This window comes from Nicotiana tabacum, chromosome 10 (assembly GCF_000715075.1).
Source record: "Nicotiana tabacum cultivar K326 chromosome 10, ASM71507v2, whole genome shotgun sequence".
In the NCBI taxonomy this organism is placed as follows: domain Eukaryota; kingdom Viridiplantae; phylum Streptophyta; class Magnoliopsida; order Solanales; family Solanaceae; genus Nicotiana; species Nicotiana tabacum.
In genome coordinates, this window is record NC_134089.1 from 37,829,545 (window position 1) to 37,901,633 (window position 72,089).

Genomic DNA, 72,089 nt, shown 5'->3' on the forward strand with positions numbered 1-72,089 from the left:
CTTTGTACACTAGCTTTATGCTGTTTTTTTACTTTAGATTGACTAAGTCAAGCAAATTTATCTGACTAATTTTTTTTTAAATAAGCATCCTTGCTTTTCTTTTCTACCAAATTTCATCTAAAGGTAGAATGAGTCAAATTAAACATTAAAATACTCGAAAAAAGAAAAAGAAAAAAAAAACAGAAAGTAAGGAACAAGTTAGGAAAATTAGGAGTAACTTTGTGAAACACACCTGCTGGTGTAGCAACTTGTTGAGGATGGTGGACTGGACTTGAATCTGCTGATTTAAACAAAGGCTGTATTTTTGTAGACACTGCACATTTGCTCTTGCTCTTTTTCTTCTTCTCAACCTTGGATTCAACAGACACTTTCCTAGGATAATCCTCAAACTTCATTTGCTTTTTCACCTTATTAGCAATCCTATTTTGTTTTCCACAAGCTTCTTTTTTCTGGCCAGTAGTAGACATATTTAATGATGTTTTAGCAACATCAAGTTTCTTCTTCCCTTTTTTCTGAACATTTTTTCTACTGCTATCTGCAACCTTCTTTGGCTTCATTAATTCTTGATTTCCCACCTTACTGGATTTTCTTATACTAAAGTTCTTTTTCTCTTCTTCATTATTGAAGCAAAATACCAAAAACTCTGACTTGAATTCTTGATCAAAATTTGGTATTTCGCGAAAAGACACAGATGTTCTAACTCTTCTATGATGAAAATTTTCAGTTAGATTAAACTGCATCAAGTAATCTAGAGAATTAACTGACCTGCTTCTTGGAAATGAACCAACAAACGTGTTTTTTTCTTCAGGTAATGAGTCTAATCCCATTAGTCTTGCTACAACTCCTGGACTATTGGCTTTAACTTTATTACTATTAATATTTTCATCAGCCTTGAAAGGTAATTTCTGACTAGATTGATCAAATTCTACTCCATTTGGTTTCGTATACTGATCAGAAGGGTGTGTTGGGAGGCTTCCACCACAAAGTAGTCTTTGAAAAATGCCTGAAAAACACTTAGCGGAAGTTGCATCCTTTTGATTTTCAGCCATGTTTTGAGTTTTCAAGAAAATGAGAACAAAAAATTATCACTACTTAGTGACTGAAAAAGAGAAGAAAAGTCACTAAATAGAATGGTTTTTATAAAAAGGGATTGATAGAGAATGATGAAAGGAACATCAACTTGGTTTTTATAAAGGAGTTGAAAAACAAAAACTCAACTTCAAGAAATTAAGCATGAAAAGGACCTTTTTTGTTGTTTATTTTTGCAAGATTTAAGGGGGTGGTTTAATAAAAAAGGGATGATGAAAGGAACATCAACTTGGTCTTATAAGGGAGTTGGAAAAAAAAGGACAATTTCAAGAAGTTTAGCATTGAAAAGGACTTATTATTATTATTTTTTCTTGTTTATTTTTGCATAGTTTGGGAAAAAAAGAGGGGGGGGGGGGGGGGGAAGAAGGTGTGATATGGGAGGACTAAGAGTTTGAATGATGTTTCTGAGAAGTGGGGGAGTTTTGGAACTATTTGAAAGCTTTAAGAAGAAGTTGATGGAAAGACTTCTAGCTCATTGAGTTCACACTATATAAGTTTGGAAAAATCTTGGACCTGAAAAAATTGTTATTTTATTGATCCAATGCAGTATCACACACTTAGCTACACTTATTCTTTTATTTTCTTTACATTTATTTCGGTTTTTCCAATATTATAATTACTCAAAAGAATCTAACGTATATACGTTGCAACAACAACAACAACCCAATATAATCCTATTAATGGGATCTGGGGAGGGTAGTGTGTACGCAGACCTTACCCCTACCCTGAGGTAGAGAGACTGTTTCCAAATAGACCTTCGGCATCCTTCCCTCCAAGAACTCTCCACCTTGCTCTTGGGGTGACTCGAACTCACAACCTCTTGATTGGAAGTGGAGGTTGTTTACCATCAGAGCAACCCCTCTTGTCAATGTATATACGTTGATAGGGATAAAAAAAAGTTTAACATTGTCGGTTTATTTTAATATATATTGTAAGTATAAGATAACATGTCTTATATTTCATAGTTATAAATTGGACTTTTTATGGACAGAGTTATATACACTAGTAGTGTAAATTTTATACCATTTATTTACTTTAACAATATATAGCAAGTTATTACTCTATTTTTCAAGTTACTCTGTCATATTGCTATAAAAGATTACCTGTTGTTAAGTCTGACGACCAATATCCAAAATTTAAACTGTAAATGAATTTAAGTTATATATATCAGCAGCATATAGCTCAAGGACAAAGAAGTTTGAATGTCGCAATACAAAGAAAGAGACCTTACCAATTAAATCAACACGTACCTATCGTTACTAAAAAAATAAAACACCATAAGAAAGAGATAAAAACACGTCAAATAAACTAGTGCTATTATTGTACGAGAAAAATGGTCTGATTTGAAAATCCCAATTTTGTTTAGTTATGGATCGTATTTTACATGTCAGCGTGTGTTGACTGAATATTGCCGAATTTGTTGACTTTTTATCTGCTCCGACAACCGTTTTCTCATTTCACCGACATCTTTGACTCCTTTCATTTGCATCCAAAAGAATTTTGTACATTCCCTTTCAAAATTATGTGGTCCAATTTTTATAGTTTCATGATTTTCCCTATAATTTTGAGGTAATTTATTATCCAAAATTTGAGAAATAAATCCCAGAACATGGGTCCACGAGTTGCGAGTTGAATAACTACTGCAATTAGAAGTTGTTACTTGAAGCAGGAAAAAACCCCTTTTTTGGTGTGCCTATAACCCAACAGTCACAAAAATTTCTCAATAAGGCTGTTTTAGTCTGCATTTCTGCATGAGGTTATTTTTACGGTTCGAATCCGTGATTTTCTGGTCACATGGTAGCAACTTTACCAGTTACGCCAAGACTCACCTTCTTGTGCAAGAGCACACCACTTGAGTGAATCGAGTAAGCTGAAAATATATTTTTGGACAAATGAACATACCTTTCCAAAGAAGTAACAACAACAACTATACACAAACTCAATTTAGTCCCACAAATGGAGTTTGAGAAGGATTGATGGTATGCAGAACTTACTCTTGCAATGAATGTGCTGTATTTCTAATGAAGAAACTTGATCCAATTATTTGTAAATGAAATGTGTATGCAAAATGATGATAATCCAAAAGCATTTTCCCTGCTCTCTTTTGTTCTCTATTCAATTATTTGTTTTATTTGATTGATCACTTATGTAAGTGGGAATAGTACAATTTCAAATGATCATTTTCTCAGGCTTAAGGTGACACTGTGTTTCAATTGACTTTCCTATATACCCTTAAATTTGAGATTGTTGGAGTCATAACGAGTACGTTCCTTGAAAGTCTTGCTAGAAAATGGAAGAAACATGGTGGATTAGACAGCATTGTTAAATCTCATGATTCCATTCTTAATTTTCAATGGTCTAGCATTAATGTTTTCTTTTGTTTTTGTTTCTTAATATGTAGTTGAATATAAACCACGGGAATGCATAAATTAAGCAACCAACTAAAGCGGACAAAAACTACATGACAATCAATAGCGTGACGCCTATAACGGAGGGTGGCCAACGAGGGGTTTGTTGAAGCCCAAGTTCTTGGTACAAAGGCTCAAACACATGACTCAGCCCAATATATCAAGACTAACTCACCTTGAAGACTTAGAAAGAAGCACTATTTATTCTTGCAAATATAATCATTTTGTAGAAGATAGCCTTCATTTTGTATTATGATTAAATAGTAGTCTCTAACAATTTATTTGGCTAGAAGACTCATTTTCATCGTTTTTCCTTCCAGTTGAATAAAAGCTTCTGTCTTCTCTTTCATGGAGTTTTATTCCATACATTTCTTCAAATTACTTTGACCTTGAATTGCAACATGGTATCAGAGTCAGGCCCATCCCAATTTATTGTTACCGATGTTGGGCCCCCACTTATATTGTCCACGCTCCAGTTACCGGCCTGGGCGTGAAGGGAGGTGTTGAGTTGTGTCCCACATCGGTGGGTTATGGGTATCTTGGTCTCTTTATATGGTCTTGGACAATCCTCACCTCACAAGCTACCTTTTGGGGTTGAGTTAGGCCCAAGGTGCATTCTTATCATGGTATCAGAGCCCGATTTTGGGTAGATCGGAGCTCCAATTTCAGTCTGGTACTAACCTTCACGGTCCATTTTTGGGTTTTTTCTTTTCGGCGGTGATTTCGATGTTCTTCAAAATTGACGCCATTGAAGGTGTTTTCTGCTTGTGATTCTTCGATTCAATGAAGAAAGTTGGTATTTCATTCAAATTCATTTTGTTTGGTTGGTTTAATTCTGGTTTTTTGTGAAGTTCTATCTCCTCCTTCGATTCGAAACCCTAGTTTTTTTTAGAACTGTATCATGGCACCACCGGAGACTACATCTACTTCTACTACTACTTCTACTCCTGCTATGGTTTCGGGCTCGACCTCTATTGAACCCTCACATCCGTTGTACCTCTATCCCACCGACAATTCTGGGACAATTATTGTGGCTGATAGATTTAACGGGATGGGATATGGCAGCTGGAGAAGAGGAATGTTGATTGGTTTGTCCTGCAAAAATAATCTAGGGATAATCAATGGGACTATCATCAAACCTAGTTCAACTTCGCCATTGTTTGAAGCTTGGTGTCGTTGTAACAATATGGTAATTGCTTGGATTCTGAATAGTTTGGAAGCTGAGATCAGGGAGAGTGTTATGTATACAGAATCGGCCTCCAAGTTGTGGACCTATATAGAGAAGAGATATGGGCAGCCCAATGGATCTAAAGTTTATCAGATACGCAAGGCCCTGTCTTCAATTTCTCAAGGAAATTCTAACATTGCTAGTTATTTTTCTAGGATTAAGAAGCTATGGGATGAATTAGCATATTCGATCACTTATCCTGATTGTGTGTGTGGATGCAAGGAGGCTTTTCAAAAAATAGAGGAGGATCAAAAATTTCATCAGTTTCTAATGGGCCTTAACGACACATTTACCACGATTAGGAGAAATATTCTGGCAATCAAACCTTTGCCCGACAGTGACACTGCATATTCCATGCTGTTAAATTATGAGAGTCAGTGTGAGGCTCAATCCGCACCTCCTTCCTTCTCCTTTGAATCTGCCTTATTCTTCACTGGAGTTCAGAAGCCTTAGTTGGTCCCTATACTGCTGGTGTGCATAAGTCATATCCTCAGAAAGTCAATTTCAACTCCAAGAGAGCTACTGTGGTGTGCAAATACAGTAAGAAACCGGGACATAGTATCGAAAAATGTTACAAACTACATGGTTACCCTGGTGCTCCCCAACCTAGCAAATTTAGAAAACCTGTTGCCTATGCTCATGTTTCAGAATCTTATAGTGCGGGTCATGATCTTGGACAACCAGATACTTTTTCATCTGATAATCGTTTTGAACAATCTGATTCCAAAAGCCATGGTTTCACAAAGGAACAGTACGAACATTTGTTGAGCTTGTTCCACCAGTCTAAGGTCTCTCCGGACACCACTATTCCTGTATCTGCCAACTTTGCAGGTTTGCTTCCTTATGTTGATACCAGAACTTGTCGTGTTTTTGCCTACAATCTTTCTAGAGTAGTTGGTAATCCTTGGATAATAGATTCAGGAGCGACTAATCATATGACTCCCCAGAAATCTCTTCTAATTGATATAAAACCTCTTGTTGTTCCTTACTTAGTCATACTTCCCAATGGTTATAGAGTTAAAGTAACATGTTCAGGTTCTCTTCGTTTGACAACTAACCTACTCTTGCAAAATGTTTTGCTTGTACCTTCCTTTGTAGTACAATTTGATATCATTGCATCAACTTTTGTTGCAACTAAGTTGTAAAGCTCTTTTTTCTGCTTATGATTGTATCTTACAAGGCCTTTCACTGAAGAGGTCACTGGTTCTTGGTAAAATCTTCAATGGGTTGTATCTCTTCCAGCCTGAGGCTTTCCCTTCAACATTACCTTCTGTTTTTGCTCATTCAGTCAGTAATGATATTTTTGCCAATTCTGCTTGTTTTCCATCTAAAGTTTGTCATGATAACATTGTAAATACCATTGAAGTCAATAAAATTGTTTCCAATTCTGTACATTCTCTTGATTCTGCCTTTGATTTTGATATGGCTTGGCATTTGAGGCTTGGTCTCATGCATTTTCATAAAATGAAGTCAATTGCTCACATTAAGGATAAACTTTCCAAGAAACAACCTTTTATCTGTGATGTTTGTCCAATGGCTAGGCAGCAAAGACTTTCTTTTCCTGAAAGCTCTATTAAAACCGATGCTACTTTTCAACTTGTTCATATAGATTTATGGGGTCCATACCACACTCAAACTTATAATGGTTTTAGATACTTTTTAACCATTGTGGATGATTTTTCTAGAGCCACTTGGACTCATTTACTCTCCACCAAATCAAATGTTTTTACTCTTTTGAAATCCTTCATTTTTTTGGTTCAGAACCAATTTCACTCCTCCATTCAAACACTTAGATCTGATAATGCTTTTGAACTAGGTTCAAGTACTGAAGCTGTTTCATTTTTTTCAGCACAAGGCATTCTCCACCAGACTTCTTGTCCACATACTCCTCAGCAGAATGGGGTTGTGGAGAGGAAACATAAATACTTGCTAGAAACTGCTACATCTCTTCTTTTTCAGTCTAAATTACCACTCAAATATTGGGGGGAATGCATTCTTACTGCCACTTACCTGATTAATAGGTTTCTTTCTCCCTTGTTACAACATAAAACTCCTTTTGAACTATTGTATGGATCCCCACCTATATATTCTCATCTTAAAGTGCTTTGGTTGTTTATGTTTTGCTGCTGTGCCCAAACCTTATAGGGACAAATTCAAGTCCAGAACTATTTCATGTGTGTTTCTTGGATATAGCATGACAAAGAATGCTTATAAATTGTTGAATTTGGTTAAACATACTGTTTTCTTTTTCAGAGATGTTATTTTTCATGAAACTATCTTTCCTTATTCTTCTTCTTCTTCTCCTCTCCCTCCTTCTTTGGTTCCCTCATCTATTTTTTCTCCTACTCCTACCTCTATTGATCCATCTGTTTTCTCTCTTGTTTCTTCTTCCTCTGCCTCTGTCCCCTTAACCCCACCTTCTCCAGTCCCTTCAGTTCCTTCTTCTTCCTCTCTTCCTTTGAGAAAGTCCTCTAGGCCTTCTAATCCCCCATTTTACCTTAAGGATTATGTTTGCTCTAATGTCTCTATTTCTAAGGATTGCCAGTCTTTGTCTGAAAGTTGCTTGCTTGAACCTCAATTTTATCATCAAGTAGTGTCTAATCCTGCTTGGCAGGATAAGCAAGATGCCATGGTGAAAGAATTTCAGGCACTAGAGGCCAATAACACCTGGACCATTGTTCCTTTACCTCCTGGTAAGAAGGCAATTTCTTCCAAATGGGTCTATAAAATTAAATAAAGGGCTGATGGGAGTGTGGAAAGATATAAAGCTAGGCTGCTTATAAGGAGGGACACTCAACAAGAGGGGGTGGATTTCACTGAAACATTTTCTCCTGTCATTAAACTTACTACCATTAAATGTCTGTTGAGTGTTGCTGTTAAGAAAAATTGGATTATTTTTCTACTAGATGTCAATAATACATTTTTGCATGGTGATTTAGATGAGGAGGTGTATATGAAAGTTCTTCTTGGTTTGCAAGTTCTTTCTAGTGACTCTTTTGTGTCTTTAGTTTGCAAGCTCAATAAATCCCTTTATGGACTTAGACAAGCATCAAGGCAATGGTATGCTAAACTCTCTACTGCTCTCCAATCTAAGGGTTATACTCCAAGTAAGAATGATTATTCCATGTTCACTAAGTTGTCTGTTACTTCTATTACTATTGTTGCCATTTATGTGGATGACATCCTTCTAACTGGTGATGATTTGAGTGAAATCACTGCTTTGAAATCTTTTTTGGATGCTCAGTTCCGGATTAAGGATTTAGGTGAAGCATATTATTTTTTGGGTCTTCAGCTCATTAAACATCCTCAGGGTCTGCTTGTCACCCAACAAAAGTTTCTGTTAGACTTACTTTCAGAATTCAATTGTCAACATGTTAGTCCTGTGAGTTCTCCTTTAGATGTTCACTCCAAGTTGTTTGTTGATTCTGGTGAGCTTCTTCCCGATCCTTCTGTGTATAGGAGCTTAATTGGTAAGTTTAATTTCCTCCAACACACTAGACCTGATATCTCTTTTAATGTTCAACATTTCAGTCAATTCATGTCACAGCCAAGGGTTCCTCATTTTGATACTGCACTGCATGTGTTGAGATACTTGGTGGGTACTTCTTATTTGGGTTTGCTCTTCAACAATTCCACTACTTTTGATTTTGTTGGGTTTTGTGATTCCGATTGGGCAAGTTTTTCCACATCCCGGAGGTCTGTAAGTGGCTATCTATTATTATTTGGGGGTTGTCCTATCTCCTGGAAGTCCAAGAAATAGACTACTATTGCTCTTTCTTCAGCTGAGGCTGAGTATAGGGCTTTGTGTCAGGTTGTTGCTGAAATTGTTTGGGTGGTTCGGCTTCTCAGTGAGTTTGGGATATTTTCCTTCTCCCCTGTTTCAGTATTTTGTGATAATCACTCTGCTATCCACATTGCTAAAAATCCGGTGTTTCATGAGCGTACCAAACATATTGAGATCGATTGCCATTTTGTGCGAGAGCAGCTTGCGTCTGGACTTATTGCCTTGCATGCTATTTCTTCTGCTGCTCAATTAGCTGATGTTTTCACTAAGGTTATGTCAGGTGTTTCACATACTATTTTTCTTTCCAAGCTCGGACTGGTGGCCCATTCCAGCTTGCGGGGGAGGGGGTGTTGAAGTCCAAGTTCTTGGTACAAAGGCTCAAACACATGACTCTACCCAATATATCAAGACTGACCCACCTTGAAGACTTCTTTCAGTAGCACTATTTATTCTTGCAAATATAATCATTTTGTAGAAGATAGCCTTCATTTTGTATTATGTATAAATAGTAGTCTCAACACTTTATTTAGCTAGAAGACTCATTTTCATCGTTTTTCCTCCCAGTTGAAGAAAAACTTTTGTCTTCTCTTTGATGGGGTTTTATTCCATACATTTCTTCAAATTGCTTTGACCTTGAATTGAAACAGGGTTTAAGGAGCAGGATTGATGGACTTCTAAGGAGTCGCGTAGTCAAAAATTTTATCAAGTGTGTTCAGATTTTCAACAAGTCAATAATTTTTTTTGTTAATATGGTGTATCAAATTTATCAATTCAAACTATGCAATATTTAGCTAAGCAAAAAAGAAACTGTTAATCGAACTATAATTTTAAAAATCAAAAACAAATAATAAAAAGACAACATTAGAAATGTTACTAAAAAAGTAAGCATAAAATCAAAGGAAAGATAGAGTTGGGAGGATTTATAGTTTGTAGAGAGCTTCTGTTACAGAAATTTCTGTAGAGCTAGACTTTTAAATTATAAAATTAATTTAAAGAATTATTTTTTAGAGTTGTTTATTTCAACACAAAATTAAGTTTTAAGAGTTATTTTATTAGAAAACTTTTTTTGATTGAAATAAATCAAATACACCACATATGGTGGTCTCCGTTTAGTTTTGGCAAACAAAATGGGTTGAACTTTGAACTCGTGAACAACATGTCACTTTGAACACCCTGGTAGGGGTGAGCATAAAATCAAAAAAAATGAATTCCGAGCCGGACCGAATTAATTCGGTATTTCGGTATAATATGGTATCAATTTTTTGGTTATTTCGATACGGTCCTCGGTATAGAGGTTTCGATATTTCGGTATACCTACCGAAATATCGAAATACTAAATTATTACTTGAGTTGAACTACCATTGTAATTTTGTTTCTGCATAGCATTTCAACATTTCAGTAACTTCCATAATTATTTTGGAGTAGTCCATCAATGAGGAAAGGTTTCATTATCTGCCTTTTCTTTATTAATGAATGCTGCCTTCATTCTAGAAAAATCAAGAGAGCAACTATACATATGATGTGCAACTAACTCTTGATCTGATATGATTATGGTTTCTTGGTCCGTTTTAGGTGTTCTCAGTGGTGTCACCATGGAGTACCTCCACTGAAGGAATATAGACATTCATTCATCTAGTCCATATATTATCATTAGAGAATCATTTACAAATGTGAATAGATGAATGCTTGTGATCCCCCTTCCCAGTTCCTCCACCTCCCGCTTTCTAGATTAGCAGTGTTAGCACAACGACTGTTTACCCTCCATTTATATCATCTATACACATTTGTAAAAGATTTCCTTTTAAAAGACAGATTCCCGTTAATGTATCAAACCGAAACCGTACCGAATCAACATAAGAAATATTGAACCGTACCGAACTACTTTCGTACGATATTTGGTATACACAATGATAAATCGAATACCTAAATACCGAATCGAAGTACCGAATGTCCGCCCCTACACCCTGAACCGCTGGACTTATCACTCAACTATGTTCAAGGTGTTCCAGATATAATATATAACCATATAAAATAGTATTTAACTTATAATGTTAGTATATTAGTATTTTATTATTAAAATAAAATATGTCATAACTCTCACTGCTCCATGATATAGAAAATAATCATAACTTCCACAACTCCATGATGTAAAAAATGGTCATAACTCTTTTGTAACTCTTCTTCATATTCTACCACTAATTACCTACTAATTTAACCATTATCTCATGTTCTCCATGATTTCATAGCTTATTATCCCACTTACTTCCAATTTAATTCAAGGAAGAATTTTTATACCTGTCAATAGGAGTCTTTCTTCCATAATGTGGTGTAAAAAATAATTGTAGAGTGTTTCAATAAAGTGAGGTTAAAGTTTTAAAAAATAAGAAGAGAGTTTTTACTTGTGTTGAAAGAAGGTGTTCATCTTGGTGGAGTTTTGGACTCAACAACTTGTTTAGAGTTTGTTCGAGTCATACGACGTGATCGGACAGTTGTATCCTGCGGGAGACAAGTCGAGAGGATTACTACTGGACCAGTAAAGACTTTGCTGTAGTGGGCTTGAATCTCCTTAAAGAGAGCGAGACATCAACGTCGTAGCCTGAAGATATTTTATTTTCTTTATTTTATTTTTCAAATATAATTGTATTTTCACTAACAATTTTAAGGAGATTCATTATGACTACAGTTGAAAAATCTGTAGATATCAAGGTGAGAGATCTCAACAAGCCATTTTGTTTCAATGGTACTCATTTCAAGAGATGGAAGGAACTTACTATACTGCAAAGAAACTCTGGAAAGCATTGCAGAGTAAGTATGATACTGAGGAGGCAGGTGCGAAAAAATATATTGCTAGTAGATTTTTTCGTTTTCAAATGGTGGACAACAAATCTGTAGTAGACCAAGCTCAAGATTTCATAATAAAAATCTGTAGCTCGTATGAGTGGGGTATTAGAGTTATAGGAGCACCCTTGACAGATTTCACCTATGTAAGTGTGGAAGTAGGCCACTTCCTATGAGAATTGGCTTATTCTCTAAAATACTCATGAAAACCGGGATAGCACAAGACTGTAATATACTGGCTAATAAAGCTCATGTCAACAGCTTGATTATTATATGTAAGCAGCGATAATTTATTTCCCTAAAGCATTCATAGTTCGTCTGAGATCACTACTGACTCTGGAATAAAGATGGATGTTTTGCTAAGCGGAGGTTCAATGCAGAGCACACCTTCATTATGCATCATAGTCTCCCTTCAACTGCTTAACTCTCTTATTTTAATATTAAAATGAGTGGAAAAATGTTAGTATATAATTAGCATTTTATTATTAAAAAGGGAACCTTTTCGTTGATGAATTTGAAATTGAGCAAGGGCACCGGGCACTTGATCTTAGTCAATAATCTAGCTAGGCGAGACCTAAATAAGCTAATTAATCTTAGACAGTAACACTAATCAAGAAAAAGGGGCATAATCTTAGGCTCATTTGCTTTTATTCTTGTTCATTATAACACTCGTGTCCAAGAACGAACCATTTCGCATTTCTGCTATTACACCATTTGAGGGCACAAAGAGTTTAAGAAAATAAAATGTTGCACCGAATTAAATTATTAAAAATTATTCAATATTGGAAACATTGTTTACAACTTTAAATTTGTGCAAAACCAGAGGGTTTAAGATTTTCCACTGGTTGGTTCAAGGTTCGAAATTATTTTGTAGATAAAGTATTTTTCACCGGGAAAAAAAAAAGGAAATATAATCTGTATTGCCGATGACAAAAGGTTACTCTGTTTGACTAACTATGAATTTTTACCCCATTATACTTACTTCAATCAATATTAAATATTATTACTAATTTTTAATTGATACTTAAAATTTTGTCAAGATACTATCACATGGACTATCTTTCACCTTGTGTGATTACAACATGTCATTAATTTTGCATCAAACTAGATATAGAAATGTAATCAAAATCTAATTCTCACTAAAAATAAAAAAATATTTTCTTTTCCATAAGAAAAATACCCCTAAAGCAGGACTTTGGATGGTGGGGAAAATAATACACATAAGGAAGCACTGATTGGTCCTAGCTAACTATATTCAGCTGATTAGACATGGAAAATTTCACATCCAAACAGGCTTTAAGAGGAGAAGTTCTAAATGTTCTGTGGTAGAATCTTGTCTGTTATGATGCTGCCAGCCCTAAAATTGTATTCATCCTATGACTGGCTTTACTTAGAAGATTGAGAATTCAAGATATTCTATTAAGATGAACATTGATATTGATGGTATCTGTGTGGTCGTTTGGTCAAGAAACAAGTTATTCTCTGGTTAATTATCTCGGGATTAGTTATTCTACCATTCCATAGGGATAAAAAAATATTACAATCCTGGGATAATTAATCCCGAGATTAGTTATACTACGATTTCATCCCCCAATCAAACGGGGGATAAACTCATCTCAAATTTAATCCCCTGATTAATGATAATAGGCTATATAGACGATTTTTACACTCTAAATGTACCATGCTTTAATGTTGTTTTAAAAGCTAAATGATAACAAGATACTCTAATTGGTGTTATTTTCCTTCGCATAGACTAATCCAAGTTAGGAAGAGCCTATGGAGTGTTTGGAGTCAATAATATGGTCAATCAAGAAGCACCCAAATGAAATTAAGCAAGGAAGAGGGAAAGGAGGACTGGGCTGGAGGCCACCGCGACCGCGGTCGACCGCGGCTGGACCGCGGTAGGCCAAGAAAGAGAGGCAGAATGTTTGTGTTTCACCACGGTCGCGCCACGTTCTGCCACGGCCGCGGTCGACTGTGTAGCTGCCCAGAAATTGTAGGACTAAAGTGTAAATCGGGGAAAACTTATCATAACCCCTTATAAACTCAACAAACTCGCCCAAACAAAGGTTAAGCTTATTTTTAGACTGATTTGGAGGCGAGAACAAGTGTGAGAAGAGCAATCAACCATTAGAGTTTTTCAATCTTCTCTTTGTTATTTCAATTGCACATTATGCATACTTTTGTAGTTTTATCTTGCTTTGCTATGAGTAGCTAATTCCTTAGTCTAGGATTTTGATGGAACCTATTGAAGTATGAACTTCTTATTATAATAATATAGTTTGCCTGGTTTAATCTCTATTTGTTCAACTACGTTCTTATTGTAGTTAATTGATAGGATCATCAATTAACTGTGCCTATTTAGTATGTATTACTTGGGAGAGAGTGCATATTTAGGTAATTGTTGAACATCACCACTCCCAAAGTATATAAGGGGTCAATAACCGAGGGTTTAAAGGCGGGATTAGGGATAACGAAACCTTGGGTGTGATCTAAAGTGAGTTGTAATTAAGGCCAGCTAGCGTAGCTCGGGAGAGTGCATTTACTAAATTGTCATAATTACTTGGGAGAGATTTACGGTAATAAGAGTGCTCATGATTGATAGAGATAATTATGCAAATCTATATGAAACATAACCGGAAGATGGCACAGAATTTGGGAGAGTGATCCAGAGTCTGCTTGACAAGATGGCACAGAATTTGGGGTGGACAACCAGGAATGCACCTATCACTCTAGTGGTTCACTCAGTGCCCTTAGATCCATCCAACACTCTTGCTGAAAATATAGCCACATTAATGGCACAGCTGAGTATACTTGCAAAAAATGTGAAAGAGTCAGGGCAGAAGCAGCAGGTACACATTGTAGATACTACCAATGGGGGCTTATACACATCTTGCATTAGTCAACCAATTAGTAACCCGTGGAATGCAGAAAGTGATCATCATCACTACCCTAGGGACATGAATTATGTGTCTAATTATGGAGGTCAAAGACAGGGTGGTCAAAATTGGGGCCAGCAAAATCAGCCATACAGGCCAGTCCAGCCACAGCTCAATAATGGAAACATGGGAGGTATGAGACCTCTCAATAATATGGCACCTTACCAAAGGTCGCAGGGATATAATAATCAAAATTAGCAGTAGGGTTATCATCCTCCTTAGCAGCAGCATGGTGGAAGGCAGGAAGATGGGTTTTCTAGACTCGAGGCGATGATGCAGCAGGTTATTGGGTCAAATGCAAAGATGAGTGAAAGAGTAGATGCACATGAGTCAGCTATTAAGAATATTGAAGTGCAAATGGGCCAAATTTCGAGGTCCTTGAATAATCGTCCTCTTGGGACATTGCCTACAGACACACATGTAAATCCAAAAGATCAAGGACCAAAGCAGCTGATGGTAGTGAGTCTACATAATGGCAGAGACTTAGACTTGGAGCAAGACAGGGCTCGAGAAAGTAGACAAGCCAAGACATTTGTACCAGTGCCCATTGAGCTAGATAAGTCAACAAAACTAACAGAGGTGACAGTATAGCCTGCCTAGGAAGAACATAACACCCAGATCGAGGCTGAGAAAGAAGCTGAGACAACCCAGGAACCGGTAGTTGAGGTGGTAGTTGACAAAGAAAATACCCACATCATTGGGAAGAAGAGACCCCCCGCACCATTCCCATAGAGGCTGGCCAAGTACCAAAAAGAGGAACAATACAAGAAATTCTTAGAGATGCAGAAACAAATCCAGGTAAATATTTCATTGATTGATGCATTGAATGAGATGCCTGGTTATGCAAAAATGATGAAGGATTTGATGTCCCAAAAACTCTATTTCCAAGACTTGGCCACAGTGACTCTTAATCAGACCTGCAGTGTGGTGGTTACTAGACCAATTGCTGAGAAGCTGTCTGACCCAGGGAGTTTCACAATTCCATTCACTATTGGTAACTTTTCTTTCACCAAAGCACTTTGTGATTTGGGGGCGAGCATAAATTTGATGCCCCTGGCGATTTATAAGAGGTTGGGGATTGGAAGAGCCAGACCCACTTCTATATTGTTGCAGTTGGCTGACAAGACCGTGAAAAGACCCTCTGGTATCTTGGATGATGTATTAATTCAGGTAGGGAAATTTGTGTTCCCTGCAGATTTTGTGATTCTAGATTGCAAGGTAGATGAAGAAATTCCCATAATTTTGGGAAGGAAGTTCTTGGCCACTAGGAGAGCTATCATTGATTGTGAGACTGGGGAGCTCAAGATGAGGCTGAACGATGAGGAAATAACATTCAATGTGTATAAATCTATGAGACGACCAAGTGAATTCGCCAATTGTTCTCTTATTGATGTGTGGATGTGATCGTAGAAGCTGATGATAAGACGCTAACTATTGAGGACCCTCTTGTTGCATGTCTGGTAAATTTAGATCTTGTTGGACTGTCGAGTGGAATTGGTGTGATAGAGAATGATGGATGAATCGATTGAAACCCTTCATCAATACCCAGCCTTAGCATTGCATAACAACTATTTTGAGAATGATTTTTGACTGTGTAAGGGCGCCGCTCGAATAGTCTTTTTGTTCAGGGTCTGCCCTTGTGAAATGTTATAAATGAGTTTTGAAAATTGCATAAAAAATTATAAAAATGCTCATGCATGTTTATAACTGCATATATGTTATTTTGAAAGTATATATGTATTAAAAATAAAGTATATATGTATCAACAGGATGCATCATTGAGATCGATGGCATCATTAACCCCGGTAAGGGGAAGAACTGGCAGAGTGGGTGTTGGCTTTAGAGGGAAGAGGGTTTTGGGATAGAACTCTTGAATTCGAGCCCTTGCACTTAGAAAATAGAGAAACTCCTCCAGCTAAGCCATCCATCGAAGAACCACCAAAGCTGGAATTGAAACCACTGCCCGCCCATCTCAGGTATGAGTTCCTAGGACCTAGATCCACAGTACTCGTTATTATCTCATCTAGTTTGTTAGATGTGCAGGCACAACAACTTTTGCAGGTACTCAAGGAGTGCAAAACTGCCATTAGGTGGACCATGGCAGACATTAAGGGGATCAGCCCAGCCTATTTATGCATAAAATTCTGCTGGAAGAGGGACAAAAACCTTCCAGGGAACACCAAAGAAGGTTGAACCCCAACATGAAGGAAGTGGTGAAGAAAGAAGTGATAAAGTGGTTGGATACGGGAGTCATTTTCCCAATATCTGATAGCAACTGGCTTAGCCTGGTGCAATGTGTTCCTAAGAAGGGTGGCATGACGGTGGTCAAAAATGATAATAATGAGCTGATCTCTACAAGAACCGTCACAGGCTGGAGAATTTGCATGGACTATAGAAAATTAAATCTGGCCACCCGGAAAGACCACTTCCCACTTTCCTTCATTGATCAGATGCTAGACAGATTGGCAGGGAGGTTTCACTTCTGTTTTTTGGATGGGTACTCAGAGTACAATCAAATCTCCATTGCACCAGAGGACAGAGAGAAAACCTCATTCACTTGCCCTTATGACATTTATGCTTTTTGGAGGATGCCCTTTAGCCTATGAAATGCACCTGCCACATTCCAAAGGTGCATGATGGCCATATTCACTGACATGGTCGAAGACATAATTGAGATGTTCATGTACGATTTCTTAGTGGTGGGAAATTCATTCGATGAGTGCCTTATAAATCTGACCCGTGTGCTGAAAAGATGTATTGAGACTAACCTGGTACTTAATTGGGAGAAGTGTCATTTTATGGTACAAGGGGGCATAGTCTTGGGACACTAGGTATCAAGCAAGGGAATCGAGGTGGACCGTGCCAAAGTTGACGTGATAGCAAAGCTGCCACCTCCCACTTCAGTCAAGGCAATCAGGAGCTTTCTCGGGCATGCCGGTTTCTACCAGAGATTCATAAGAGACTTCTCAAAAATTGTCAACCTTCTCTGTACGTTATTGGAAAAAGATCACTCGTTATTGTTTTCTAATGATTGCAGGGTAGCATTCATCATTGCAGGAGTTGAACAAAGGTTAGTCACAACACCTATCATTGTCGCCCCCGACTAGGAGTAACCATTCCAACTCACGTGTGATGCCAGTAACTATGCCGTGGGGACAGTGCTGGGATAGCGGAAAGAAAAGCTAATGCACCCAATCTACTATGCCAGTAGAATGCTTAGTGGAGCCCAGCTGAACTACACTGTGACTGAAAAGGAGATGTTGGCTGTGGTGTTTGCATTCGACAAGTTCAAATTATACCTGATTGGCTCTAAGATAATTGTATACACTGATCATGCAGTTCTCAGGTACTTGATTGAGAAGAAGGAGTCTAAACCGCGCCTAATTCGTTGGGTGTTGTTACTGCAAGAGTTCGACCTCGAAATTCGTGATTGTAAGGGCATAGAAAACCAAGTCGCTGATCATGTATCATGACTTGAGGGAGCTGAAAACTCAGTTGAGGTTGAGGATATTTTGTAAACCTTTCCAGACGAGCAACTGCTTGCTACAAGCCTTGAGGAAGTGCCATGGTATGCAGACTTTGCAAATTACCTGGCAAGTGGTATAGTTCCCTATGACCTTTCCTTTGTACAAAAGAAAAAGTTTTATCGTGACTGCCGCATGTATTATTGGGATGAACCTTATCTGTTTCGAATATGTGTTGCTAATATGATCCGGAGGTGTGTCCCCGAGATAGAACAATCTTCTGTTTTGCAGGCATGTCACGCATCGGCGTATGGAGGGCATTTTAGAGGAGTCAGGACGGCTGTGAAAGTGTTAGAGGTCGGGTTCTTCTGGCCAACAGTGTTTAAGGATGCATATCAATGGGTGAAGGGCTATAATGAATGTCAGCGAATCGGGAACATTTCCCATCACCACGAGATGCCCATGAACCCTATTCAAGAGATGGAAGTGTTTGATGTCTGGGGGATTGACTTCATGGGCCCCTTCGTCAGCTCCTTTAGCAAGAAGTACCTACTTCTATAGATTACGTGTCCAAATGGGTAGAAGCTGCAGCATTTCCCACTAATGATGCAAGAGTGGTGGTGGGATTTTTGAAGAAGAATATATTCCGTTTTGGGACCCCAAGAACTATTATCAGTGACGGAGGCACTCACTTCTGCAATCGAGCCTTCGAGAAATTGCTAGCGAAGTATGATGTGCACCACAAGGTGGCAACCCCATATCATCCTCAGACCAGTGGACAAGTTGAAGTGTCAAACAGAGAGATAAAGAGTGTGCTAACCAAGACTGTAAACGTCACAAGAACTGATTGGGTGAAAAAGCTAGACGATGCACTTTGAGCCTATAGAACAGCTTTTAAAACACTGATTGGTATGTCACCATATAATTTGGTGTTCGGGAAGGCATGCCACCTGCCAGTGGAACTTGAACATAAAGCATGGTCGGCACTGAAATAGCTGAATCTAGACATCGAGGTTGCATGCACGATGAGAATCACAGAATTGCATGAGCTCGACGAGTTCAAATATCTTGCTTTTGAGAGCACAAGGTTGTATAAGGAAAGAATGAAGAGGTTGCACGACAAGAACATTGTGGAGCATAATTTCAAGCCCGGGGACATGGTATTGCTCTATAACTCAAGATTAAGGGTATTTCTGGGTAAGCTCAAGTCACGATGGTCTGGACCATTTCGAGTGGTCGAAGTATTCCCTTCAGGGGCCGTAGAGATTGCCGCAGAGAAAGACTCTCATACATTTAGAGTTAATGGGTAGAGATTAAAACTATATGTGGGCATGAATGAACCTAAGAAAGTGACAGATATCCACCTGACTGAACCTCAGAGGTCGAGAGAACCATAAATGCACTTATCTGCGTCGTGCCGTGACGTTAAATCAGGCGCTGCATGGGAGGCAACCCATGAATGTTGTTGTTTTTGTTTTCTTATGTAACCTTCTTATGAAAAAAAACAAATCCTCATGACCGCGGCAAAAGAGGAGTATTCTGCCTTAGGCTTACGTGATCCACCGCGACTGCGGTAAAACATAAGTATTCTGCCTCTCACCTATTCATTCACCGTGGCCAGAGTGGGACCGCGGTCGACCGCGGTGATTCACGACTTTTCGTTCATTTTTTTCTTTTTTCTTTTCTTTTTCTTTTCTAATTCCCCCTCCTAATAAAATTAAAAGAAACGCCCCCCTTACTTTCCCCATCGCCTCTCTCTCTCTAACCCTAACATCTTCTCTCCTCTCTTCTTCTTCTTCACCTCTCCCTCACACATACACCCATCTCCCCCAACCTCCATTCCTCTCACCCTCTCCTGCATCCAGGTATATCAACCTTCTCTCTCTCTTATCTTGTATTTTTGTTTTAGTTTTATGCAAGTTCAATACTTTAATTGTGTAGTATTTCTAGTAGATTTTTTTTGATTTTCTTTTTTGCTTTTTCATGGGTTATGTGCACAATGTTGTGGAGAAGTGTGTTATTGTGTGTGTAAAACTAGTTGTGGTAGGGTGGAATGGTGAAGTACGAATTGTTGATTTGGGGGAAGAATTGATGTCTCCATGGGGCTAGGTATGTTAGGATAGAGCCGTGCTCACAAGATGTTTGTGAAATTGCCCCAATGAAGTTCTAATGCCTAATGTGACCATGGTAGTGGTGAAGTCTGAGTAACCACCCAGGGTTCACACAATTCAAACCCTCACTAATAGGAGACTCTGTGTTTGGCAGGTACAATGCATCCATCGAGGAAGAGACGTACCACAGGGTCCTCTGCTAGTGGACCGGACAGTTCTTCCAGAGCTCAGGGTCAAACTAGTGCGGAACAATTTGACCGTGCTAGGTTTGTCTCCAAACCTGGTGAGGACAGGTATAATGCCAAAGCGTCCAAGAAATTGTTACCTGAAGTGCATATTGACCGGCAAGCCTTGCAAGTGGAATGCCCAAATATCTTTGTTGAGTTGATGAGGTGTCAGCTGGACATCTTCTTTGATGAACCAGAGGAGGCGAATGTACAGATGGCTAGGGAATTCTATGCTAACTGCCTGGAGCATGAGAATGGGGTGGTCACAGTTCGAAACACCCGGGTAAATACGTCCATTGAGGCCATACGCTGGGTGTACCAGCTGCATGTATTCACTGGGGATAGAGATACTTACATTGCTTATCATCGCCTAACTATTTGGTGGGCACCAATTCTTGAAGCAATATGTGTGCCTGACAAGGAGCATATATGGATAAAGCACCGGATCACATTGAACTCACAGTCTCTCAATTGGGAGGCTAAGTGTTGGATCACAATTATCAACAGCCGTTTGCTACCCTCCAGTAACACGACCGATGTCAATGAGGCACGAGCAACAACTATCTACTGTTTTATGACCCACCAGGACTTTGATGTCGCCAAGCTCCTCCATGATGAGATGTTCATTCGCTCCCTAGAGGTACTCAAAGGATTTTACTTCCCGTCTCTCGTTACCAAGCTGTGTCGTGCTGCACGAGTCCCTGAAAATCCCAGAGTTGATGGGAAATTGCCATTGAAAGCCCCATTTCGGGCTAGCAAAATCACAGTTGAGAGAGAGCCGGTAGTGATGGTTGAGGATGATGATGAAGCTGATGAGGATGCTGAAGTTGCTGCTGCCCCACCACAGACGAGAGCTGATGAGGCAGGCCCATTATAGGCCCGCCGAAGTACCCGTATGACAACCCTGGAGCAAGAAATGGCTGGTCTCCGCACTTCTGTCACTGACCTGGGCACCAGAGTTGATAATTTGTCTACTCAATAGGTCAAGTTGGAGAAAAATTTCATGGGATGGCTCCGGGCACTAGGACGAGCGTGTCACCTCGATCTTAGCACCGTCTCTGATCAGGATTGAGCATCAGAGAAGTCCCCTTACCTTACTATGCTTTATATTTGTTGACATGGGGACATGCCAAAGTCTTAAGTGTGGGGTGAGGGATGGTTGTTGTTGTAAAAAGTGTATAACTTTGTATGATGTTGTTTTGTTTGTTTGTTTGGTATTGTTGGTTTATATTGGTAAATTTCGACTTGGCTCGAAGACGGACACCTCTCGACAAGTCTCTTGAGGGATATAAGTCGAACAACAAAAAAACAAAAAAAAAAGAATATGGGGACTCTTCCTGATGACGGATCTTTTAGACAGTTCTTGAGGGAAGTAAGTCTAGAGAAATTACCAAAAAGATTTTTTTTTGTTTTAGGTAGTGTAGTAACTCCCCCTTGGTTTTTCTTTGGACCACGATTCTTTTCCAAGGGTTTAGCTTGAACCGGGTGTAGGTAGTTTGTGTTTATTTTGTTTTTAGTTTTTAGTTAGTATTGATGGTCTACGAGCTGAAATAGAAAGAGAAACCCTTGGTGTTGATACACCTAAACACAGTAGACACTAGAGTGTAACGCTTAGTCTCAGTGGTTGATTCTTGCTAAAGTGCCTTAAATTGCATGTTTGTAACTGACTTGAATACTCAAACGAGAGTGTCTTGATGAGCCAATCTAGAATGAGTCGTGTGCCATGTGTGTGTGAGTTGTACTGTATTTTATACTTTACATTTGATGCCTAGAACTTGCCCCATATGTTTGCAAAGCAAAATAGTAGCTTTATTCAGTCTTAAAAGTGATATAGGCATTTCTTTGTTAAGCCAACTATATAAAGTAGACCCACCTAAATGTGATACATCATAGTCAACCTCGTTGAGCCTATAAGTCTGTTTCTTTGGCAACCACATTGTGAACCTTACCCAATTGTTTGAATGACCCATCTGTTTGAACCCATTTACCTCCCATGAGCACTTGAATGATATTGAAATATGCAAAAGTTAAAGTGTGGTGTGGTGGTTTGGTTTTTGAGTGGAACCGATGAAATAGAGGAAATGTGCATTTTTTGGAAAAGTAAAAGAATAAGCACCTCTTAAAAAAAACAAGAAAAAAAGAGAGAATGAGTAAATGTAGTAGTTGATAAGTGGTGACTTGATACAATTGCACCTAATGGAGTGGGATGTTATAGATAAAATGCAGTGGAAGGTCTGGTTGACATAAGTATGGTTTTGAAGGTTAATGTGATTGTATTAAAAGTGCTTAGGGAGGTTAGTCACTATATCCAAATATATCTTACCCGTCCCTTAGCCTACATTACAACTAAGTGAAGTCCTAATTGATCTTAGACTGAATGGGCTCGATTAGTAGAGTAGTACACTACAGGCAAGCCTATGGTGCATCTTTATGGCATGTGAATGTTCTTTTTGAGAGTGAGCGAATTTTGTCTATCTGAGATCCTAAATGTTCTTAATATTATTATTTGTGGAACTACTCTCTTGTGTGACGTGAGGGCATGTGATTCACGAAGGAAAGGTAAGTCTTGACTTCTGTATAGAGTAGTTTGAGTGAGTACGAATAGTGCACGGCCGTGAGAGTCGACTTGTGAGGAAAAGATTGTTCACTACTAGGCGCAACTTTGGTGAGTTGTTCTTGGTGTAAGACGTTAAGGGAAAAGCTTAGGGAAGGAGCCTTTATAGAGTGTGGTGGATTGCTCGAGGACTAGCAATGATTTAAGTATTGGGTGTTGATAATAGGCTATATAGACGATATTTACACTCTAAATGTACCATGCTTTATTGTTGTTTTAAAGGCTAAATGATAACAAGATACTCTAATTGGTGTTCTTTTGCTTCGCAGGGACTAATCCAAGTTAGAAAGAGCCTATGGAGTGTTTGGAGTCAATAATGTGGATAAAAGGCCAATCAAAAAGCACCCAAATGAAATTAAGCAAGGACGAGGCAAAAGAGGACTAGGCTGGAGGCCACCTCGACCGCGGCTGGACCACGGTAGGCCAAGAAAGTGAGGCAGAATGTTTGTGTTTCACCACGGTCGTGCCGCATTCTGCCACGGTCGCGGTCGACTGTGCAACTGCCCAGAAATTGTGGGACTAAAGTATAAATCGGGGAAAACTTATCCTAACCCCTTATAAACTCAACAAACTCGCCCAAGCAAAGGTTAAGCTTGTTTTTAGACTAATTTGGAGGCGAGAACAAGTGTGAGAAGAGCAATCAACCATTAGAGTTTTTTAATCTTCTCTTTGTTATTTCAATTGCACATTATGCATACTTTTGTAGTTTTAGCTTGCTTTGCTATGAGTAGCTAATTCCTTAGTCTAGGGTTTTGATGGAACCTATTGAACGATGAACTTCTTGTTATAATAATATAGTTTGCCCGGTTTAATCTCTATTTGTTCAACTACGTTCTTGTTGTAGTTAATTGATAGGATCCTCAATTAGTTGTGCCTATTTAGTATGTATTACTCGGGAGAGAGTGCATATTTAGGTAATTGTTGAACATCACCACTCCCAATGTATATGAGGGATCAATAATAGAGGGTTTAAAGGCGGGATTAGGGATAACGAAGCCTTGGGTGTGATCTAAAGTGAGCTGTAATTAAGGCCAGCTAGCGTAGCTCGGGAGAGTGCGTTTAGTAAATTGTTGTAATTACTCGGGAGAGATTTACGGTAATAAGAGTGCTCATGATCGATAGAGATGATTATGCAAATCTATATGAAACAAAACCGGAAGGGATTCCATCAATAGGGAAAATCACAACCTTAGATCCTTCTTTTAATTGTTTACAACTTAATCATAGTTAGTCTTTAGTTACTTAATTGCAGTCAGTTATAGCTAGTAGAAATATCCTTAATTGTTATTCAAAACGTTTGGGAAATTGATTACGGAGAATTTAGTGAGTCTAACAAGAGTAATTGATAGGTTAATTCCTTGTGGGTTGACTCTGGGCTAAATACTCAGATTATATTTGCAACGTCTGCGTTGTCCTTTTTATAAGGCATAGTTGGGCGTGATCAATTAATTATCTCAAACGACCCCTGAAAAGAATTTTTTGAAACTCAAGATCATATCATGTTTGACTGCAGTTATTCAAAGAGACTATGGCAGAGTATGTTAAACTGACTGAAATGCAATAGAATTGTCATGAATTGGAAATAGGAATGAAAATGGGTACAAGGAAGAGCTAGAAGTAGAAGACTTCAAAGTGTGTTACTTAAAGCCTGCTTTGCAACTGCTGTTTATGACATTTGGATTGAAAGAAACAAAAGGTTGTACCACAAAAGAACTAAAGGAATGAAGAATATGTTACATGAATTGAAGACAACTTGTATGCATTAGAGTTGGACAAAATAAGAAATTATTTGAGTTTGTGGACTCTTTGTGAGAATTGACATTAAAGCAAAATGATTAGTTGCCTTGGTTTGTACAATTACACTTGGTAATTAATAAAAAGTTGTTCAATTGCCAAAAAAATACCCCTAAAGGAGGAGAAAAAGTGAGCAAGACCTCACGGTTGTGGGTTTGAGTCACCAAAGGAGCAATAGCTCTAACAAAGGGGAATCAAAGGAGAGAGAAAAAAAATTCAAAAAAAAAAATGAGCAACACCTAGTGTTTAGGTAATTCCTTAGACTTGTAGTCTGGTATGATAAGTGATAACCTTGGCATTTCCAGGAGGTGTTTGGACATGCAACGTTTTAATTATTTTTGGATCAAAGTTATAGAGATCGTTTGAATTGGCTTATTTTAAGTGTTTTTAAGCTAAAATAATTTTTATGTCATTTTGTAGTTTTTGGATAAAGTAAAAAAAATATTTTTAAGCGCTTGATTTTAAGCTAAAATGACAAAACAAGCCAAAAACTTACGAAGTCACTTGAAAAAAGCTCATCCAAAAGAGCCCAGTAGTATATATTACTTACTTTAATTTAACACTTAAATATTATTATTAATTTTAAATACTTAAAATATAGTCAAAACACCATTCTCAGTTCAAACTAAGGGTGTCTAATGGATGGGTCGGGTCGGGCTAGGTAGGCAAAATTAGGAACCGGACGGGTTGGGAACCAGGCCGGTTAGGGGTTAGTGCTTATCGGGTTTAACGGGTTCGGGTTCATCCGGGTAAAAATTAAACCGTACGGGTTACGGATATAATGGGCCGAGTCGGGCCGGGTTAGTATAATTTTTTTTATATATATTTTGTATAACTATTGTAAGTTATATTAATATAAAGTAAAAATATAAAGAATACAATGAAGATGAGAAAAAATTGCACTTATAAATTGCAAGTGCTACATTTATTTCAAAATTACAAAATTGAAGTTTGCATTTAACAAGTAAATTAACGAAAAAAGAGTAAAACTAAATTTTCATGCATAACAATACTTCAAATTAATCTAACAAACTAAAACATTAAGCATAAATACGTCTAATAATTTTAAAACAACACAAATTGTCTCAAATCAACTTAAATACGAATTTCTGGAGGACGCTCAAGACAACTCTTCATATGCCTCCTTAAATTGCCTGTGCCACACTTTGGACGAAGATTTAAGACTCGACCACAGTTCTTGCACTTTACTTTCTGAACTTCTTCATTTTCTTCTATCACCTCAAAGTGTTCCCAAACATATGAGCGCACTCAGAAGTACGGGGCATGATTTAACTTGAATTGAGATTTAAGAATTTGAGTTTGAGAAATGAGAGATGAGTGAAGAAATGAAGAAGAAGGGCAGTGTGTTTTATAGTTTTTCAAAGGGCTAAATTAGTAATTACAAAAGTGTTAAATTTAAAAAAAATTGGCCCAAAAAAGGACTAAATGTGCAAAACAACCATTGGGCCAACGGTTAGAAAGCAAAAACATTTAAAAATAAAAATAAAAAAAATTAAGTAGCCGTTATACTGGTTTCGGCCGGGCTAGTTAACCGGTAGCCCCAACGTAAACGGACCAACTTCCCTTACCCCTTTAACTCAGCCCACCCGACCCCCTTGTACCGGTCCGTGCCGGTTCCGGTTTTAACCGGTCTGGGCCGGTCCGGTTATGGTTAAACCCGGCCCGTTAGACACCCATAGTTCAAACACCGTCCAGATGCAATGTCACCAATTTTTACAACGACCCAAACACAAAATAAGTATTAATCCAAGATCTAGTGCCCGTTTGGACATAAAATTTGATGGAAGATTTTTCCAAAAAATATTTTTACTTTTTTTTCGAAATCAGCATTTGTTCATAAAATTTTCAATTTTCGCTTGAAGATACATTTTGGAAATTTTCGAAAATTTAAAATACTGCAAAAAGTTGTTTTTCAAAATTTTCACTTAAATCACTCACAAAACTTCAAAATCAATCCAAACTAAAATTTATGTCCAAACGCAACTTTAAATTTCAAATACCATAACACTTAAAAAAAAATTCACCACTTTTTCGAAATTTACAATTCTTATGTCCAAACGCCTACCTAATTTCTCACCCAAGTAGGTTTTACATTTTTTTAAAAACATTTTTCTTTTCCTTGACAAAACCTTGTTACAATTCTTACAATTTCCTTCTTCCTCTCCCTCTCTTTCTCTCACCCCCACACAAACAATGGATCGAACTCAGCTTCTTCTAGTGGGATTACCCCTTTTCCTATTCATCTCCGATCTCTTCAGTCTTTTTACTCCGCCCCCTCAAAAACCCACTTCCGATCACCACCACCATCAACCGCCGTCAGTTATCCAACAACAACAACCTCAGACTCTTGATTTCCCTACTCAGGTACCTCAAAAATGTTCTCTTTTCTTTCTCTTTCTTTTTAACGAAATTGGTATCTTTAGTTTTAATTTTGAATTCTTTGTTTCGTGTTTGACTTTGCAGAAAACTGGTGGTATTGGTGCAGTTGGTATTGGTAACACCGTCAGCATTGATTTCTGTTCTTCATGTTCTTTCAGGTTTTGTTTCTAATGCTGTTTTTATAACATCATATGGGGTTGCTTGATTTATCGAAATTTTTGGACAAAGTATATTAGTTTAGTATATTCTTGGCAATGTTTGGAATTCTTTCTTCCAATTTCAGAAAATGCTCTCCAATAAATTAGCAATTGAAATGGCATGTTAGCTTATGTGATGGACAAGTTGTTTAAAGTGGGGAAGTCAAGATAATAGGTTATCAGTCAGTTAATAAACTAGGCTTCAGTCCAAACTAGCTGGGGTCGGCTGTGAATAGTTGCGGAGCTAAAGGGAGCCAAGGTGAATCCCCTTCCTCGAAAATCGCAACGAATAAATAGTTAAAAAAACAAAAAAAATTGGTCATATATGAACTGTAAATCCTCTTGACACTGGAGTAAAGGGGTTTCAAAAATTGCCTTAGCTCACAAGTTCAAATCTTAGGTGTGACACTTTAATACTCATTTTTATGAATCCCCTTGTACCAATTTCGGGCTCCTACCACTTACGGTATAAATCCTCTATATCCTCAAGAAAAAAGATGATAGTGTCAAGAATATTGAGTTATTGAGGAGCATAATCTCTTGGCTTTCTGACATGATTTGAACTCGTTTGATTGAGTGCTTATTTCATTCTAAGTTAAGTGGTGTAATAGTCTTAATTGCAGGACGGAAAAGTGTTTCCAAAACTAAAGGAGAATTTTGGGAACTTCTACTGTGTTGGCCTCTTAGAAGGCCATAACCTTGTTGTTTGATTTGTAGAGAAGACGTTGTACAACTTCCTTGTTCAGTCTGTTGAATGCCATTAAGACACACAAGCCTTTCCCATATCTGCCAAAATACAGAATCCATAGAAGCAGGGTGAGATGTAGAGTTCAGGTTATGCGTTTATCCGAACCCGGTAGCTTTGGTACGGACCCTTTATGTATTTTAAAAAATTCATTAAATAAGTACAAATAATTGATTCCAGACCCAGTAAATCAAATGAGTTATAGAATCCCGAACTCAAAACCATAGAGGATCCACCTCTGCATAGAAGCGCATGCTTGGTAAGTTGGTGCATAAACATTTTAAGTCACTGATACGGTTCTTTGCGTGCTAAGAGAAGATAATGACAGCCGCATTATATGGAAAAGAAATTTTTGTGTACATTTCATTACTTCATTTGATTGGTCATCTAGTTCTAGGTGTGGCTTATGGTATGTTTGCCAAACTACTGTTTGCCTCATACCATATCAAACTGCTTAAAGTGTAATTTTTCTTGGCAGAGGGTCAGCCGTGACAATGAAAAACATGTTGGAAAATCAGTTTCCTGGTATCCATGTTGTCCTTGCTAACTATCCTCCTCCACTTCCAAAACGTTTGTTGAGCAAAGTAGTTCCCGTTTTCCAATTTGGCGTTATTGGCCTTGTAATGGGTGGCGAACAAATATTTCCTAGGTTGGGATTTGCCGTACCACCTCCATGGTTCTATCACTTGCGTGCTAACAGATTCGGAACTATGGCAACCACTTGGCTCCTGGGAAATTTCTTTCAGTCCATGCTGCAAAGCTCTGGTGCTTTTGAAGTGTATTGTAATGGTGAACTGGTACGTACTTTTTCTATCTGTTAATGTTTTTTTAACTTTTTCCTTGAGTTTAAAAAGTTTGGGAGATGATTACCATTTTGTGCCTAAAACCATCTGATTTAGGAGAAAAGAAAATTCTGGAAAATCATCTTTACTTGAGACTGGATAGATGTCCATCTAAAAGGGCTACTTGATGATTTTAGATATTTATGTTGCACTATCTGCCATTCTCTATTCAGATAGGATATATTAATTTTTACTATGTTCACTTCTTTGCCTTTTCGGAACTGAAATGGAACTTTACTTTTAATCATCTGATATGGGACCATGAATATAAAACACTGACCTTTAACTCTAAGCACACCTCTCATTCTCTTTCTCTTTCACCTGCTCACAGAGGGAAAAAATTGCTTAATATAAATTGTGGTTCATTTTCAGAAAATGTCCAATTGGCATGTTACACTCACTTTTCAATGATGTAAATTTGGCGAGGATCATCTTTGAGCGTTGCCTTTATATGAAAGATTTCAAGTGTATCTTAACTTTTGAAGTATCAAAGGTTCACAGAAATCTCTGTAGCCCCTATAGCATGTGATATGTTGTTTTATATTGACTGCCTAGAATATTTCAAACTTATAAGGCTTGAGAATGTGAGTCAAGATCGGGTCCATTTACATTTCTTGTCTTTTGCATGACCTGAGGTATGGAGTCAGCTGTGTGTCCAGTTAACAGCATAAATTGCAGTCTGTTAGTAGGATGTCGGGCAATTTGAGAAAATGACTTGATTACATTTTAAAATCTCAAAAGCACAACTACATTGATTTAGAGGCAATGCCATGCATGACTGCTCCACCTATTATAAGATAAAAAAGCATTTGGCTGCCTCTGCCAACCTGTTAGCTTTGTACTGAAGTGGTCCATTAGGTGGGGTAATTATTACCTCCTCCGTCCCATTTCATATGGAGGTGTTTAACTAGGCACAGAGTTTAAGAAAGAAAGAAAGACTTTTGAAATTTGTTGTCCAAAATAAGTCGTTAGAAACCATCTCATTAAGGGTATGATGGAAAGTACACAATTAAACTGTTTTTAAATATAGAAAGGTGTCATTCGTTTTGGGACGGTCTAAAAAGGAATGCCCACATAAGTGGGACAAAAGAGAGTATCTTTTTTTGTTGTTGAGAGTTATACAATAGACGGACACATCATCGTCGAGGGACAAATAGATTTTTCGAACACCTATACCTGGGCTTTTGTAGATTATTTCTTTAATTTCACAATTATCGGCAATTCTTAGAGAAGTGTGAATTTTCAAGAACGAGAATTATATGATATGTTGCGTATCTCATATGATAATCACCCACTCTTGAAACTATCCTAATGCCTAAAAATTGGATTGTATGGCCCTTCTGTAAAAATTATATTGCGGCCCCATTTTTTATGAAATACAAGATGGTCTTCGAGTGATAAGAAAGTTATTTCCACTTGAGACAATTTCAGACGCAGCTGAAACTAACCTCTTGAGATATTTTATTTTTGTCAAGCGCAAGAGTAATTGCTTTTTTGTGTTCCTTCTCAGCAACATTACTGTGTACTGGATTTGTTTCTTCAATTCATAGCAAATTAGCAAGTAGCTTTCTGTAAATTCTTGTGTCACCTCTCACTGTTCAATTTTAATTTATTTGACAGATTTTCTCTAAACTGAAAGAGAATAGGTTTCCTGGCGAAATCGAGCTGAAAGATCTAGTTGGCAGAAGGATTGCTAACCCAAGGGTAGTGGATGGACTTGGTGCATCTTCCTGGTCGTAGAACTGGAGATTTCACTGGTTCCACATTACCTTAGAGATCCTAACCTTGTGGTCTTCCATTGTAATAGACATACATACAATGAAAAGATCCAACAGCATCTTCTTTAGAAATTGTTGATTCGCGGTTAGATAGCAAAACTTTTTGCAAAGAAACTTTCAACTCTAGGGACTGGTTCTGGTATTGATAAAAATGACAATCTCTTGAAGGGTTTTCCTCCCACAAATCTTTGTGACAAACTTCTATATTGTATAAACACTTTCTCCTGAAAATCCAACAGTATTTAGTAGAACTTGAATGGATAATATGCTTTATTGTCATTAGACATTTGTAGATTAGAGATGCAACCTTTCATTTTACCTTTCATCTCATCTTTGCGATGTATATGGAGACATGATCAAGCGTGATATTGCTACTTAACGGTAAATCTGTGCAATGTACATGCCTGTGCCAGGAGGAATGAACTTTTTTTCTTAACCGTCTGCGACCAAGCCCACGAATAAGAGCCCGTTTGGATTGACTTATTATAAGTGCTTTAAGCCAAAATTGCTTTTAAGCCATTTTGTAGTGTTTGGATAAAGTAAAAAAGTATTTTTAAACACTTATTTTTAAGCTAAAATGACAAAAATAAGCCAAAAGCTAGAATTCCTAACAGGCTCTAAGAACCAAATAACAAACTGAAAAGCACTTCTGCCATATATGAATGTCTGCTCTCAGTTGTAGTGACGGTTGATCTGAAACTAGACTGGGTAACTTCAAAGGTGGTTTCGATGTTAGATTCTAAAGAACCAACAGTTCTATTAGTGATCCATATAAAACGAGCTGTCTAAGGTCGAGGTTTGAAGATGCTTCAATCCAATATAAATAGTAAAGCATATACGTGCTTTTATTGTTGGAAGGAAAACATGTTTCATCGATTTTCAATTACACAGAAACTCAAAGATCTAATACATGTTGCACTTTATAATTCTAGGCCGTCATTGGATTTTCTGTATACACACTTCACAAACAATATCAATGACATCCGTTACATGCATAATTTTCCTTTGCAGGCAGACAAACAGACTGGAAATTAAGAAAAAATGCTAGGTTATTCCTTCAAGAATAACAAATAACCTAAGCTACTCTCTCATTTAGTTGCTTTAACCCAAAAGTTTTCAAAGGCAGGCCGATCTATACAGGTTATATGCACTGATATTTTCTTAGGTGTAAAATGATGAATCTTCTGTTGCCAAGGATGATTAATAGCAAGGAAAAGGCCTATCTTCATATTTGCCACCATTTGCGATTGCGATTTTCCATTACCTTGACAAGCTCATTTGCCAATGATGCAAAGTCTTCCGCCTCACTGCGTAGTTCGTCAGTTCTTTGGCTAATTCTCTGCAAAACCATATAAAGTTATATCATCATAAACCAGAATAAGCAAGGTTTGCACAAGAAGACTGTTTATACAGTGTGCAGAACCAGACAACGGCCAGGGACCAAGTTGCAGCACAAACACAAGAATGAGCATATTATCTTCCAGAAAATATGCAACTTACAGGTTCTATCCCCCCCTTTCTTTAATCTTTAAACCATGAGCGGTCTTAGCTTGATATACTCACACAACTAATTTTGGTTACAAGCAAGAATTTATTTCATGTATTATCATGCTCAATGAAGGGGAACCTTGGAGCAACAGTAAAATTGTCTCCGTGTGACCTATAGGTCACGGGTTCGAGCCGTGGAATCAACCATTGATGCTTGCATCAGGGTAGGCTGCCTACATAACACCTCTTTGGGTGCGGCCCTTCCCCGGACCCTGCATGAATGCGGGATACTTTGTGCACCGGTATCATCATGCTCAATATTTCGTGTTACACGTGTATCTTCACCATTTTAAGTACCTCAAGTTTTTCTTGCCGTTCTAGAAGCTTGTTTCTAGCTTCTCCAGCCGCTGATGATGCATCCTGGAAGATATAATGATTGAATGACAATGAGAACATTTATTAGACACAGTGGGGAATGAAAAGGTTCTAACACCGACAAATATTACTACCCCAGCTTTTCTATATTTTGCTATGATTTCTTCACGTGTCCTAAGTCTGGGCTTGGCATCGTCACCCTCAGAATCAAGCAACTTCCCTCTTTCAGTTCCTGCAATGTACAAGGAAAATATTTGTTATTATGAATTCTGAAAGTGCAGATGACTTATTTGATGCAAGTTACCTCTTTTACTATTTTGTGTGCTATGAGATGAAGTAGGAGCCACAGGGACAGGGTCATCAATTTCAATATCATCTGCGTCAGAAGTAAATCTTCAGTTAGGGGCACGTCAACTACAGAAATGCTGTATAGACCAATATATAGGGACAGAAAAGTGTGTCACTCTTGAAGAAGCAAAGAATGTAGGGATATTACCTATATCGAGCTCCACTGCTCCTTGAACTTCCTTACTGATAGTTGGGGACGGTTCTGGGTTGAGTGGGTTCTTCATAAAGATACCTTCCAGATGACTAAAGTTTGACTTAGACCTCTCGATGAGATCCATATTATGGTTCGTTTTTCCCACTTTAAATCCTTTAACGAGAGTACCAATAATGTTTGGCCCACTACCCTGCAGCAACATTGATAAGAATTCAGCCACTGCAAAATATAGACCACAAGGAAACATCTTTATCAACCAGACCTGTTTCTTCTTCTGAGTGGAGAATTTGATGGCAGCATCTGCTGCAGCTGCGAGCACTTCATCATGGAGAAACGGCAAAGATTCTGGAATTCTGGAAAACGCATTGCTGAATCAGTAATTTTGAACAATCTATGCAGCTCATGAGTAAGCTATTCACTTGATGGAAAGTAGCACTGGTTGATCATATACCTGAAATCATTTTCACTAGCTAATAGGGACACGAAAGCCAGTTCAGAACCATTTGCCTGATATTTGTTATGACAAAGATATTAAGAGGCCATGCAAGAATAGGATGAAATTTTAATAAGTATAGAATAATGCTGAACAATAGGATGATAGCATGCACTGCAACTTTTTTTTACCAAGGTAACATGGCCATTCTCCATGGAACTCATCGCCCTGTCCATATTTAGCTTGAAATTCCACCTTAAAACTGACATTAAGGAGGTCTGCTCCACCAACTCTAGATCAGGCAAAGATCTGGAGATATATACATGTTAGCAATGTTCTAACACACAGTTCTTTTGTAATATATATTATCTAGGACATGCAGCAAAGAAGCAATCCTTCATTATTGACAATAAGGAATTGTACAAGGCACATAAAACTTGCACATTCAAGGTGCATTTAGTATGATGTAAAACTTTTCTTAGATCATTTTCCGACATTTGGTTAATATAAAGGTAGGTGACATGTATCGAGCAATTCTTGTCTCCACCTCTAATGCTAGAAGATGGGGTATAGGGCATCAGAAAATATTTTGGAAATGGAGCAGTACTAAGAGCTTACAACAATGTTTATGTGCTGATTGAAGGAAGTGATGTATGGTACGAATTGTGATAATTGTACAGGAAAATGACTATACGAATTAAGATACTTTCAAAGAAAATATGAATAACATCCATAAATATCACGAGTAAATTTTCTCCATTTGATGTAAACTAGTTTAGGATCGAGGTGTAGTGGATTGACTGGTTGATGTGTTTATTTTCTTGGAGAGAAGATTTTTAACAATTTAAGGCAGCCAAATACTGGAGAATAATCTGATTATGCCTTACTAACATCCTTAAAGTTGGGAAATGGTACTTGCTGGAACATTTACGAAAGAAAAAGCTTACCTAATCTCGATATCTCCATTCTGAAAGAGTAATAGTAGCCCACAAACTTTCCCATCGTTCATAAAAGTAGTTGTCCAGCAACAAGGTTTGTCGAGCTTCACTTTGCAAGCAGAATTATTGTCCCCCTAGTTGGAATATCAAATGGAATTATATAAAACATTCAAGGACATAGAAATACAAGAAATCAGAAGCAATGAAAAAATATACTCACATGAACCACAGATCTTGTAGCATAAGTGCGTATTGCATCTTTACAGCAAAGTATAACAAAGGACTCCTCAAAGTGTTTCCTGGAGGGGTCATTTTGTAGAAAGGGAGTCGTATCACATTGATCACTAGTGGTCATGTCCTGTGAAGGCTCATTACTATCTGCATCACCCTTGCTGGACTGTGGCTTCTTACTTATTATACCAGAAAATGGGGTGTTGTTTTCTGAAATGCAATGAATCAACACAAAACTGAGTGCAACTTACACGTAAAAACAATTTGAATTTCTCTACAAATATGTACTTGCCTATGACATACATAGAAATTGCTGTTGACGCTTTCTTTAAATGCAGGGGCTCTGAACTGGACGTTTTACCACTACCACCATCAATTACATAGATATTTGCATCCTCAGTTAAAACGAACATGAGTTCCTCCATATGGTTTTCTGGAAGCTCTGATTGTTTTGGGCTTTTGCTATGACCATCACTATGCATAAATCTCTTTGCAATCACTGAGACCAGTGGAGAGCTACCAACAGATACGGAGTCTGTCAAGAACAAAACTGATAATGAAGTCATATCAAGCACTGCAACCTGAAATTGGAGGCCTTTGTGAATAAGTATCCACATCAATCAACAAGAGTGACATCATAAGATCATCACAAAACTTGAAGAGAAGGATATTGGGTTTCTGACCTTAACATTTTCATATCCAACTGCGAGTTTGGCTCCATGATTTATAAACTCGATCGCTCGGACGCGAACATCGAGAAGCTTTATAACAGCTCTGCAGCTAGGTCCTTGACCTTGTGCCAACTCATGAACTATGAAAAGGTATGTACCAGTGAATTCAAAGATAATAGTTGATTTTCAAAGAATTATGCAAAGTAAATCAGGAAAATATCAACATGGCAATGACATATTACTTTCTCTATCCGATTCTGTCAAACAATATTACAATTTGAAGAGTCAGACAGCTTTTTGACTGTAATGTTCTGAAATAACTTTTAAGTGCTTTCAATTTTTTTAAGTTTTAGGTTATAGTACTTTTTGTGCAGAGTAAATATGTAATAAATGTCTGAAATCAATGTGAAAACTAAATGGTTTGATCCTCATACTCGACATCCCATCACTCATTTTAGGGAGAAAAAGATACTGGTAAAAAAACGTGCTGTGCAGTAGATTCAATTAATTGGCCACAAAGTAGCTTTAGATGACCGTGGAGAGCTACCTGGAGCAATAGAGGTGGTTAGAGGTTTTGCGTTGTCATAATCAAATTCAACTAAGAAAAAAAACCATAATCAGGGACAATCTAATTTGTCATTTGTGTTACGCATGTTGTGTGTGTTTAAGAATGTGTTGCGCTGTCTCAACTTGCTTCATTGGTATTATAGGGGAGAAAGTCCATGAGACCCCCACAAGACCCGGTAGAATCAACATTGTTGACTAACAAATAATGAAACCTGTGCTACAATTATACAAATATGTATTCACTAAGGCTGGTACAAATATACAAGACGAGGCCGAAAACATTCATCCAGGAAAAACTACTTCAATGGAATCGACACGAATCTTGCAAGCTATTCAGCAAGAGATCTTTGATAAAAGTTAATGTAATCTTCACTATCTCATCCAGCTGCATTTGGAGGACCAATTTCAAAGCTAAGCTGTTAATCAAATGCTAGACTTAAATATTTGGCCAAAGTTCCAATCCCAAGTTCAGTCAAAAGTCTACAAGTTTCAGTTAGGAAATTAAGATTAAGTTCAAAATTCCACCCCAAAAATTGAATGCAACTACCTGATACTAAAGAATTTGACTGTTCGAACTTATAACATTGTCTATTTCTGACAGAGATCAAACTTTTTCCATCCATTTCACAGAAAACCTCCAAATATTGCTGTAGATATTAGCCATGAGATCTTGTTGAAATTCAGTTGTCCGGATAAGGAATTTTGTAACCCAATGTCAAGCATATTCTACTATTAAGGCAGGCCATTAGTCTATGACAACAAGTTCACTGTATACTGGAATAATAGTTACATTACCTTCACTTTTAGCATCAGTAATAAAATGGAAGTTCTCCATATCGCTATGTTTGAAATCATAAAGGCGTACCTGCATTTCATGTTAATTTGGATTAATATAGCGCGGATATACACTAACACCAAATTAGAAACAGAAGAAGGTGTTTCCCACCAGACCACACTCATCCCCAACTGCCAATCTTAATGTCTGGAAGCAGAAATCTATTTTTGAAACTGAAGCAGTTGATATAACAGTATTTACACCTTTAACCTGGAAATCACCAGAGTAAAGTTCAGAGCTCCGTATTCAAATGACTAATGAAAAAACTGCTCATTAGAAGTAACATGGAACTTGTAACTGCTGTTTCAACCTCATTATCCAAAACACAAAGGAGACGGAAAACCGCATGAGTGGCATCCCACATCCTTACAGATCCATCTTGATAACCTGCTATATAAACTCTTTGAATCCTGTTAGTCTCAGCTTGAGAAATATGATTATACACCCCTCCAGTCAAGGGCCATCCGTTAGCCCCAGATGATGTTGCTGCGCAAAACTTCTTGAATAAAGGTGTCTGGTTAAGATACAAATCCCATAAAAATCTAAATGAGAAATAAGTCCGGATTTTTAGAAAAATGAGAAGGGGGGAGACAATGATACAGGGAAGCAGCACCTCTTGAAGAGGCTCGGGTAAGTTTCCATCTGAATGCAACTGTGTAAGCTTTGTCACAGTCATGGAAGGATCAACTGTCGGTAATTCTACAGGAAAATCCTCAGCTGATAGAGATATTTTCTTCAACTCTTTGGATACCAAGTCAGACAAGCTTGAACAATCAAAAAGTTTTAGTTGTCCAGGACTCATCAACACAAATAAAGCAGCTTTTTCATCAGTTGCTGCTGTCCCGGTAGTTGGTAATAAGATCGTATCGGCAAATGAGCCACTAAGAGTGAGGTCAACACGACCAACACATTTCAAAGTCTCCATTCCAGATGACCAATCAAGGGTAAGAATCTGCAGCAGCAAAGCAGAAGAAATTAATGTTTTTATCATTACACATGATTATGTTTGAGAGTGTAGGTAGTATGATGGTATGTAATATCCCTAGAACACAATTGGCACCCAACAGAAGTTTAAGAGCTGTTGTTCAAATTCTTTCCCCTCTCTAGGGATGAAGGCCGAGAGCTGAATCTGTGAGGACTTTTACCACTAGTTCCTAATTTAGAAATGTATCCTCCCCTAAACACTTAAACCTTCAAATTGCAAACAGTCAGAAAATATAAACGAACTAGAATATAATGAAGATTGTAGGGAAATGATACTTTTCAAAGCAACCTTATGTACATATGTGCACTTCTACTACCATAGATTATTCATTATTCTGACTCACCTAAGGCAGTTTTCTGATAACCCAATTTAGCATTTAAAATTGATTGGAATTGATCGATAGATGGGTTAGAAATGTCAAATTAAAAGTTCTCTACACGTCAAGCACCAGTTTAAATGTTATATAGATTTTAAATCATAATCTGTTTTGACTCATTGAAAATGTTACAACAAGAACAGCTTGACTTATCTACTAAAACTCTAAAATGGTAGATTCCATTAGATATCAAATATACTTATTCAATCAAGATCATTTCATACTTCAAAAGCCAATATATATTACAATTTGGAAATACACACACTAAGATATAGCTTGACTTTTATTTGTCCTAAAGTGCAGTTCAGTTTGACCCAGAAATGCAACATTTTATAATCTTGAGGTACAGAGAATATTGAAACAATTAAGTCTACATGGCTAGCGAGCCTACGTATAGCATAATGATAAAACAATAATGAGTATTTCAGTGATGAAGTGTAAAACTTACCGTAATGACTTCATCGGATCCTATTTCATCACCGCCATAAATGAGAAGATGGCCATCGCTGCTATTCCGGGATTTACTGTTCGCCCACCAGTGTAAGACAATGACAGGAAGCCTTTTTTCAGCAGAAGACAACTGTAGCTTAACAACATTATCAAATGGTCCAGCTTCTTGACCTTTGCTTAAGGTTGATTTTGATGTTTTCCAAAACAGAATATCTCCATCTATGTACCCAACAGCAAGAACGGATCCATCAGTGGATGCCCAGCAAAGTGTGGTTATCTCTTTCTCCTCAAATTCATGCTTCAATAAATCATCAGGAGAGCTGGAATCTGCATTCTTTCTAAAGTTTACAGCACCATCCTTCAAATGGAGATCTTTATCACCTTTAACAATGATAACATGGGCTTCAACGACGTCCCATAGTATAATTAAACCACTCTCATATGCAATCAATAATCTGCAATAAATGTAATCAGCTCAGGAACTTATAAGCAAAAACATACTCAAGATTCTAACAGAACCCATTACAGTTACCAAGTCATAAAGACAAAGCGACACTACGTAGAGAAGGATGCATCACTCGTGCTTCATTTGATACAACTGACTGCCGTACAGCAACTGACAGATTTAGTGCCACCAATAAAGAGGAATAATAGTTTCTTACCAGTAAATTATACCTCCTCCACCATGCAATTTTGCCTAGTACTTACCCAGGCACTTCCTATCGATTAATAGAAATATACTACTTTCTTGGTTTTTGGTTCTTACTCAGAAGACCGCAACAAAGGAATTTTGGCCAGAGAAGACATCTACAATAAGACCAAATGGTAAATGAGTGGAGACATCACTTCATCTATACTTCTATAGCTTTCACTACATTGCCAAGCTTCTTATAACCAAAATATACTGGCATTCTGTAATCACTATTAGAAATTGCTCAACAACAACTCTTTTTTATCCCACGAGAACCACTTCTTTTATCCCAAAGAACCACCGAATGCCACCTCATAACTGGGTCATGTATCTTGGGAAAAAAATCTGTAAGCCAGGATAGATCTTTCTCCGTTTTTCTTGCTTCATTCACATTTAAGATTCTCCAACTTGTATGTCAAAGACCAGCAGCGATTAACATAACATATACCATGCAAGACAATTAATAAGGACAAAATAAACAAATGCAAAAGGATAGGGCTTAATTTGGTTAACACGAGGTTAGTGAGGAGTGAGGAAGAAACTATACACAATAATTGTGACTTGCCTATTTCCTGACGTAAAAGGTTGGGGGAGAATTCCAACAACTGGTTGATGATCTGAATTCGCAAAACCAGCTGCTTCTGCAAAATAATGCAAAAAGAGGTTTGTTGAATTATAAAAGCACATGAGAATTTGATAAATAAGATTCTTTAAGACAAAAGAACAAACGTGTTGTTAGGTACTCATGAGATTAAATCAAGCCAATCGGTATTCTCTAAACAAATTAAATATGCTTGGTGGAGATGCTTAGTCTGATAGAAAGATCTGAAATCCCAAAATAGAGCCAACTGTCTTCATGTGGCCATAATTTTCTAGAGAAGCTAGTTCAATCACATACATCCCACATATATTAAATAATGTAGGATCTGAAACCAAAGCTACTCGAGGTTGATTGTATTAGAAGAAATTAGATCCAGAACTAATGTACTTGAAATAAAGTTATGCCAGAATAAGGTAGAGGAGGTGAAAACCCTATAATAAAGGAGAAGATATAGTTGTGTTAATTACAGGTGCATATGGTACCAGCAAAAAGCTCATTGAATAGCCTCTATTACTAGAACAGATTATATTAAACGTAAGGATTGTGTTTCTTGGAGGCTGGCTACAAAATGGTTCAACCATTGTATAATGAACGTGAATCACTTCTGAATCAAGAGACATGCCTGTGTATTGTCATTGCACGAACTAGGCCTAATTATCTGCAATTTGCATCCCTGGACTTTGGAATACGGAAATGCATATCTTGGTACAGCCAACCTACAGGTTTTTTTAGTAGATATCCTGATTCCTGCCTTAAACATGAATGAGCTATTTGTGCTTGTAAATCCAAAGTTTTAACATCCACCAAGAAATAGCTCAAAGTTCAAAATACTCTACAATTAAAAATTATCTCAACTAAACAAGAGTCACTTTACAAGAATAAGAAACAGACATAATCATATAAAATAATAGATCAGATAAAAGATTTTTCACTAAGATCATGCAGTAAGCACCAGAAAGAGAACTCCACAAGATCTGATATGGCAGTTGCAGAAGCTCTCTGTTCTCAACACAGAACTTCAAAACTGAGATTGTTCCATATTCATCTCCAACATACCTGGAATGACAGGAAAACTTTATTATAAGCGTAAAATACTCTCAACTCTTTGCACTGTAAAAACTTTCTTGTATTCACATCGAATTCGTACATGAAGGAAGAGCCATTGATAACTGAGAAAGCAGTTATATTTGATTTCCATTGCAAATCACAAGCTACAGATCTGCTTTTGAGATTCCAAACCTGCAGAAAATCAAGAGAAAGAGAAATCTTACAGACCTACTAACCACAAACAGTTCCTAACTCATGTTTCACAGGGGCCCTCTGAGCACCAACGTCAGTGCAACCTTTAATGAAAGATTTTTCTTTTGACTTTTCTTCTGGGTTTCTTCTATCTTTAGGGGCGGGGTTTGCAAAGAGGTCTTCCTTGGCCATTCAAACTGTTCTTGCTTTCAAGAGGAATGCACCCTTGAAAGGAAACCATTCACCAGTCAAAGTATACTTGCTTTGAGGCAAAACATAAAAAAGCAGAAAATCATGGAAATGGTCTTTTTATAATTTTCGGTAGTGACGTAATTTAATTGGTGATTACTAGACATTTGACATTATACAACAAAACTTCATTAAACCGCCGGGCAATATTTCACATTCAACATAAATGTATAAGTGTCTCTGAGAAACACATGTTCAAGGAAATGAATGGAGCAGGTTTTGAGATTAAGCAAAGTGAGTCATAGTGATTAAACATGAGTTTGTTCAAACCTCTTGCATCATTGTGTTTTTACCATTGCAGCTGAGGGATCAATGTCCAAGGTACAATATAGCAGGTTTTCAAATGAAAAACGAGTCAATTCACCACACAATTGTAGAGATTCTGCCCTGGGTAATTGCAAGATCCATCAGTTGCTTCTTTGTTTTTTATTTTCTGGGGGATATGTTAGGTACAATTTCATTAATTATAGCACCAAGTGTGTGCTCAAATACAGTAAAACGGTGGATTTAGAATTTTTTTAGTATAGAAGAGCGTATGAAATCCAATATAGAACCTATGTTATATACATTTTTCACATTACACCAAAATGTCATTTCAAGAAAGTACAGTTGCTATACCTCCTAGCAATTATTCTCTTTACGGTATAACTAGAAGTAATGATCTCTCATAATTTGTAGATGCTATTTCTTGTTTACTATCACTAAGGATACCAACAAGTTCCAGTGAGACCTTAATTCTTTATGTACATTATATGCTTTTTCACATTCTCCTGGCAACCCTAGGAACACTTAACCAAGATATTATAATATATATGGTAGAGCTAGATCCACCAACCTAAAGCAAGACTTATATAATTCACTTGCTTAGGCAAGGTCATGGCGCGACCAAGCTCATGCAGGAATTCCTTGATTACAAATGCCAAAATTAACATATCTCAGCAGAGAAAGCAGAGTTGATAGGGCCATCAGGGACACCTGGAGGATGATACCAGCTTGTATTATATGGTGCCTATGGACTGAAAGAAACCTCAGATGTTTCGATGGAGTCTCAACTCCAATACACTTGCTAAAGGCCAGATGTTTGCTTAGTCTTTTTTGATGGGCCAAACAGTCCTATGTAAATAACTCTACTGTCTTTTTAGATTTTGTCTTCCTCACTCTAGACTTGCCTCTTTAGCTCCAGACCCTATCATAACATCTTGTAAAGGAGCTAGCATCTCTATTTTTGTAATCACTGCACCTGTTTGATGCCTTTCAGTGAAGCAACTTACTTTATTTAAAAAAAAAAAAAAAGAAACCGAGGAACAGACAAGAAATACAATACAAGCTAAGGCGTCAAATTATGTTCAGTTTCCCTTCTTTGATTGGCATTTGAGAATGCCGCACCAAGAAGGGCATTAAAACCCAACAAGAAATAAAATACAAGCTACGGAGCATAAATGGTCTTAAGTTTCCCAACTTTGATTAACATTTGAGAATGCTGCACTGAGAAGGGCATTAAAAACCAACTTATTGGAAAAAATATTAATACCTGAATATCATTTTCATTTGTGATGCTGACAAGAAAACCCTGGTTTTGAAGGAACTGCCACAGACAAAAACAGAAATAAAAGAGAACCGATCAAACATATACCTTGAGATTGTAAAAGAGAAGGATTAAAGGAATCATGAATATGATACAAGGGCAAGATATGAAGACACCATCAGTTTATTGGCGTTACAGGAAAATAGTGAGCCAGATTTTTTTAAAAAATAATAGCAAACTTTCGTATTATTCAGCAAAGAACCTTTTCTATGTCTGACCAATACTACCCAAAATAGGAAAAGAGAAAAGCCGGATGTTACCTTTGACAAACAAGCAAACACCTAGCCTCAAGGATGAAAAATGCCCCAGTGGGATTGAACTTCCTTTTCAAAAGGAAAAGAGAAAAGAAAAAAGTGAATACCCTTTCCTACCTTGTATCATATACCATAAATGTAGGCCCTTTTCAGTTAATTGTCCTCTTATTCTAGGTAAACCCAAGGAATGCAACACTAAAAACAAAAATGGTCATCATTGGACTTTGTCATCCAAAAGTATTGGAGTGACATTTTGATTAAAAACCCAGCTCTTTATTGACTTAGCTCATACACCTGACATTATCAATTCTAAAGACCATTATCTCTCGGAAACTCTTAAATATGTTGATAAGGAAACCAGGCTCCAAAGGTGTTACAAAATGCTCAAGAATAATATCAAATAATACAGACTTGGAACCTTTAGAACTGAGCTAAGAATCTCTATGAATGACTTCATGTGCAAAAACCAAACCTCTAAAAATTTATAGGGCAACTGCTTTGGAGAAATCAAGAGACCTTCAATATTGTCCCCACCAATCACTTTTACCCTACCATCCCTGCAAAAAAATTTGGATACTACGTTAACAAGATACAGCCATCAAGCCATCTATGTAAATAGTTTCTAATTGCAAGATAGTATGGACAGATTATAATATACATTGAGCCTTCACCTAACTTTAATCCATCTGAAATAGATTGTCGCTACCTCAAAATGGAAGTCCTTTTCGATCAAAAAATAAGAAAGCGCAAGAGAAAAGAAAAATGAAAATGTGTTGCTACTTCTATATTCATCTAATTAAGACTCAACTTCTCTATTGAGCTTAATATGCTACCAGAATAAACTCCTCCCCCCCCCCCACCCACCAACCAGTACCTGACTGATTTGTATAACTAAACAGAGTTTCCATTTTTTCTTTACGTTCCGGAATAATGTGGTGAGGAACCACCTTCTTAATCAGCCTAAAATAATGGGGCACGATCCACCCTCTTATTCAGAACTATTGCTTCAAGAATCAATCAGACCTTTACTATTCCCATCCCAAAATTTTAGTCCAGTTTAGCTTCCCAAGAATAAAAACATATACCTTTGGTTAAGATGTTCAGATGTACTATGCCATAATGTTGAAATTAAAAATATCGCAATTTAATATTGTAGTACTTTTTATGTAAATTTAAATTTTGAGATGTATTATGCCATCTTTGATAGTAGAAATATCGCAATTTATAGTACTTTCATGTAGCTTTAAGTGCCTAAACTTTTAATGGTAAGTGAATTAATCTATGTCCAGAATCGGTCGAATTGGCCCTTAAAAAGCAAACATGGACTAAAAATTTGGGCAGAGGGAGTATTATTTAAAATTAACAGTGGAGGCACACAGAGGGAGTTTGTACAAAGCTAAACAGCCTAAAAAAACCATACACGGGGATCTCAGGGGCTGAAAGGTCAAGCAACACTACAGGGTACTGGTAAACGTATCATTTACTAAACCAGGGAGCGGGGGTGCCACATGACCATAACTGGCCTGCAGCCAAACAATAGTGGCTATACGCCTATTACATCCACCAGTTATCTCTTGGTGAAAATATGATTTTGACAAGCCTTAACCTTTTCTCTAGCCTCTTCAACCTTCACTGGAAATTTTCCCAACCAAATTCACTTCCAAAAGCTATCCACTGCCTAAAAGTATATACCTATCCAGAAGATGCATGCATATCTATTTGAATGATTCGAGCATTTTCTATAGCGAACCCAAAGTTTGTGCCATACTAGCTTATATACACTACGAGTATAATGGGGGAAGTTCAATGCAGAACTGAACTCTGGAAACTGAAATGATCAGGATTCAATGAGCCACTGCTTCCAAAGAAGCATATCAGGAGTAAGAATTTTGTTATGTTTGTGCACAAGGAAGTGTCTTATCAGCCAAAACAGAGTTAGTGCTTTACTTAACAGCTGAGCTAACAGGCTTCTGTCCATATTAAGTGCATAAAAATCAAAACTTTGACTCACAACGTTCCAATGGCCAATAGGCGCTGGATGGGATCTACTGCAAGAATTGATGCTGTTGACGGGATACCATAATGTACAGTAGCACAAACATTCAGGTCACTTGCTGTCAAACCACTGCCATTTCGCTGAACACAAGAAAAGTTGAAATAAAAGAATCACTCCACCAGCTACATTCAAGTCTTAAAAAGTCAAATGGAATGAATACCATAGCCAATTAAGCACCAATAGAGTAACAACGACCAAATAAATTAGCATCACATTTTCTAAAAACATTGCCCTATATATTGCTATTCAGTTAGTAATGCACTATATGTTGTTCCACATTTTTCTTCCATATTTCTTGGAGATTGTAATGAGCAGTGGCAGAACTAAGTGTGTTGAAGGGGGGTTTAATTGAATCCCCTACATCAAAAAATTACACTGTACTATTAGGGTACACGGAATTATTATATATATAAATTGTTGAATCCCGTATATAGTTTTTTTCTTTTTCTTTTTTGATAACTAAGACATCCCTGAGGGCCAGTGATGCATCGTTTGAAACTGGTGGATAATGGGTCCGCCCCTCTATCCTTCTCCACTTAAATACCAGGCTTTCGTTTGCGGCAAGATTCAAACCCGTGACATGTGTTAGGATTTGCCCTGAATTTCTAATTTATTGGGACTCTCTTTCTTGGAGGAATGAAAAAGACTCCTAAAAGGAATAAATCTCCTTAATATGTCTTATCCTTTTCTTGGAAGACAAGTTTTGCACATCTATAAATTAAGGATCTCTGCTTCTCACAAGAGCACAAAAAAATATCCACAATGTAGTTATTAAAGAGTTTTATCCAGGGGGAGATTTTTCTCTCGATAGTTTTTCTTCTTTTATATTAGTTTTATCATATGTAGATTAATGGACCACACCATTATAAATTATTATGCTTAGTTTAGTATATTTTTCTTTTGTCGTCTGATTTATCGTCCACCAAGCTTTGTATTGTTAGTTTCCGCATGCACTAAGTTATTTTGATCCCAACAACATGTGCCTAACTCACACATCACAAGTTGTGCTCTTACCACTAGAACAAAGCCCTAGGGGCAAGATTCGAGTCCCATGTATTTAAGTCATTCACTCACTGTTTGCAGCAGGATTCAAATCCCCTTGATAGTTAAGTCACTCGCTCGATGTGCAAGTTTACATTTTTTTAGTTCCCTTGTTAGGATTCCTGTCTCCGCCACAGGGAATGAGATTCGAAATCATACATAACAATCAACTTAGCGTCAATCCCAAACTAATTGGCCTGGCTATATAAATCATCTATATCAGTTCACTATCTTTACGTTGACTATCAACCTACTGCAACCATACTCTTTAATCCAGGCTTGAGACCAGCAATACCTTGCAAAGCTCAAATAGGCAGAGTTTATAAGTAACAGCTCCATAATTCCCGATATAAAACTTTTTAAAAAAAAATTCGGTGGTGTCTAGGCCAACTTGAGGTGCAGCTCGACTATTCCAACATTGCTACCTCCCATCCGCACAAGTATCAAGCAACTCTGTCCACCAAGGATTAGGCAGATGAGAAGAGTATCAAAAGCCTTCTTGTCGACTTATTTCACTATAATCCAGCTTTGATCGATCAAAATACTAGCAAATAGAATGGAAAATAAAAGGAGTTGTTTCAATTTCCGATATAGAACTCGAGCAAAGATTTTTATCCACTTATATTTCACTATGATCAGCTTCTCAATCAAATAATTGCAATTTCGCAGCTCAGTTACAACGAAGTGCTTCAATCTCGCATAAAAAATCCCTACATCATGATTACTGCTAAATGAACATCACTATCACTAATTACAACGTCAAATCATTTCTAGAGAATCACAAAGTAGACAAAGTCAACTGAAGAACACTTAAAGACAAAAAAAAAATTACCTGTTGATTATGATGATATTGTGTGGCTTTCTGAAAAAGCTTCTTCGCGAACATGGCGAAATGAGAAGTGAAGATTTTTGGATCGGTTTCGAATTTTGAATTGGCTTAGGCGTTCGGCATTTATTTGGCTGAAATGGTATAAAATGCTTTGGAAACTATATGCTGATTGATGTATTAATTTATGTATTCCTCGAACTGTACGCTAAAATAAAAAAGGTTGGACTCAACATATCCTTGTTGCATATTTACAACCAAAAATAGGCTGTTCAAGAGAATCCCAAAATCAATTCCAACCACTTTAGAAGCTAAATTATTGATTGAAGAATTAACTCAAATAGTCGGTTAGTCGGTCAATATATAATATATATATAATTTATGTATTACATCGGTATAATTATGTATAATCAATATATAATTAATATATATGACTAGAAAAAGTAAACAATTAATATGATCGGCTATTTGGATAAAGATCTCACTTTATTTGATAAGCTGTGATATGAGATTTTTTTTAAGAAAAAGGAGTATTATCTACTTCTTACCTCCTACTATGATAGTGGTTTGACTGGGTACAATATGTTTTAAAAAATATTTTTTAAGTTTATGATTTAAAATAAGTCAATATATTTATATAATTATAAATTATTTTATTAAGAATAAAATAAAAAATTTAAACTTAAGTTATTTTTAAATATAAAAAATATTACATTTTTAGAATAATTTAAAAAACATTGCATCACATAAATTGAGACAAATTGAGTTCAATCTTGCAGCACACTTTCTTACTCCTATTCATCTTGTAGTACACTTTCCTACTACTCAATTAAATCTTCCTTCAAAAGCATATTTTGAATTTTTGATAAAGGAGTTGGCTGGAATTTGAAAAATCAAGTAGCTAAAATAATTGGTTATACTTGAGTCGAAGTTATACACTTGAAACTGATAAAATTTGTTTATATTTCTATTTGATTTTTATTTACATATTTACTAAACTGATGGAGTGAATTTGATTTTTTTCCTTTTTAGTAAAATCATTACCATATTAACACTCCTGCCCGAAAGAAGAGGCAAATAAGAAAATCTATGCTTTTGTCCTGCTTTCCATAAAAATATTAATAAGATATGTGCTTGATATTATCACTAATAAATTATGGAAACATTGATGGAGCCAGAAACATCGAGTCGTATTTTTATTAAGGGAATTCTAAAAAATAGGTTAGATCAAGCTTCTATTTCAAGTTTAGAGAATTCAACCCTAAAATTTATCATGTATTTTATTATTTTTAGCTTATAATATTCATGTATAATAAGTGAATATTTTGAGCAAGGAATTTTATTTGAACCCCTTGCTTGAGGTAGTTCCGCCTTTATATGGAAATTGAGCATGTTTATAGGGAAGTAAACAATGTGACGGACACTTCAGCCATGTTCGGCATGAACTTAGCTGTTTTAAATGCTTTCTATAAGGACTTTTTGGGAACTCTAATAGCAAGAATAGTCCCGTCTTATAATAACTCTTTCTAACTTCTATTAAATATAAGTATATATATAAATACTTGTCCTTATAAGAAAGAAAAAAATTCATCTTGTACATTGTATTTCATAATTTATAAAATATTCTATTTTACAAAATATTGATCAAGCATCTAGCACATTTTTGTATTATTGGTATTTGTAGTTGCTGCCATCTACATTATAGTTTCCCACAAATAGAGTAATTAAGAGCCCGTTTGGCCAAGCTGCCAAAAACTACTTATTTTGAAAAGCGTTTTTATTCAAAAGTACTTTATGAAAAAAGTACTTTTGTAAAATAAGTAGTTTGTGTTTGGCCGATTCGTTTGAATAGTGCTTTTTGCAAGCTCATCGTGTTTGGCCAATCTTTTAAAAAAAATATTTTTAAGTATCAAGAAAAAAAATAGTAAAGGTTCAATTTGCGATTAGTATTATTTAGAAATGAAAAATAAATTTAAACATTTATTAGAAAAGAATTCAATTAAAATATAAAACGTAAAGTAAAAAATATAATTTAAAAATTCTAATTAATATAAAATATAGTTATTCCAAAGCAATAATAATGAGTGTTTGGTATTACTTATTATTTACATGATAATTTAAATATATCAAAGTACATCATTCAATATAATATTAAAATCTACTCTTAAGAATAGGAGAAAGAGAATAAAAATTTGATTAAAATAAAAAAGAGAATAAATGTATAGCAGAAAAAAAAGGAAAAGGAAAAGGAAAAGAAAAATAAATTAATGAGGGATAATTTGAAAAATATAGATTTATTGTAAGGTTATTTTTGTCTTGAATGAATTAACTTTCTGCTTCTGCTTCTGTTTTTTGGAAGAAGCTAGAATTTGTGGGAAAAACTGCTTCTGCTGCTGCTAAGATATACTTTTTCATTTTGGCCAAACACCTTAAATTTTTCAAAAAGTACTTTTTTGGCCAAAAAAATATTTTTGACCTCTTAGAAGCTTGGCCAAACAGGCTCTAAGTCTTCCTCTCACCATCAATTATCGGTATTTCACAATTATTAGACAAGATAAGACTTCTATTTGTGTCTGTTCACTTTACCTTAATTAATTTGTAGTTCACATTCAAGTGCGACGTAAAAGATAGCATTTTAGACACAAATGAGGAAAAAAAAACAATATGAAACCACCTAACGCAAGATCAATGGACAACACTCATATTGTGAAATACATATTAATTAATTGTATTTCAAGTGGTAAAAGTATATTTAGAAGATGTACTGACATTTATTCATTGATTTAGCATAAATACCATGTATGGATTATTTTAATTTTCTTGAGCCGAGGGTTTTTTCGGAAACATCCTCTCTACTCCTTCGGGGTAGGGGTAAGGTCTGCGTACACACTACCCTCCTCAGACCCCACTAATGGGATTTTGCTGGGTTGTTGTCGTTGTGTTGTTGTAGAGTTATCATATGTCTATTAAATAAAAGTAAGGTCAACAATGGGGATGTAGCTCAAATGGTAGAGCATGCGAGAGGTATGGGGATCGATACCCCGCATCTCCATATATATTTTATATTTTCTTTCTTTTTAATTGGACAGTATTCGTATCATCTGCTTTTGAGTGATGCTAGCTGATTGCCGAACGCGAGTAATTCCAAATTCTTGAACCTTTCTGTTTTCACGTGGAGCTCCAAATTTGTTTCTATTTTGCCTTTGCTCAATTAATTTTAATTTTCTCTGGAAACACAAGGCCTGAGGAGTTGAGACCTTGTAAAATATGGAGCACTATGTAGTTACGTTTTGTAACTCTTGAAAGAGAGAAAAGACAGTAATATTCATTTGAGATTGCATTGTTAGAAGGAAGTCTAAATAGGATATAGAAACAATCAGCATTAATATTACCTTTATATTAGTTGTTTAACCTACTGCAACCTGTTCCTTATCCGGATTTGGAATCAATAAAGGCAATCTCACACAGGTGTAATTATAGACTTGAAACCAACAATATGAGCATTAACGCACAGACATAATCGTTATTATCGTGAAAAATGCTGACAGAAAAAAGGGAAAACGCAATACTGGTAGGAAATAGCAAGATTTTAGATTTATCTATGGAGGTTAGTGGTTTAAGTATATCTCTAAAAATATTATTTAAATGTACCCATTTATCCTGCTTATTTGAATGACGCGTGGATTTAGCCAAACATATCCTGCAAATTAAGAAAAGCCAAGGACAAAGGGCATCAGTATGCTAATTTAATGATAGAAAACTAGTATAGCGTTAGAAGAAAAGACAAGATTTATTTGTGGTCCATCACTTCACTATAATTCGGATATAATCAGACTCTAATATAAATATCGGACATCGAGCGAAAAATCAAAAATACAAAAAATGTTTCAATCCACTCGTTAGCACTTCGCGTTCATATATGCAGTGTCCCGAAAAAGGCCACGTTCATATATACAAGGTCCAGAAAAGGCCGTATTTATATATACAGAGTTCCGGGAAAGACTGCTATCTCAAAAGAAATTTGAATAAATGGGTAAAGATAAACTTGGAGTGTTTATGAGGTGGGCCTCAAACAAATACTCCTCTTGTCCTGTTGGGCAGTGATGTTTTCACTTTCTTTGAAAACTAATAGGAAAAAAGACAAGCTATATAGAGGCAGTTAAAACACAATCCAAAGACTACAATAAATTTACATCTAATAAAAGCAACAAGGTAAAAACTCCTATGAAAAAGACAAATAGAGCCAATTAAAACACAATCCCAAAGATAAAAAGAAAGAAAGTAACCTCTTATACTTACCATTCACCCGAGTAATTTCTACCTATATTGCTTGAACTTTTTAAAAATATTATTGCATTATATTCTTATCAAATTCTTCAAAGAAACATTATTTTCGAGAATTCGACACGAACCTAGCAACATTTTGAAGAATATAGCCTACAATTACAACATAAGCCTAATATTGGTGTAACAAAAAAAAATCTTTATCTTACAAATATTATCAAACAAGTCTCAAAACCAACACAAAACTTCTAATTTATCATGATTCAGTCTTCAAAAATTACCCGGAAAAAAAAAGTGAATTAAAAATCTACCGACCATCTAAGGTTTGCATTTGCAGTCTCTCTGCTTCTGTCTGCATTCCCAACATCCTTATTCTCAACTGAAGTTGTGCTGCAGCTGTCAAAAACCTCAAACTCTGCAAAGGATTTAATATCCCCACCACCCTCTCTGCTGTTCTTGTCCTTAATTTATCTGCATCTGTTATCACATTTTCTAGAGCTGATCTTAGTGTCTCTATGTTTTCATCCACTTCTCTTATTTTTCCACCATCCCCTGTTATAACATAATTTAATTAAATAAATAATTATGATGACTCTCTTTAATAGCTTAAACTTTTAAATAAAATGATTGCGCATTGTATTACATCATGAAATTAGAGTGGACAAAATGTCCTAGGTTCAAACCTCAGGGTCATCCAACAAGCAAAATACTATTTGGTACGTGAAAAGGAAATCAGGCTCACACGTGATGAAGACATAACATGATTAAGTACTCCCTAAAGTACTTTGAAATGCCGTTTAAGGTTTTTGACAGACTCGTTAAGAAAATTATTTGATGACATGAATCATATAAGAGCTATTTAACTAAAATTGAAATGTTTTTAAAAAGATAGTATAAAATGATTTATTGAAGAAAAAATAGTTAATGGTTTCTTAAAACAACATTTATTTTCAACCAAATTTGTTTGGGTATAACAATATTTAGGAAGGACCAAAGTAACCCAAAAAAAAAAAAAAACCAGGCCGGTAAATTAAGAGCCCGTTCGGCTTAGCTGATTTAGAGAAGCTGATAAACATTAGGTGCTGAAAAACACTTTTAAGTGCTGAAGCTGATTTAAAAAATAAGCAGTTACGTGTTTGGATAAAAGTGCTGAAATTAATAATAAGCAGCTGAAGAACGGGGTATACGAAGAGTTTTGTTTAAAAAGAAATATTTTAGGGATAGAATAGTAAATATTTTGGTCAAACCTAAAGTGCTTATAAGCTGAAATTTGATAAGTTGGAGGAGACCAACTTATGGCTTTTGGCTTATTTTTGGCCTATAAGTACTTTTAATTTTACCAAACGCGTAAATAAACCAAAAAATGTTTATAAGCCAGTTTGACCAGCTTATAAGCTTAGCCAAACACTCTCTAATCCTCCCGCTATGCGGGATCCGGGAGGAGCCAGACCACTAAGATCTATTATACGCAATTTTATCCCTCCTTTTTGCGGGAGGCTATTTTCATGGCTTCAAACCTGTGATCTTCTGATCACATGGCGAAAATTTTACCAGTGCCAAAATATGCTTTATATAAAAAATTTAATTTTTATACGAGATAGTCTTACAATTCAATACCTCGCAGGAGATGAACTCCGAACTGTTGTGCTAGTCCCATAAATGGAGGGGCTGCCACACTTTCTTGAATTTTCGCCAACTCATCCATAAGATTCTTCTCTTGAACCCTTGTTTCAAATTTGAGCCTATTAATTCTCTCTACTTGATTTTGACTCAAATCATCTACAGAATTCATTACCAAGGAAAAAGCTAAACCCGGTTTAAACCCTGCAATCCATAAGTAACTTTTTTCTAATGGAGTAAACCATGCAGGAGAAAACACATTGAATACATTTCTATGAGACATTCTTGATTTTTCTTCAAAGTATTCTTGATAATGAGCTAGGACACCAGATATAAGGTTTTTAATAACACCCTCTTGTGATTCATCGAATGTGTTTTGTGCTATTATAAGTTCATTCAAGAATTGTTCTTGGCGTAATAACCAGCCTTGAAAAAAAGCCTCAAATGAACCAACAGTAATGTTGTTTCCAAATGAGCCAGGTGGCGCCATATTTGTTTTTTCTTTCCTGAGTTCTAAGAAGGGATGTAAAAAAAAGAAACAGAATAAGCAGAGAGTAGAAGAATAGAAAGAAAGTGGTGACAGTACTAGTGATGAAAGAGAGAGAGATATAGTGTAGGGTGTATTAAAGAGGGAATTTGGTTACAATAAATATACAAAAATTGATGAAAAGGGGTTTGTATTTTAGTGAGGATTGAAATGAATCCCTATATTTTTTTCTTTTTGTTGTTGGCCTGGTGTGTTGATCGATTATAAAGAATTCTCTGGAAACTTCTGGACTATATGTATCAAGTGAGGTGTCGAAAGAGGTATACTAGCAGTGTGCGAAGTCAAAATTTTCATTAAGAATGATTAACTTCTATAAAAATAAGCTAAATCAAGCTTCTGTTTCAGTTCAAGGAAATTCGACCGTTATACTTAATGCATTTTATTATTTTCAGCTTGTAATATATCTTGCATAATAAATGAATTTTTTTAGCAAGCGGTATTATTTGAACCCCTTGATTTTAAGGTAGCTCCACCCCTAACACTAGGCAATAAGAAGAAAGAGACACTTGGCGATCCTACTTGGCTTCATAAGATGAGTTCAAAAAGTTCTATTTTTAGGTGACGAAATTAAGAGGCAAAGCCTCATATGGTCGTTTAAACATGTCCTATAAGGAACTCGGTGGCACGGATTTCTATGTTCAGGAATATGAGGTTTGTATTTTAGTGGAGATTGAAATGTTGTACTAGTTTTTTTATTTTGGTTGACGTTATACTGGAATTTGTATGTATGTTGCTCGGTGGTGAAGAGTTTTCGTGATTCTTCTAGACTATGGAAAAATATCAGTTGAGAAGGAAATAAAGCATGAGAATTATATTATGGGCCGTCTTCGTGCAATGTTTTGGCACTCGTAACGTCGCTATCGGGTAGACTACACGAGTGTCAATTATGCAGGCAGCACTTATTTAAGAGCCACGGGATTCAATCTTGACTTGAGCGGTTTAGGTTTTGATGATCGATAAAGGAACACATGTATGAATCAGCTTCATAGATACCGTACACAGGTTATGATCAAAATCGAGCAAAAGGCATGCATGTGCAAGGAATAAGTATAAGTGGTTATTTCTAATAATCTTTAAACAAAAAGATTGCATATTTGATAAGGAGCATGACTTCCTACTTGTAGAGGACTTTATCCAAGATAAGGAAAGAGTTGGAAGTTGAAGATAACTAGAACTCGTGTATCACTTATGCAGACGTGATTTTAGAGTTCAAATTAATAATCCTACGATCAAGAACAAATTTAGATTAAATTGTAAGAGACTTTGCTCTCATTATCATGCATCTCTATCACGATGACAAATCTCAAAATTTAATTAAGGACCTTATCAAATTAATCAAACAATTAATAATAACTATGATAAAATAATGCCATATATTTCTTTTATATCAAATAACGTTCACAAAAATATGTTCAAATCATCACATATGAGATTGGATCTAGGGCATATCTACTATATCCCTAACAATCTCTCACTTGCACTAGAGTCAATCGCTCTTGTACTTCATTCCCAATTTCCACTTGTGCTTGTCAAACTCCTTTGCGCCAAGAGCTTTACTGAATATGTATGGAGCATTTTCCTTTCTATCAACCTTTTGAATCTAGACGTCCCCACGTCCAATGATTTCTCTTATCAAGTGATCTCTTGGCAGAACGTGTTTGGATTTTTGGTGTGATTTTGGTTCTTTTGCTTGAGCAATGGCTCGAGTGTTGTCACTGCGAGCACGTAATTTTTGCCCTATATGAATTGCTCCCATAAAAACTAAGAAAATAATCTTCCCATTTTTTGCAATTTTATAGATTTTTCGTAGAATTTTTTGTTATTTGTTTGCATTTTTCTGTGCATGTTTATTTTATTATAATCATGAAAAATACAAAATATCATGTATTGCATTTAAGATTTATCTTTACATTTTTTGGATCAATTATTTAATTAGTTTCTTTATTAAAAAATAAAAATCACAAAATTGGCTTACTTTTGCATTTTTAGCCTTTAATTTTTAAAATTGTAATTTCCCTTTTAATTTAGGAATAATTAATTTTCATAAATATTTTAGTAGTGGATTAGCTTAGTTTCTTTTCAAATGTATTATTTTTAGGAGTTTTAAATTTAAGTTTTAATTAACTAAGAAGGAAAAGAAAAATAAATGAAAAAGGGAAAAAGAGAAAAGAAATCGAATTTGAAAAAAAAAAAAAGGTTGCCCAAATTGGGTTGGGATTAATCCAATCCTTTTCCCAACCCAAACGCCCTCTCCAGCCCAAACGTGTTTACCCACCCCAACCCGCCTGCTGACCCGACCCGTCCCAAATTATAACAAAAAATACACACAGCTCTAATCTCCCAAGATTCAGAGATGCAGCCCCTGTTCCTCTTCTCCAAACACCCAAATTTGTCCCAAAAATCGCCAAAATTCAGGCGAGTGAAACCCAATCTCAAAACCACGCGTTCCCTCTTTCTCTCCTCTTACCATTTCTAACCGTTTCTGACAGATTCCCTTTCCCTCACATGCCACCTTCATTTTTCGGATTTTTACTCTTTTAAGATGGATTTTGAGAAAAATGGGAGGCGTTGGATTGAGTAAAATTGGATCCACTCCCTCCATTTGTCCGTTTTATCCATCAAAAGGGGGTAAAAATTGGATTCGAATTTTGGAGAATTTTGGAGATTTCTTGGAGATAAAGGGAGAAAGTTCGAGAGCACCTGAGGTCCTATATAAGAGAGATGATTTTTTCAGAGGAGGGGGGTTCTTTTTGGGAGAGAGTCTGAGATTTAGAAAAAAAAAGTTAGAAAAAATCCCATAGTTTTTCTCTTTTGAGTTCTTCTGCGTTTTTCAGTTCGATTCCGGAGAGGAAGGTTTTAAAAAATATTTCAGTTTCTTTTTGCTTTGATTTTAGTTTCGTTTCAAAAATCTAAAAAATATAAAAAAAAATCATCCTCTTTCTCTGACTTCCTTCAAAAATGAAGATTGATTAAGCCAAAAATCAAGGTTGCCATTCGAGTTTCGTCGCTGGTTTGATTTCTACTTGTCTGCTGTTGTTGTTTCAAGTATTCGTTGTCAAGTTTATTTGTATTCGAGTTCAAACAAGTTTAATCGAAGAATTTCACATTCTCAGGTTCATTTTTTGATTCTTACTTATTGTATTTGTTGTGATTAAAATATGATGAAGCAATGGGGAATTTATCTCTAGACTGATAGTTCTGTTCCGGTCATTTGATAATCTGTTTGTTGTTCGAAATGTTAAAGTGTGAATAGTTGGGAAAATGAAGCATTCAGATTATACTTTAGTTTCCAGGTTGGATCGACTCGTCTTTGGCTTATTAATACCTTGATTTGTTCGTCTTTGTTAGTACCTGTTTGACGTTCGCACCAATTGACTTCCTTGTTTCATGATGAAATGCACTTTAATCTTCACGTTGTAAGAATCATGCATCTACTGCATTCATGAGCAGCTCCTTGGAATATTTTGTCTGTCTCCTGAGGTTGTACTTGAAATAGGTTGGTTAATGATCGAGTTGATTTTCAAAAGCATATGTTATGTTCATTCTTGTTAGATCTTGGTCTAAAGTGGTGTTGAAACTAAATTGTTTCACTGATTGTACATGTTCATATTGGCTCTATTTTCCTTCTCTTGTTCGAAATTTGTCTGCATTGTTACTGCTATAAGAATTTTGCTCTTTCAAGTTGTTAAAAGGTCAATTTGAGCAATAAATTGTGCTGAAAACGCGCAGTTTTTTGGACATTTGTCTGGACTGTTAGGCATGCTGAAAATCTTCCTTGTTTTGCACTGTTGGGGCAGCATACATGCACAATTTTGAGCGTAAATTTTGCATTGATTTGGTCTGCAGCAGCTCTGAATTACTAGGCAGCTTATGTGTATAACTGAAGTTTTGTTTGGTTTCGTGATCGTTTCATTAATCTTCTCTGTTTGTGATCCTCTTTGAAAATGAAAGGTTATTTCCTTTAAGTTGTCTTGTTGCAATGGGTGTATAAGAGAATTATGATTTACTGCATCTAAGCGAACTTGGTTGTGTCCATGTGTGAGGCCTCTAAAGATATGGCAAAAATCAGCTTTCCCTGCTATGTTGATAATTGATTTTGTATTTGAAATGTTCATCACATGTGTTACTGCATTTGTATCCCATAATATTAGCTCTGGTAATATCCTGTTGGTTACATAGTTTTTGACAGATAAAAAATGACTAGATAAATTTTCAGTTGTTTCTTCTGTCTAGTTTTATTTTGGAGAATCTGTCTATTTAGTTCTATGCTGAGATAAAAGGAGTTTCAAATGGTGGATCCATATAGTTATTTACTCAGCGTTTGTTCTATCTGGCCAAACTATAAGTACACTCTTAGGTAGATTATATTTTGATAAAGGAGGAAATAGCAAATGGTTAGTTACATTAGTACAAAATATAGGCTTCCCTATTCTCATCTCTTTCCTCTTAATCAAATCAACTAAAACAAATCATGAAGTAATCGCTGAAAAAAAACCTTTTATATATATATATATATATATATATATATATATATATATATATATATATATATATTTGCAACAAATAATAAAACCACTTTCAACGCGACTCTTTTTATTTTATTATTTTGAATTTTTTAAAAACAAAAGCGAAGTATGCGTTCGCGCAACTTCGGCCAAACTTTCTTAATAATAATAAAGCGTTATTAATTGTGGACACGTTCGCGTGACATGATTTTTGACGCGCCAAACAAATGGGTACACGTACGCGTGACCCGTTTCAAGATAATTTTTTAATTAAAAGAGGTGAAAGCACATAGGTTCCAAAATCAGTAATTAGACAATTTTAATAAGCCAGGTATGATCAAAGCGACCGTGCTAGAACCACGGAACTCGGGAGTACCTACACCTTCTCCCGGGTTAACAGAATTCCTTACCCGGATTTCTGTGTTCGCAGACCGTGAATAGAGTCAAATTTTCTCGATTCGGGATTTGAAACCGGTGACTTGGGACAACATAAATTATCCCAAATGGCGACTCTGAATGATTAATAAATAATCATGTTTCGATTGTCATTTAAATTGGAAAAAACTCTCTTTAATCCCTTCCGGGGTAGAAAAAGGAGGTGTGACAGTCACAATACAATGGAATTGTACCTTCTATTGTAGGAACCACACCAAGCTTAGTTAAGAATTTTTTCATCCATACAGTTTTCTTAGCAGCTTCACTAGCTGCTATATATTCTGCTTCAGTCACTGAATCAGCTACTGTAGCTTGTTTGGAACTTTTCCAACTCACTGCACCACCATTTAAGGTGAATACATAACCGGAAATAGATTTGCTATCATCTCTATCTGAAGAGAAACTTGCATCAGTATAACCTTCAAGTTTCAACTCAGAATCTCCGTAGATGAGGAATGGGACATTAGTCCTTCTTAAGTACTTAAGAATGGTCTTCACCACCTATCAATGTTCCTCACCAGGATTTGCCTGATATCGGCTAGTCACTCCAAGTGCATAAGCCACATCAGGACGTGTACATGTCATGGTATACATGATAGCTCCCACTGCACTAGCGTACGGGATCCTGCTCATGCGTTCTCTCTCTTCAGGTGTTTTAGGACAATCCTCCCTACTAAGAGTAATTCCAGTGCCTATAGGTAGATAGCCTCTTTAGGAATTATCTATATTATACTTCTTTAAGATGGTATCAATGTACAAAGACTGGGAAAGTCCAAGCAGCTTCCTAGATCTATCTCTATAGATCTTTATTCCTAATATATAAGCTGCTTCTCCCAAGTCTTTCATTGAGAACTGTTCAGATAGCCAAATCTTGGTACTTTGCAATGCCGCTATATCATTTCTTATGAGCAATATATCATCAACATACAACACTAAAAATATAATTGTACTCCCACTAACCTTTTTGTACACACAAGGTTCTTCTTTGCATATAACAAAAATGAACTGTTCACCTTGTGCTGGATTTGGTTGTTGTTCAATTTGGTTTGGAATTGGTTCATTAACCTGTTCTTGAACTACATTTAGTTCTTGAACTTCAACCGTTGAAGATGGCAACTTCAAAACATCCAATAAAGGTTCTTCAACTTGTGTCTCATGATCTTGATTTTGTGTTGATTCATTAGTTTCTTGAACTTCATCAAGTTCTATTTCTCCACTATAATTTCCTTCCAAAACTAGCCACAAACACTTTATGGTCAGAAGGGTGATAGAAATAATATCCTATTGTTTCCTTGGTATACCCGATAAACCTACACTTATCAGATCTTGAGTCAAGTTTATCAGACTGTAGCCTCTTAACATAAGTTGGACAACCCCAAACTATAATGTGTTTAAGGTTAGGCTTATGTCTTTTCCATATCTCATATGGTATTGTCGAGACTGGCTTAGTGAGAACTTTATTAAGTAAGTATGTTGCTACTTCCAAAGCATATCCCCATAAATTTATTGGAAGATCAGTGAACCCCATCATAGATCTCACCATATCTAATAAGGTTCGATTTCTCCTTTCAGACACACCATTGTGTTCTGGTGTTCCTGGAGGTGTCCACTGTGAGAGAATCTCATTCTCTTTAAGATACCTAGTAAAATCTTCACTAAGATATTCTCCACCTCTATTAGACCTTAGTACTTTGATACTTTTACCAGTCTGCTTCTCAACTTCACTACGGAACCTTTTGAACATTTCAAAAGATCCAGACTTGTTTTTTATAAGATACACAAATCCATATCTTGACATATCGTCAGTGAAGGTGATTAAGTAAGAATATCCACCTCTAGCTTGAATTTTCATGGGCCTACAAACATCTATATGAATTAGTCCCAATAATTCAGAAGCTCTTTCTCCACTTCCAGTAAATGGAGATTTGGTCATTTTTCCTTTGAGACAAGATTCACAAGTTGGATATGATTTAAAATCATACTTGTCAAGGTACCCTTCCTTGTACAACTTGTTAATTCTTTTCTCTCCAATATGACCAAGCCTACAATGCCAAAGGTATGTGTGATTTACATGATCAACTCTTTTCCTCTTAAGACTTGAAACATGCATAATCGAATTAGCATTCACATTAGGTAAGACATAAACATCATGTTGGAGATAGCCATTCACATATAAATTATCATCATAATTAATAGAGCAAATACTATTGCCTATAATAATGCGAAAACCACGTTTGTCTAACATAGAAGCTGAAATTATGTTCGAAACAAATTTAGGAACGTAATAACAATCATCTAACATAAGTACTTTGCCCGCATTATTAAAGAAATTGATCCTACAGCTACACCCGCAACTTTTGCACCATTTCCAACTTGTAAATTAACTTCTCCTTTCTTTGGTCTCCTACTTATCTTGAACCCTTGTAACATATTGTAGATGTTATAACCACTGCCAGTATCTAATACCCACAGTGAAGAATTAGTAGTAGCTAAAGAAATCTTGAAAATATTTCCCATTAATGTCTCACCTTGTTTCTTGTCCTTTAGAGTTGCAAGACACTTCTTGCAGTTTCTCTTCCAATGCCCTTTCTTCTTACAGTGAAAACATTCAGCATCATATACTGACTGCAAGATCAAATCTTCAGAAAGCTCTTTACCAAGCTTGTACCCCAACTTCTCATGTTCTTCGGTAAGAACAATCACATGATTGACAGGGGGTCCAACTAGAGAGTTTTCAATGTCCAATTGTGTATCAACCATCCTCTTAAGATATTCAATGATTGCAGTTGGATGCATATTCTGATGTTTCCTCTGGAGTTCAGAACTCATAGAAGCGAGAATGATGCGTTTAATAACAAGGCATTCTTCCAAGTATTTTTGATAAACCTTGATGCCTTGAACATCATTCTCTGGTGGGATTATCTTTGCAGGCTTATCAATCACATCAATGAGCTTTTCATGCATGAGAACAATTCTCAAATTTCTATACCAGTCATCAAAGTTTGGTCCTACCAACTTGTTGGTCTCAAGTATTTCACGCAGTGATATAACAGACATATTGAGAAATCTAAAATATAGGAAAGAAAAGGCAATAATATAAGAACATATTTACATATATCATAAAGACATGGACTTTTATCTAAATGATATTTCCACTAATTATTTTAAACTATTTACCCTCATTATAGTTTACGAAATCTTTATTTCTGTTAGTGGAGTAAAGGAATCCTTTAACAATATGTATGAGCCCCTTGGAAGTCAAGTCGTTTCTCACATATATTTTAAAGCTAGGTACTCTTACCAATTATATTCCCATACAATTTCTTAAATAGCTCTATGTCAAATAGTCCCTTGGTATTCAGGTTGATCCTATTAGCATGGTTGAGTTCAACCATCATGATAGCAAAGAACTTATTAAATTTTATACTCCCCCGGGTGGTCCAGACGTCTAGTGTAAAATTGAATAATTCTTTCAATCCATACATCTAATGTAATAAATAATTTTAACATATTCTCGAACTATAAGTCTCCTAGTAGTCAGGCCACTCCTTATAAGCAAGAAATAAGTAAAATTATTTACCTTGATGGATAGCTCTATAATAAAATAGCTTATATTTTATTATTTAAGAACTCAAATTTTAATAAGAGGGAATTGTTACTAAAACAGTTTTTAATAACATGAAGATCAAATCTTCTATAGCATGTGAATTTAGTTCAAATTGTCTACATGTTTAGTCCTAAATTGATTTACATCACATGTTGATAGCTTATATGAGTCCACCAAACTATAGAGTACCTGGTCCCATATGAGACTGATACGTAGAATGCTGTAAAGGCTGAAAGTAAAGAAGGCAAGAGATTTTTTCTACGTGGAAAAATCCCACACAAGGGGATCAAAAAACCACGACCTACTCTTGTAGGCTTTTAACTCAACTGACTTGTAATCTACCTATTACAAGCCACTTTGTAATCTCCCTATTGTAAAGATTTTAAATTAACTTGTGATACAACCACCACAAGCCACTCTCCAACTCTCCTAGTTACAGAGGATTTAACTTATGATTATTTCTAGTCATAACATAAACTCTAAAGTTTACGAATTTTGTTTGTTCCTAAAACAACACTTCTAAGAAAGCAAACTAGGAATTACAATGTAGAACAATTAACAAGATTACAACTCAACTATGGATATACATAAGACTTTATTTAGAAACTGATCCTTAGTGTAGTTGTCTTCTTGTTCTTGACACACCAGTGATTTGAATGCCGGATCGATGCTTCTTCTTCTTGAGAGAATATAACTGAATGTACAAATGATGGTGTGTCTTGCACTAGGTTGTTTTATCACAAAAGATATCACAATCGATAGTGGTGTCAACTCTTGGTGTACTTCTTCTCAGTGAGAAATGATTGTTGCACTGTCTGCACAGCCACTTCTGGGCAGTTGCGTTCCAGCTGGACTTTGTGCTTTATGTTAGGACATACCAACTGTGAGCACGTGATTTTTGCCTTAACGAAAACTACTCCAAAAAATAAATCAAAAAATAAAATAAATTTCTTTTACTGTGTAATTTTTGAATTTGCGTGGTGTTAAATATTTGTGTTATGTCCGTAAATGTTTACTTTATCATAATAAAATGAAAAAATAAAATAAAGTACATATTGCATGCATATAGGATTTAATTATGCATTTAAGAGATAATTTAAATAAAATCACAAAAAATATGCATTGGTTCTATTTCAAATGTTTCACTGTGTGATTGATGTTTTGTCTATGTGTTAAATAATTGTTACAAAGTAACTAATATATTTTTGTGAAGTTAAAATTATATTTAATATTATTGTAATGATAATTTTGTTTTTATTTTTAATTAGGATTTTTTTATTAATTAATAAAATCAGAAAATAAAAAATGTATACAAGTTGTAAGATTTGGACCTGGATTAAAATCCAGGCCCAAATCAATTTATCCACCCCACAGCCCAATCCAAAACAGCCCAGGTACCGGGCCAATGCAGCTACGCCAAACGACGTCGTTTGGTGATCATTCATCAAGGGCCGTTGGATTAAGTCCATCCAACGGCCAAGATTTCATCACCCTAACCCAAGACCCCTACCCGATCCAATACCCGGTTCAACCCGTCCCCCTAACTTAAACCAAACGACACCGTTTGGTTAAGTGAATAGATCTCAGCCATCCATCCTGCCTAATCCAACGGTCCATATCCACCCACCATTCCCCTATATAAACCCATAATCCTTTACCCGGTCCCCTAACTAAACACCCCCCCCTCTTCGCTCATGTTCATCATCGTTCCAAACAGACCCCTAACCCTAGCCGCCCCTATTCCCCTTCGCCTGAAACCCGGCGGCATCAACGCCGCCGGTCATCAACTTAACACCCTAGGACCTCCTGAACATCCCCTACATGAATCCGACCTTAGTTTCCTTCGAATCAGGCCCCAACCCTTCGAATCTTAAATCGAAGGTTGGCCTGAAAACCTGATCTAAACCAATCAGCACCTAGTTAACACCATAGCTTCCCCTAGTCATCCTGAGTATGGATCTGTTGTTTGTTTGGCTCGAATCAGTTCCGAGCTTCTCGAATCTTCTTTTGAAGATTCGGACCAAACAAGAACAAGCTCAGATTTGTTTTAAGCTGATACCAAATGACCCCTAGGCTACCCTCACCCTTGTGTCATGTTTGGTTCTTCTCGAATCTGACCAGAAATGGTTAAATCCCAAATCGAATTTTTTAAGAACCCTAAAAATACCAAACTTTCGGATTTTGTTCAGATTAAGTAAAGATTGAGGTTCAATCGACCTTAGTCGAAGTATTTTTAGTGGAAAATACTTCGACTAAGGTCTGTTTGATTTCAAACAAAAATCCAAATCCAAGCTGAGTTCGAGTCGGATTAAAATTGAAGATTCAAAGGTATTTTTTCTATTATTTTGTGTATTCTACGTGTGTTGTTGTTTGTCTTAATAGCTTGCTAATTTTTCATGATTTTATTTGATTAATTCTGTCACCTTTGTCTCATGCCCGTCTATATGGTCAAATATGAAATTGTTTCAGTTGGTTGTGATTGTTCATAATGTAAGTAATCGACTCGATTAAGTTCGTCGATTAGTTATATTATGAATTCTCACTTATGATAATGCTAATAAAAAACAGTCTGCTTCTATTGTTTTAGACCAATTATGGACAATTGTTGTAGATAATCAGTTTAAATTAATACTCGTCAGTTAAATCACCCTTGTTTACATTTCAATGAGCCTGTCAAAATGAATGCTGTGTATATGTTGATTTCTGAACCAGTAAGTTTCAGGGCATTGTCAATATACTGACAATGCCCCTGCATTTATGTTGATCTGAATTTCAATTCAATTTTTTTTGGTTCTGTTAAGCTCTGCATAGTGTTAATGTGTTTGTATGCAAGTTCAGCTGCTCAATCTGAATCTAGCTTGGCCATTAGTTATTAGACATTGAGTTTGTTGGGTCAATTAACTAACAATGAAAGGACAGAATGTTATTTGATTTAGGAATTGGTTGTTAGCTGCTAAACAAGTTTAATTCAGATAACTTGGACAGTAATTACAGTAGGATTTTAGGGACATTTCTGGGAATGAAACAGATAAAACAGTAAGAGTAATATGATATAATAGTGGGCTGATAATAGAGTGTTAATGGCTATATTTAAGTAATAAAGGGGGAACAAGGGATAATGGGGCTGCTGAAAATCATGTTAGGATCACATAAAGTATTAAAAAGTAGTTTTTAATGGAAACTTTCTAATTTTTAAAGGGATAAAGGGTCCAGCCACCATGACAAAGGTGCAACCAGCCCTGTATAAATACAGGAGCTGGACAGCTTAAAAGGGGCAGACTTGAAGAGATTTTGGAAGGGAGAAAAAATCAGTTTCCAGAGAGAGAGAAATCAATTTTTCATAATAGAGGGCAGTCAGTTTTTTTTTAGACTTTAAAGGAGTTTTAAGAGAAAAAGAGAGTGAAATTGGGGAAGCAAACAGATTTTTAGGATCAGTTTTCAGAAGAGGAGAGTTTGAGAGATTTTAGGAGAGGAAAAAGAAAAGGAACAAAAGAGTAGTCACACACACACACACACAGATATACAGCAACAGAAACAGAAAAAAATCAGAAAAATGGGAATTTGAAACTGAAAAGAAATTGAAATTTGAAATATTGTTCTTTTGTTGAATCTGTTCAACCTTACTTGGTTCCATTGATTCAGTTAACATCTGAAGTGTCCAGTTAAAAAATAACTGTACTGTGCATATGTTTTCTTCGGATCTTATTATTGCTCAAATCTGTGGGAATACTGGTATTTCGCTGTTTTTGTTACTGCTGCAACTGCTGAAACTTACTTCTTCTACCTCCATTTCCAGGTACATATCTTCTTAAATTCTATGTTGGAAAGAGATTCAACATGACTCATCAATGAAGCTAGAATTGAAATGCTATTTTCCAATTGTCCAAGTTCATTAGTTTTAATTTCATTTTTATGTTAGTTAACTAGTAGTGAATTCAATTTGATAGCTATGAGTTAAATTGTCTTATTTTGAAATTCATATAAAGTTTTTTGTAATAATGTTAGCCATTCCGAAATCTCATTGGTATAGATATATGTGAATTGTCAAAACAGGGAGTAAGGCATAAAAATGGGCCATTGATTACATCCCATAATACCATTAGCTAAATGTAAAGATTAAGAAGTTACATTAGTAGAATATCTTGTAACAAATATGATTTTGTTTAGATTGGTATAAGTTATTATATGGTATGATGACAGGTATAATCATATGAGTAAAGTAAGTTGGTATAGCTCATCATGATGTTAAAACGTTATGAATGTTTACGCCAAACAGTTAGGTTGCATGTAAGGTAACTTTGTTGAATTAACTTGCATAATAATTCCCTTTCTATAAATTCGATGCTTATCTATCTTCATAAAACAAAGTGACCAAATAATTAGGCCTATTAGATTAAAAGCGAGTATATGAGAATGAAAAGAGATATACAAGCATAAATTGCCACACTTTACATCAATGATAATTAGAAATAGAATTTGCGTTAAGTAAATAATGAAAATTCTCGGAAAATATTTCCTTCCTTTATGAATCATTTATTTTCAGTTTCATATCGGAAAATATTTCCTTCCTTTATGAATCATTTATTTTCAGTTTCATATGCAATTTATTCTTTGGCATATATATATATATATATATGTCATATTTGTTTAAAAATAGTATTAATCATATTTTTATTCTGTTCTTTGAATTTGAATAGTTGGAATGAATATAACTTATATTCGGAAATCATAATTGACGAACAACCTTTAATAGATTGCGAATTCTTTTCAAAGAATTTATAGGCCTCTAAATAGGAGTTTCTCATGATTTTCACATAAAAGAAATACATAAATATAATAAACAATTTGTGGAAAATCCCTAAACCATTACAAATATTTTGCGCAATTAGGGATACGTTCGCGTACCCTGATTATATTTTTAAAAGTAAAAATTTGGATTATGCGTACGCGCAATTTCGAACAAATATTTAATAAAAGGATTTTTCCAAAGGCGTTAAATCAATTTCATAAAAACCCGAGATGTACGGTTCACTATTCAAGAAAAACAAATATTCTTGATTCGACACAATTTTGAAAAATGATTGCTTAATAAATATATTATCAAAAGTTATTGTGTACACGTACGCGTGACACAAGTCCACAATTTTTAAAAACACGAATATACGTACGCGTAATTCGATTCAAAGAAGGGTCCTCAAACACAGTAAGTATAAGCGGTAGCAAAAATCATGTAACATCAATATATTTAATAAAAATCAAGATAATTAAGCCAATAATAAAAATAGTTAAGCGACCGTGCTAGAACCACGGAATTCGGAAATGCCTAACACCTTCTTCCGGATTAACAGAATTCCTTACTCAGGATTTCTGGTTCGCAGAATAATAAACAGAGTCATATTCTCCTCGATTCAGGGATTGAAATTGGTGACTTGGGACGCCTTAAAATTCTCAGGTGGCGACTCTGAAATAACTAAATAAATCCTGTTTCGATTGTCCTTTAATTGGAGAAAACTCCCCACGCGCCCCGCGGGCGCGGCAAAAAGGAGGTGCGACAGCTCTGGCGACTCTGCTGGGGACTTTTTGAAACTGTAACCCAGAACCATTGGTTCAGGGTTTAAAGAATTCGAGCTTAAATATCTGTGTTAATTGGCTTTATTTACTATATGATTTTCAACTGTTTATATGCTAATATGCTAAATGTTTTTTACCGCTTTAATATTATTTGAATTGTGAATATGTACAACTGCTACGAAACCCCCTTCTTTCTGAGTCTTCTGAATTTATGGTGTACACGTGCGCGTGACCCACCTTTCTGTTAGAGTCATACCAAATAAGACGGAGTTGGGACAAGTAACTAGGCCGGGCAGACTTTCGTGCTCCCGGTACGTTGCCCTCGCTTCGGCTCAAACTGTCCGTTTGGGTAAGCCAGGTTTAGAACAATCAACCTAAGGTTTTACACTTAGAATAACTCAGCCATGTACCGGATCCCTAGTAGGAACGAATATTTGCATCATATGCATTTGGCCTTGGAGACTCAACACAGGGGTTGGGTCTGTCTAGGACAGGTAAACCCAAAATAAAAAGACCATCATGATGCATCCTACTTGTTACTTGTGCATTCATTTGCCTCGAACATGCTTGTTGACCAGTTTAAATAAAATCATGGTAAGAAGAAAGGAATAAAATGGGTTGTTTTAAATTTCGAAAAAAAAGAGAAAAGGTTTTAAATCTTGAAATAAAGGTATTTAATAAATAAAAAAAAATTCGAAAATAATTTTTAGTATAAATTTCCCAAAATGAATTTTGACTTTATTAAATTTCAGATACAAAATGAGCACCACACAAAACCCCTCATCCACAAGTACAGAGGAATTTCTATGTCAGCTTCAAATGTGGTGGTATGATTTAGGCGAAGACGGTCAGAAATGGGTCGTCAAGCATTTGGGAAATCTCACGGACATTATGAAAGTTAAACCCCGTGATGATCTGATTGCGGCATTAGTAACTTTCTGGGATCCTGTTCACAATGTTTTTCGTTTCTCTGACTTCGAGCTTACTCTTACATTAGAGGAGATAGCTGGCTATGCTGGTTTTGACGGAAGTTTAAGAAAGCAAAGCTTGATATTCACAAAGGCTCCTTCGGTACATCGATTCTTCGGTCTTTTGAACATCAGCAGTCAAATCAGGAAAAGCAATGTCATCAATGGATGTTGTTCCTTCAACTTTTTGTATTCAAGGTTCGGAAAGTCAGATGGGTTTGAAATTCATGAGAAAGGCCTTACTAATAAGCAAAACAAAGACACTTGGCAGATTCACCGTCGATTTGCTTTCATGGTGGCTTTTCTAGGAGTCATGGTCTTCCCAAATAAAGAGCGAACAATTGATATTCGCACCGCAAAAATTGTGCAAATCCTCACCACCAAAGAAAATCACACCTTTGTCCCCATCATTCTATCAGACATTTATCGGGCTTTGACTTTATGCAAATCAGGAGCAAAAGTCTTCGAAGGATGCAAAATTTTGTTGCAAATGTGGGTGATGGAGCATCTCCAACAACAGCCCAAGATCATACAATATGGGTCAAAAAATGATAATTGCATCGAGAGCTATGAGGAAAGAACAAAAAATTATCAAGCTCCAGAAGGGATAGAAGCATGGGTATCTCATCTAAAGGCTTTAACGGCAAATCAAATTGAATGGACTCTGGGATGGCTCCCGATGAGGGAAGTAATACATATGTCAACCTCAAATAGTTATCTACTACTATTGGGATTAAGAAGCATTCAGCCGTATGCACCACTAAGAGTCTTAAGGCAACTAGGGAGATATCAAATAGTTCCTGATGATGAAGATTTGAGTATGCAAGTAATCGAATTACACCCAGAAGCCACTATTCCCGAAGCTCTACTTCAGCAGATGTGGAATGGATGTCGATACTTGAAAAGTGATACTCAAGTCCCAGACACTACAAAGGGTGAGATGAATCCTGGATATGCAAGGTGGTTCGAAAAACGGTCTCGCGTGGATGATGTGCCAGAACCTGAACTAAAAAGGCCAACAAAAAGACCCCATGTTCAAAACTTCAATGATAAAATCCAAGAACGGTTGATCTGGGGAGAAAAAGAAAAAGGGTACAAAGCAACTATCCATGCCCTAAAAGAAAATCTAAGAAGCCTCAGTTTGGAGAAAGATTTGCAAGAACAAGAAGCCGAAGGCGAGAAAAAGAGTCTAGCTTGTGAGAATGAAAATCTTCATGCTCGATTCCAAAAAATGAAAAAGTTTCTGAAACCCCAAAGAGGAGCTGGAAGGATCAAAAAACCATTGCCAATCTCTTTGAAAGAATGCAAGATTATGATTTCATTCTTGCGGAAAATGAAAGGGCATTGAGCAAAGCAAAAGAAAAGATCCAACAATTAAACGAAGAAGCCAGATCTAACAAGGAACGCCAAGAAAGGCAGTCCGAAAAAGACAAGGCACAATTCAATAAGGAAAAAGACTATTGGATGCGATCAGAAGACCAGCTTCGTGCACAACTAGAAGAGGCAAGAAGATGCAACAGAGAACACCAACAAGCAGACCTCGACAAGGAAAGAGCGCAAGCAAGATTAGAGCAGGCCAGACTCCGAGCTTTATTAGAATCAGCTCTAGATCGTGAGAACCGTGTCAGAGATATAGCCACCACTCGTCAGCAGCAATTACAAGACCAAGACCAACGTCTCCAAGGTTTCAGGGCACAAATCCACGACCTGGCAGTCTTCACATCTCAAAGTTATGTAAACTGCCAAGGAATGGATTATGAAGCATTTACAGAGCATGCGCCCACTTTTGCTCGTCATCTAACAATGGAGTTGGAAAGGATGTATCGAACGCTGGGAGGCCATCCGGGTCAAGCACCACATTGAGCAGATAACCCAATATTTGACAACAAAAGTGGAAGTGGGGCATATTGTGAGATGTTAAGAATTGTATCTTTTTATTTTGATTTAAGTGTGTGTGTCGTCAAGCCATTTTCTTAAAGTTTTCAAATGTAATTCCATCTTTGTGTATTGAATAAAAAAAAAGATTGCCTTTGTGTCCGAACTACGCAAGGTCTGATTCATGTAAGAGCATGATACGTAGGCAATCTCTCAGATTCGACCACCACGATAAAAGATATATATAATAAATAAAAATGAATAACAATTTCAAGAAGGCTGGGACGACACAAGCAGCCGAGCAAATGCATAATAGAAAGGGATTATTTGTCTAAGAGCATTGCATCTCAACGTGCGATTATATATGTGTTAAACTCTCACAACTAACAAGTTTGTCCATTTCCAGAATTCAAGCAGTTAGTTTCTCTAAAGAGTATACTGGCATATTATCACTATCACACAAGATCAAAAGGACCAATACTCGAAAGTATGTCTATCCCAGATGTTGACACAGGTATGGAAATAGAAGAAATGGATGTTGGGAAAATGAAAGAAGAGATGTTTAAGCTCAAGCAGCAAATGGCTGAGATGTACCAAGCTTGGTCTACAGGACAGTTACCCCCATCTTACCCAAATAACCCTGCTCCATCAAAGACCCAAACTCAGGATAATATCACCACTGAATTATCCCCAAGTTTTCCCATTTATCAGCACTACCGAGGCACTACCTCTCAGACACCACAGTCTCCACCTCCAAAGCCAGTTCCGTACTTTCCTCCACCTATGACTCCTGTTTTCGTAGCACCTCCCCCTGCTACATTTCACAAATCTCCTAGTGAGCCTACATTCCAGGCCCAGGACAACCAATATTACCCTCCGGAGCCCACCCTCAAAGCCTCCGAAATTCATTCAACCACTCCTCATTTTGATCTCCCAACCGAAATTGACAAGCCAGTCAAAAATGTTGAACAAGAAGAGATGTTCAGGAAGGTCAAAAGTCTAGAACAATCGTTCCGAGACATGCGGGGATTAGGTGGGCAAGTCAGTGTAGCATACAAAGATTTATGCTTATTCCCCAATGTACAATTGCCAGTTGGCTTCAAGATGCCCAAATTTGACTTATACAGCGGGCACGGCGACCCGGTAGCCCACTTAAGGGGTTTCTGTAGCAAGATGCGAGGAGCTGGGGGAAAGGATGAATTATTAATGGCTTACTTCAGTCAAAGTCTAAGCGGATCGGCTTTGGAGTGGTATACACGCCAGGACCATGGAAGATGGTACACCTGGGATGACCTGGCACAGGCATTCGCATACCATTTCCAATACAATCTGGAAATCATCCCAGATCGATTATCTTTGACCAAATTTGAGAAGAAACACAATGAAAGTTTCAGAGAGTATGGTTTTCGGTGGAGAGAACAGGCAGCAAGAGTAGATCCTCCTATGAAGGAGAGCGAAATGGTAGACTACTTCCTCCAAGCCTTGGAACCAACTTACTATGCCCACTTGGTTTCAGCGGTTGGAAAATCATTCAACGAAGTAGTGAAGATGGGAGGTATGGTGGAAGAAGGCCTCAAGACAAATAAAATCATGAGCTATTCAGCAATTAAGGCAACTACTCAAGCTATTCAAGGCGGGGTAGGAGGAATCGGAAGAAAGAAGAGGGAGGAAGCAGCCGTAGTTGATTCAGGAATTTGGCCGGGACCCAGAGGTTCACCGCTTTACTATAATCAACAACGACCTCGCCAATCAGCTTACCACCATGATTCGTTCCAACACTACTATCACCCTTCAGAGCCTCATTTTGCCATTAACCATGCTCAAGC

General features: G+C 36.5%; 4 protein-coding genes across 5 annotated transcripts in view; 1 reads left to right on the forward strand and 3 right to left on the reverse strand.

The window, feature by feature from the left end:
• Positions 1-1,355, reverse strand: part of LOC107781413 (uncharacterized) — a 3,408-nt gene extending 2,053 nt beyond the window's left edge. For both annotated transcript variants that reach the window (XM_075222803.1, XM_075222802.1), the window contains exon 1: positions 233-1,355. In XM_075222803.1, coding sequence (XP_075078904.1) covers positions 233-1,049 — 817 coding nt within the window. In that variant the 5' untranslated portion in view covers positions 1,050-1,355. The remainder of the gene's footprint in view (positions 1-232) is intronic.
• A 25,280-nt stretch (positions 1,356-26,635) lies between these two features.
• LOC107781410 (selT-like protein) lies at positions 26,636-30,689 on the forward strand. The gene is made up of 4 exons (XM_016602108.2): positions 26,636-26,881; positions 26,981-27,054; positions 28,317-28,635; positions 30,301-30,689. The coding sequence occupies exons 1-4, from the start codon at positions 26,711-26,713 to the stop codon at positions 30,418-30,420; spliced, it is 684 nt and encodes a 227-aa protein (XP_016457594.1). The 5' UTR covers positions 26,636-26,710; the 3' UTR covers positions 30,421-30,689.
• Positions 30,690-31,362: 673 nt separating this feature from the next.
• On the reverse strand, positions 31,363-47,033 carry LOC107781411 (uncharacterized). Its single transcript, XM_075222804.1, has 24 exons — positions 46,858-47,033; positions 44,940-45,064; positions 43,401-43,485; positions 42,621-42,674; positions 40,749-40,840; positions 40,554-40,657; positions 39,566-39,641; positions 38,308-38,764; positions 37,112-37,450; positions 36,809-37,012; positions 36,610-36,708; positions 36,459-36,528; positions 35,109-35,236; positions 34,718-35,006; positions 34,415-34,635; positions 34,204-34,328; positions 33,448-33,565; positions 33,275-33,330; positions 33,086-33,176; positions 32,818-33,013; positions 32,626-32,697; positions 32,456-32,553; positions 32,304-32,366; positions 31,363-31,797 (listed from the first exon to the last, which is right to left on the reverse strand). The coding sequence occupies exons 1-24, from the start codon at positions 46,909-46,911 to the stop codon at positions 31,684-31,686; spliced, it is 3,330 nt and encodes a 1,109-aa protein (XP_075078905.1). The 5' UTR covers positions 46,912-47,033; the 3' UTR covers positions 31,363-31,683.
• Positions 47,034-50,309: 3,276 nt separating this feature from the next.
• Positions 50,310-53,445, reverse strand: LOC107781412 (protein ZW2-like). Its single transcript, XM_016602112.2, has 3 exons — positions 52,753-53,445; positions 51,451-51,687; positions 50,310-50,551 (listed from the first exon to the last, which is right to left on the reverse strand). Exons 1-3 carry the CDS (start codon positions 53,243-53,245, stop codon positions 50,493-50,495), a joined length of 789 nt encoding a protein of 262 aa, XP_016457598.1. The 5' UTR covers positions 53,246-53,445; the 3' UTR covers positions 50,310-50,492.
• Positions 53,446-72,089: the final 18,644 nt, after the last annotated feature.

Coding starts and splice junctions, on each gene's coding strand:
- LOC107781410 (XM_016602108.2), top strand. CDS start 26,711: ATGGATCGAACTCAGCTTCTTCTAGTGGGATTACCCCTTTTCCTATTC. Junction 27,055..28,316: donor TGTTCTTCATGTTCTTTCAG/GTTTTGTTTCTA, acceptor TTTTCTTGGCAG/AGGGTCAGCCGTGACAATGA. Junction 28,636..30,300: donor TGTATTGTAATGGTGAACTG/GTACGTACTTTT, acceptor TTTATTTGACAG/ATTTTCTCTAAACTGAAAGA.
- LOC107781411 (XM_075222804.1), bottom strand. CDS start 46,911: ATGTTCGCGAAGAAGCTTTTTCAGAAAGCCACACAATATCATCATAAT. Junction 35,007..35,108: donor TTGGATATGAAAATGTTAAG/GTCAGAAACCCA, acceptor CTCCAATTTCAG/GTTGCAGTGCTTGATATGAC. Junction 31,798..32,303: donor AACGGCAAGAAAAACTTGAG/GTACTTAAAATG, acceptor ATGGTTTTGCAG/AGAATTAGCCAAAGAACTGA.
- LOC107781412 (XM_016602112.2), bottom strand. CDS start 53,245: ATGGCGCCACCTGGCTCATTTGGAAACAACATTACTGTTGGTTCATTT. Junction 51,688..52,752: donor CGGAGTTCATCTCCTGCGAG/GTATTGAATTGT, acceptor ATGTTATAACAG/GGGATGGTGGAAAAATAAGA. Junction 50,552..51,450: donor GCAAATGCAAACCTTAGATG/GTCGGTAGATTT, acceptor CTTAATTTGCAG/GATATGTTTGGCTAAATCCA.